The sequence below is a fragment of the Ylistrum balloti genome, unplaced genomic scaffold (assembly GCF_031769215.1).
Source record: "Ylistrum balloti isolate Yb309-2 unplaced genomic scaffold, AGI_CSIRO_Ybal_v1 Utg369700, whole genome shotgun sequence".
NCBI lineage: Eukaryota > Metazoa > Mollusca > Bivalvia > Pectinida > Pectinidae > Ylistrum > Ylistrum balloti.
The window spans coordinates 423,396-495,484 of NW_026781931.1; the positions used below are offsets into that span (position 1 = coordinate 423,396).

The 72,089-nt window shown below is 38.1% G+C and overlaps 3 protein-coding genes across 4 annotated transcripts in view; 1 reads left to right on the forward strand and 2 right to left on the reverse strand.

Moving 5' to 3' along the window:
• The window catches only part of LOC132565176 (LYR motif-containing protein 2-like), a 2,248-nt gene extending 132 nt beyond the window's left edge, over nt 1–2,116 (forward strand). The window contains exons 2-3 of the mRNA XM_060229803.1: nt 303–443; nt 893–2,116. Coding sequence (XP_060085786.1) covers nt 303–443; nt 893–970 — 219 coding nt within the window. The 3' untranslated portion in view covers nt 971–2,116. The remainder of the gene's footprint in view (nt 1–302; nt 444–892) is intronic.
• A 3,253-nt stretch (nt 2,117–5,369) lies between these two features.
• Nucleotides 5,370–15,616, reverse strand: LOC132565191 (uncharacterized). Its single transcript, XM_060229822.1, has 9 exons — nt 15,418–15,616; nt 12,040–12,114; nt 11,767–11,928; nt 10,735–10,855; nt 10,488–10,611; nt 8,105–8,287; nt 7,419–7,542; nt 6,433–6,861; nt 5,370–5,998 (listed from the first exon to the last, which is right to left on the reverse strand). Exons 1-9 carry the CDS (start codon nt 15,614–15,616, stop codon nt 5,370–5,372), a joined length of 2,046 nt encoding a protein of 681 aa, XP_060085805.1.
• A 21,459-nt stretch (nt 15,617–37,075) lies between these two features.
• LOC132565166 (mucin-17-like) lies at nt 37,076–54,946 on the reverse strand. Of its 2 annotated transcripts, none has more exons than XM_060229787.1 (2): nt 54,877–54,946; nt 37,076–45,741 (listed from the first exon to the last, which is right to left on the reverse strand). In XM_060229787.1, exon 2 carries the CDS (start codon nt 44,926–44,928, stop codon nt 39,988–39,990), a length of 4,941 nt encoding a protein of 1,646 aa, XP_060085770.1. In that variant the 5' UTR covers nt 44,929–45,741; nt 54,877–54,946; the 3' UTR covers nt 37,076–39,987. The 2 variants fall into 2 exon arrangements, with proteins under 2 accessions (XP_060085770.1, XP_060085769.1); XM_060229786.1 differs by lacking the exon at nt 54,877–54,946 and adding an exon at nt 51,374–51,629.
• Nucleotides 54,947–72,089: the final 17,143 nt, after the last annotated feature.

Sequence of the window (72,089 nt, forward strand, 5' to 3'; positions counted from 1 at the left end):
CTAATGATAAAATGGTAGGTATATTCAAACAACAGTTCTACATTGCTGGCTGGGCTGGACAGCACGTAGTAAATGTGACTTTGGATCTTATGAAGTGAATTGAACTGGATAGAGTACTGACAGTTTTTCTCACACCATAAGACATATTCTGAAAGAAACATTTAAGTTTATCTCATTTAGGATGAAAACACTTCACATGTTGGCTAACAAAAGTTGGACAAAGGTCAAGCTTGTTTTTTTTCATGGGAGTTACTTCCCTTGTGCTGTTCTCTAACTTAGACTTACATCTTTGTAATTTGTAGTTCCTGTTGCGGTCCCAGGTCCTGAAGCTGTACAGAGATATGATGAGAGTGGTGTACAACATACCAGACCCCGCCCAGCGGAAGGCTCTCAAAGACTTCATCCGGCACGACTTCGAGTGTAATAAACATGTCCAGGACGAGGTAAAGAGATGTTGTTACTGTTTTGTTGTTTTCCGCCTCTTCAGAACGTTTCAGTTTATACAAACGACACTTACACTTCTAAAAAAAACGTCGATAACTTTTTAACTTAAATGAAACTTTATATGTATTTAAACATTAGTTATCAAAAATTTAACTGAACTTAATCATCTATTATATGAAAGCATTTTTTAATCTTTATTTTTGCTACTTTTATCTTCAAGATCTGTTCTCTTTGTATATTAATGCATTTTTTATTTGTAAAGTCATATGGGCTGGATTATCCATATCTATATAGTGGTATCTCACTTATCCAGGTCTGATTGGTTTATGTAATGCCAAAATTGGACCGCTGCAATCATTGTACAACTGTACAATTGTTAAATGGCAAAATGCAATATAGATGTATGGTAGATAGTAAATATTCTCTGATTGTCGTTTTTATGTTACAGGAGGCCATTAAAATGCTTTTAAGTCAAGGGAAGATATCTCTCAGAGAGCTTGAAAATACTGTTCCAAGGGGAAAATGAAAGCTACTCATAATCCGGATTGCTTTTAAAAGATACAGGTCTATTTTAAGAAGTTTTCAGCAGGTTCCTACAATACATATCAGTGTAAAAACAGACAGAAGTACTGTCCAGTCACAATACAATACTGCCGGATACAAAATGAGGTTCTGGCCAATCACAGTATTCAATATGGAATTCATTGATGTTGAGGTTAGGCTCAAAATGGAAAAGACGGAATCGGCTCTCCATCCCTGGAATCATCCAAAGCGTGATGAGTGTTTTCTCTTGAAGGAGAAGAGCTGACATTTAGTTCTCTGGATGGGAAAGAATGTATAAAGAGGTTGAAATAAGTGAAAAACAGATTATCTCCATCAGCAGGGACCAGTCTAGGTTAATTTTGCTACCGATACTGAGTAGCTTCCCTAGCAGCTAAACTGACCCTCTTACAGTATGTTACCCTTGAATCTTACAATATATTCCATATTATACAAAAATTACTGTTTTAACTGTTGGATTTTCCTATTTCAACAGAAATTAAGTTTTTGATCTTTCAGTATTATTTTTTTTTTTTTTTAGAATTTGATGGATCTTTTATATTCTCAATTTTAGAAAAAGAATATTACATTATTCCAAAGTTGTTTGAACAATCAATCACAAACTGCTGAAAAACTGTAAATTGTTTTCAGCCCAGGAAGCATCCTCCTTAGGCCCTTTGGAACTCAGGCTATTTTCCCCTAGTCACGAAATGGGAATGTCCTAGATTGATCCCTGATCAGGGTAAGATATTGTGGTGCTGTTTTCATAATCACTTAGATGTTATTATGTGGTATAAGAGTGGGTATGTGTTTAGTGGTATTTTTTTCTTTACAAGTTTTGAGTGGTGAATGTGAAAAGCTGGCTTGTTGAAGAAAAAGAATTACATTTCAGAATTAGTTTGAAATAGGACAATTTGTATTTTTTTACCTTTGATGTATTTGGTTCTAGGTATGATACAATGTAATTCAAATTATCTACCTATACAGTTATGTGGCAATGTTTCTGTGGTAAATATGTCATCACCACAGTTCATTGTAAATTGTATATTATGTTATATGTTCTACATATCCTGAAATTTTGATGGTCATTTCTGTGTTGTTTTTGTCAAGTTTGAATAACATATTTTATCAATAAAAGTTTATTTTATAAAGATTTTAATATTTTATTGCACATTCGTAACTTTCTTGACATTTTTCTAAGAATGGCAATTCGTGTCTTTGAACCTGATGCCTATTTTTCAAATCAGTGTATAAAACCAGCCTTTTTCAAGTCAACGTACTGGATGTTCCCAGCTGCCAGTCCCAGCATAGTGATAGGAGATGGTTTCCCTGACACCGGTCCCTTTGTGATTTGTATAAGAACAAAGAGATATTGGTGTTTAGGATTTATCAAATGATCTACCTGAAGTGAAAATTGTGGATATTTTCATCAATCTGGGTATAAAACTTACGGTCAATTACAGATTCTACCCAAGTACAGAAACAATTATCTGACCAGGGACAAAAATAATGCTTTCTCTTTTTTTATTTCAATATTTCAATGTTATTTGTGATATGTATACATATATATGTATATGTATATTACATTAGGCATTTAAAGTTTGGGAATCCTCTGGAGGTGTGGCTCTGGAAATGATACCGTTATTATTTTGTAAGGAGATTTTAAAATCTAGAAGTTAGGTAATGGTGTATCTTGAATTAGGTAAGTGTCTATTTAGGATGTTATAAGGAAGTATAGAATGATAAAATACTGTTTTAATCTAATGGATTCGAAAAATTGTGTATTCCTTTTAAACTATAGTAATAGTTTTACTGAGTGAATTATGTTCAGTATGTCTTTTTTTCTCTCAGAGAGACAATTTATAATATGTATTTTGTTTATAATTAAGCAATGGATGTTTGATAAGGGTCATCAATACATGAGAGGACTATTAGAGGCTATATCTAAGTGTATACTATAGAAGTATTGACTCAGCAATACTACCTAAGTTAACTTCTACAACATATCAAATCTGTCTATATATGTCTAAGCTTTCCAGCAGGATTTAGCAAGTCGAGCATGTCAGATACAATAATATAGCAAGGGAACAAAGACCTTGTATGAGTTGTAATTTAGATGTAGAAGATGGATATCATTTTATTTTGGTTTGCAGCAATTATCAAAAGCTAGGAGTAAGATATGTACAACCTATTTTACCGGCGAAAGCCTACCATGTATTAACTTTTACAATTACTATATGTTAATAGTAGAAATGATCTTCGTAAAGTGACTTGGTACATATTAGAGACTTGAAAAGTATAATTACTTACGAAATAATAATACATGTATGTATATGCATGAATTATTGGGTATGAGAATGATTATTATGGAAATAACATGATGATGATGATGATGATGATGATGACGATGACGACGATGATGATGATGACGATGATGATGATGATGACGACCACCACCACCACCACCACTAAATGGACATTATGTAACATCTTATGTAAATTATATTTATCCAATAAGTTGTAAAACTTGAGAAAAAAGAATTGAATTCATTCTCCTCTCTGAAATGAAGCAAAATGCTCTGGGTACTGTATATCTCCCATACAGAGTCAAACGAAGGGCAGTAACTCTGAGAGATCAGATTGTGTGTCTCCCTGGTACAACCATCACTGGACTTTTTTTGGTTTTAAAACCAAAATTCATGACCAAATCTCCTGTAGTTGCACCAACAGGCATACTACTAGTACCCTTTGAGTTAATATTATATAGAACGAACAAAAATTAAAACACTGAAGATAACAGAAAGAATAAGGACACTAATCCAAACCAGTTTTCTATAACTTTAATATTTTGTAAAATAATGGATTGTGTAGCTGGCATTTAACAGAATGAAGAAGTTTATGGCTCAGAAATCTCGATATACACAAACTTTCTGATTATAACTATGATGAAGCTGTTTATGAGCTATCATATATGGCACTGATGTAACATCATAATTAAAAAAATCATCATATTGTACAACAATGTGACGTCATACACTCCAAACAATTGGTACAACCAGGGACTTATAATACAGTATTATACAGTGTACGTCCCTGGTACAACATTATGAAGTAACTCATATCAATTATAGATACAAAAATTTGACATCATGCACGTGAATCTCAAAAGCGTATTAATGTATGGCCATGCACACGATCATACTCAGAATATCAATATAATACACACGATCATTTACCGGAACAAGCTTAGGCGTCATACATACGAACATTCAAAACAACCAGGTGACGTCATACACAAGAACATGAAGATCAACAATGTGACGTTATACACACGAATATTCATAACAAGATGACGTCATACACACGAATAACAAAAAAAATGTGACGCTATACACACAAACTAAGCATTAGAATGATGTTATTTCCTTCATAAAATCAATTACAACGATGTGTCTGCATTCACACCATTGATTAACCAATTGTCAAGGCAACATACGACACATATCGGACTGAAACGTATGAGTATTTAACCTGAACACAGATAATTGATATTGTCTCCATTTAAATAAATCTTTACTAATATGTGAAGTGTAAGCACGTCTTGTAACAAGAATGATGTTCATTATTATTTTTATTCTATTGTGATTATAACATATGTTTATATGATAAAGTACAACAGATTTTTACGTTCAGTACCAGTTAACGATCTAAAAAAACTAATGATCGACTTGGGAAGCTTCATATAAGGCCTTTCATAAGCCTCGAGTCCGACTACATGATATAGACCACAACTGATACAAAACCTATGGGAGTCTAACATGGGACCTCCCTAGGTCATCACCCTCGACCTCCCAAGGTCATCACCCTCGACCTCCCCAGGTCATCACCCTCGACATTATAATAATGCATGTATATAATGCTATGTTATAATAATCTTAGCTACGTGGTTTGATTGTCGCACTTGAAGCATTAAAACATGCTTATTTCAAACTTTTTTCCAAAACAAATGGATGCCTTGGATGGACCGATACGGGACGGTACAGAAAGACATGTTCGACCGAGTATATTGAAGTTCTCTAAGGAGAGTGCTTCGCAATGAAATTTCCTTCCAAAAATGAAGTTGAAGAGTTCCACCATCTGATTCATATATCCCTTCACACTATTTTCGAAATAAGCTTTTAACCTAAGGTACAGAGAGTTATTTCGTTCCCAGGATCGGGATTGTCACGAGGTCGTCTGTTGCTGTTGATAAAATCTTCAATCATCTCGGTGCAAGGATCATCAGACTTAGAATCTTCGGCCGGTTTCATCACCACCATACATAACAGTAACTATCATCTTTGTAGAGACAAGACTTAACTTTCGTTCCGTCACTAGTCACGCGTTCAGCTCTTCCAGTTCCGGTATCGCCTGTCGCGTCCGTGGTTATTCCTACCACCTCTACTATTTTTCCGGTTTCTAGCCCTTCCGTCTCTCTGCATCTTTTCTTTTGATGAAGTGGACCGCTGATGACCTCTGCGTCTACCCTTATCGCTATTAGATTTGTTCGCGTCTGCTATCTGCGATTCCCACTTGCTAAAGACTTCCTGATCAAACGTATTTTTATCCCTGGTCTGGCGTGGCACAACATTGCTGTCCCGATTATGAGTACCTTGAGGAACAGAACTTAAAGTATTGTCCATATCAACCCGCGCTTTGTCAGTATTTGTATCACCATTATCGCCGGCATTTTCTTTGAATGCCCGTGTACAAATGCTAACGTCACAGTATCCCCATGTCTCCTTCAGTTTGTTAGTGAAGCACCATGGACGGTTTCTCCTGCGGGACATGGGGTTCCGACAGAAGTTGTGAGGTCCAATCCCATCCTTATCCTCTTCAACGGCATCCGAGTCGACAAGTTTGTGGTCGTGGGGATAGTGGGATGTCCAGTTTTGACAAGTGATGCCGTCTCGTGTGTGATCCAACGTCCCACGGTAGTCCCGCCCATCAGGATGATCTCCCTTGATACATTTACCTAAAACACAACACGAACATGTTAATTATGCTGAATATTCTCAAGCTTTCAGATGGTATTCTTTTCTTTACTTTCGGGATTATACCTCCATTGATATTGTGTTGGTAAACAGCTCTGACACTATACTGATCTTTCCCGGACAATACAATCAAAGAAATGTCCCCCGACTACAAAGACCAAACCATAACAGGTTTGTATCAACACTAACATAGCGATCATGTATATGTTATTCTCATTCTACTATCTGTGACGTCAACATAGGTAACATACTGCCACAAAATGATGTGACGGAGAAGCAGGATCAACAATACTGAGGTCAAGGATGCACGCGGCCATATTCATCTTAAGTCATGATGTTATCAACGTCTGACAATGCCTCACAAATCATATACCTATATGATATACAGTACATTTTTATACGCATTAGGACTTACGTTTGGCGGGTCTCTCGCATATGTAGGAGTAAGCATATTTCGGAAGTTGTTTGGCCGATCCTACCCAATCTCCTTTCCATTCCAAGTTATCTGTCTTTGCGTTCATCCTTAGAACTATGGAGGTGTACCTTTTAGGGTCAAAGGTGAACCAGTCTGAGCGGAAGTCAAGTTTACGTAGGTCGTCGACACCTCCCTGGTCCCAGTAGAATGTACCATTGATACGACGTCCACCCGTGCGCCAATTCCTTATGTTGGGGAAATTTTGCTTGATGTATTTATTGAGGAAGTTGTTTTCGTATTGATTGTCTACAGCCACCAGGTGGCCATTGTATCGCTGACATTCCTTCTGTGCTCCCGCGAACTGCTTTCTGGGACCTCGAATAAACTGGTAACAGCTAGTCTGGAACTTTACCCAATCTTTAGGACAAACTGAAAAATAAACGTTACTATTAATTCTCCCTCGCACAATATCACAGGAGCTTTTAATTGACCAATCGATACAAACACTTATACCGGATCTGTCTCTTTTAGGTTCCACATGTATTCACTCTTTCGCTACCGGTACCAATTCTGAATAAAACGCTTTCAGTTATACATTTCAGAAGTTACACGTCAGAGGCGTAGCAATAATGTATGCTTGTATGCTTAAACATACACTCGAATTCCATTGAGATATATATGCCCTACTTTTTAAACCTTACTGCGCCCCTAGACCCCCTTAACCGGGGCTTCGCCCTTGGATCCTCTCTTGAAAGCATACACTCTTAAAAATGTTTTCCTACGCCACTGCACGTGTAAGACTTTAATATTCTATGCTTACGTAATACACCTAAAATTGTAGCAAAATTGACATACAAATTGTTCGCGTTAGAAATGTAGAAATGCCTCCTGCTCTTGTTTCAATGTTTGTGCATGAACAGAGATATAAAAGTTATTATCCTGTGTTGCTTGACCCCTGTACTATCGAGAGACTCATAAAGATATACCTGTCTCATTCTTGTCCTGTTTTTGGTTGCAGAAATACATATCCTTCAGCTGAGCGATGTCAATTTCACTCATTCCATCCCTCTGACCAATGGTCAACTTCATGCTCTTCCCAACACCAATCACCTGTAAATAGATATAATGAGCATACTCAGTGGTGTGGAGACCGATCGGTTGTTTTACTGTGATATACTCAGTGGTGTGGAGACCGATCCGTTGTTTTACTGTGATATACTCAGTGGTGTGGAGACCGATCTGTTGTTTTACTGTGATATACTCAGTGGTGTGGAGACCGATCTGTTGTTTCACTCTGATATATTGCGACAGTATAGCATCTGATTCTGGGTTCCACAGAGAGAGAGAGAGAGAGAGTACAGTATCTCCAAATGACAGTATAATACCAAGGCTGCTGATGTTAACTTGGACTGTTTCAGTTTGTACTGTATACATCTGACGTAGTGATACAAGATCTGCGGTGCTATTTTAGCTGTTGTGCTGTATGAGAGGACATTTTCTCAACGTTTATATTTTGACATTAACCATAATCTGCAGGACATCCAGTTTTTCATGAAAGGCATTATGTGCTAATGGGGTGAGATTTATGAATGTATAACGTCTAAATTTCTAAATTTCCTCCTTGGATTCTTGATCACGTGAAGTCAAAGTAATAATGACAACGACAACTTACCCTGATCGTTTTCCCGCCATTGTTGGTGAACGTTCGGTCCTTGTAATGCATGATACTTTTATAGTCATACGGAAACCCTCGGGGTTTAGACAACGTCTCGTTGATCGGTAAGAAATCTGGTACGTAACGCGGGGAAATGTTGGGATACACTATCTCTACATAGTCGTCACGGTCCGGTCGAGACTGCAGAGGAAGAAGGTTAGTGTCAGACAAGTGTAAAACAACCATTACAACCCAGCGTAATGTTTTAATCTGAATTAACCCTGTACAGTCCTTACAATCTAGCATAATTTTCCTGGAAACTCGAGAAACATAGGTCTTCGAGTTTATATTGATGTACATTAACTATTTAAGAGAAACCATGGAATTTGGAATACAAGTACGCTCAAAGTTTCTCACGAATCTGCACATGATTATGCAAGGTCATGGCGAAACATCTGTCTCCATTTTGACGATAAACTTGAGATGTGTTTTATACATATATAGTCCACATGGCGTCCAATTAAACAACCCATCACTTAAATGATTACTTTTCCACGCGCACCTGTCGCGGTAGAATGCACGAAATGATGAATATTTTTTTCTGTGGAGGTCGGTTTGTTTTTAGAACTAGTCCTTAGGGGGCTAAGATCATGAATATATGTTAAATATGATGTTAGAAGTTTTTAAATCTGTTTAAATACTTAGCAGAGTCAAAATCTTATGCTACCACCCACAGTCTCCCTTATTTTAGCAGTAGTTGATCTGTCCGCCCGTCCGTCCGCCCTTATTTTTCCGACCTTGTTTAACCTGTTGACTTCAGTGCTCTTTCATTCATTTTACAAACGACAGTGTTATGAGAAGCAATGCTGGGATTTCCGCCCCAATACCCTCAGTCCCACCACCAATACCCCTCAGTCCCACCACCAATACCCTCAGTCCCACCACCAATACCCCTCAGTCCCACCACCAATACCCTCAGTCCCACCACCAATACCCCTCAGTCCCACCACCAATACCCTCAGTCCCACCACCAATACCCCTCAGTCCCACCACCAATACCCTCAGTCCCACCACCAATACCCCTCAGTCCCACCACCAATACCCTCAGTCCCACCACCAATACCCTCAGTCCCACCACCAATACCCCTCAGGCCCACCACCAATACCCTCAGTCCCACCACCAATACCCCTCAGTCCCACCACCAATACCCTCAGTCCCACCACCAATACCCTCAGTCCCACCACCAATACCCCTCAGTCCTACCCCCAAAGAATCAGTATCACTCCTCTAACACAAACCTTCCCACAGCAATGGAATCAGTGTCACTCCTCCAACACAATTCATCCCATCCCAAACCCCAGCCCACTACACACCATCCTATCCCTATAGACAGCTATCCTAACACCCCAGCTCCCTACACATCATCCTATCCCTATAGACACCTATCCTAACACCCCAGCTCCATACACATCTTCCTATCCTTATACACACCTATCCTAACGCCCCAGCTCCCTACACATCATCCTATCCTTATACACACCTATCCTAACGCCCCAGCTCCCTACACATCATCCTATTCCTTATACACACCTATCCTAACACCCCAGCTCCCTACACATCATCCTATTCCTTTAGACACCTATCCTAACTCCCCAGCTCCCTACACATCATCCTATCCCTATAGACACCTATCCTAACACTCCCAGCTCCCTACACATCATCCTATTCCTTTAGACACCTATCCTAACTCCCCAGCTCCCTACACATCATCCTATCCCTATAGACACCTATCCTAACACTCCCAGCTCCCTACACATCATCCTATCCATGTTAGATGTATGTGTTTATATAAAATAGCTAACACGCTGATTATGAGATCCAGTTTAACAGAAGAGGCCATTACAGCGCGCTATTCGAGGCTATGACAGATCAGCTCCATATTATTTAGATAATTATCTTAAATCCGCTGGTACCTAATTTTCCCACTGAGAAGAGTCAGCTGTTAAACTCTTTGATTTGTGTCAGTTCAAACATCTTAGTAATGTTTCATGTTTATTTCAGTATGATGGGAATTCTACGATGCTCTTCTGATACACCTCTGACATGACCAGAATTGGCTACGAAGGGACCAAACTCTCTCCTGACAAAGTGAAATGTAAAATCTGCTATGAAAGCAAGTGGTTAGTTCTTATAATCTTTTTAATTTATCACAAGTTATTAGATATACAGTAGAGAGAGGGCAGGGATGGAGGAAGTTTAAGATCATGACTGTTCTTACAATGACAATATAAAAAGTGGTCACGTGAGGAGAAAGGAAAATCTGATTACGAAATCATGTATGTTTGCAATACCATTTACCACACATTGCTACTTTAACATTGCCTATATTTTTTTACTTACATGTTCGTGCCAGAAGCCTAAAGTATGTAACAGCTCGTGGACCGCTGTTCCAACCTCCCGCTCACACCCCCTGCCAAGACTAAGTTTCTGTTCTCCTCCCAGACGCCCGACACTGGACCAGCAACTTTAAGGAGAGATATATCTTTTTAATAACTAGGTCAAGGTCACTGATTTCATATGGGTCAAAGTTCACATTTATATAGAATCATGCCAAAACCAAACTGCTAACCTACACGTGCGTACCTACCCTGGTTCACTGATGATGCGAACGTAATCTTCATTGTCTTTTGTCTTTTTCTTGAATTGAATGCATGTTCGTTCACTGATGTGTTTCATAGCACGCTTGGCTGCTTTTCTAGCAAGGGGGTCTACAACACACACATATAAATATGAATCTACAAATAGATATGTAACAATGATGAATTCTTTCCATATTAATTGACGATTTCAAATTGAAATTCTCAAATTAGAATCATATTACCAAACAGGTCAATAAGTACGGAAGTATAATTTTTTAACGATGAGTTTAACAGTATCATTTTTTTTCCTCATAAACCACCATTTCCGGATACCAGAAACGCAGTGATTACTTCCGGTGTGGTTAGCAGGGCGATGCCAGGCGTGTCACGTCATCCGTTTTACTATAGTTCCACCCAGGAAACAACAAAGATGGCGGTGGTGATACGGGTGTACATTCCGTTTGTGAACAAAGCGTGAAATACACGTATATCAACATCGGTTTTATAGTCTGTATTTTCACGCCTAAATTATCAGCTTTTTGACAGACAACAGATTCGGCAGACAAGTATATGTATTGTTATCGTTTAATGTCGACACGCGCCTGTCGGTAAGTGATGTATAGACCGATTATAATGATATTTCTGTGAAAGTGTTGTGTCCTTAAAATTGTACGGACAGTACCTAATAGTACTTTTTCATGGGTCATTGGCTCGCTGTATTTAAGGGTCAATAAGTTGATAATACCTCATCGTCATTCAACCTTACCATTATATCCCAACCCACATCAAAATGTTGGACATCGCGTCACCCTAAAGGAAGTTACATTCTGTAAATAAGTAGCTTGTCCTTTTACAGTTTCCTACTTTAACAGTAGGGTGTCTTCAGATTAACATCACGTTGATTTCAACTTTAATACCACAAATAATATAATATTCAAGTATATAATACTGGATACAAATGAATGTTTGATTGTAAACGAGTTACCATTCATTTGAGGTATAGACAAAACCAAGAGCATCAGTGGAATAAAATCACTTACTTATTCCCCTGTCAAACAGGAAATAAACCACACCGTCCTTCCATAGATTATCACGGTTCCGGACCGTGGCTCGTTTCCTTCGTCGTCCTCCCGCCGAACCAAATATAATTTGTTCCGAGTACGGGTCAAGGACGATGTCGCCATTATAGAAAATACTCCCAGCTGAAAGTGAGATGAACCCGATATTAGTATGACAGACTGTTTTAAGTCCCGGGTAATGTTTTGTTATTCAACAAGTAAAGACGTTGTATTACAACAAACATATATACTTACCAGTACCTCTCGGACGTTTTGGTACATCTTCGCCACCTTCGTCAGACGAAAAACATAAAGATGGAGGACAAATATCTGTGAAAAGAACGAGAAGAAAAAACAATGTTTATTGTTTTCACGAGAAAGGCATGGACGCATTCGTATAAAATTAATCATCTATAGACCGGACACTGCAGAATTTTTAAATCTAAATACGTGTTATTTGTAAGAAATGTGATTCCTGGTCACAAAGGTACAGATGACACAGTGATCACGTCAGGGACTTTATGTCGATGTTAGATTAAGGTATTATGATGACATAATCACATTCTTAAACCACTTCCCGTTTCTATGAACTCAAAAATGAATCAGTCATGAGAAATATGACGTCAATAATGTAGATTTTTTGGACAGGTAAACCAACAATGTTGATTTTTTAAACAGGTAAACTCATCAATGTCGATTTTTTTGAACAGGTAAACCCATCAATGTTCTGAGCTGTACGTGTCATGAATCCACGTACCACCGAAACTATGGGGATGGTACAAAGAGGTTTCACTAAGGCAATACCTTCACACAATATCACGTGCACAGAATTTTCAAACAATACAAAAGAAAATCAATCTGCTTGGTTTTTTATTGTTCAGTGTGATATTTACATTTCAGTGTACATACTACATAGGCCGAGATCCTGGTGCGTCTGGGAATACCATTCTGTTAATATCATAGATTTATAAATCTCATGGGATTCTGTAAACCTATCATGTCACCAACATACCCCACCGACCTACACTGGAGTACACTTAAAACTCTATATTACTATTGGTAATATTTAACATTCGTGTCAAATTTTTGTTTGCATTTCGTATCAAAATGCCAAAGGTCAGAATAATTTGACCCGTCGTTTGACCACTTGACCAAACATTAGCCAGGACAATCTCGGATGCGTGTATACAGCGGGGATCGATATTGTAGAAGACAAACCGCCGTAATCGTGCCTGTGTCTTCATCATAACATGCTACAGAACATGGCAATGAAAATAAAAACCTATTACACACTAACGACCGATATTTTGAAGGAAATTCGACTTTCCATAGCTTATTACTGAAGCATTAATTGATGGAGTTTTCGGTTGTATGGAGGTGATTATGATAGTTTACCCTTATTAAGAAGTAATAAGTAGAGCTTATCATTATTTAGGGATTATCAGTAGAGCTTATCATTATTTAGGGATTATCAGTAGAGCTTATCATTATTTAGGGATTATCAGTAGAGCTTATCATTATTTAGAGGTAATCAGTAGAGCTTACCATTATTTAGAGGTAATCGGGAGAGCTTGCCGTTATTTAGAGGTAATCGGGAGAGCTTGCCGTTATTTAGAGGTAATCGGTAGAGCTTACCATTATTCAGAGGTAATCGGGAGAGCTTACCGTTATTTAGAGGTAATCGGGAGAGCTTACCATTATTTAGAGGTATTCGGGAGAGCTTACCGTTATTTAGAGGTAATCGGTAGAGCTTACCGTTATTTACAGGTAATCGGTAGAGCTTACCATTATTTAGAGGTAATCGGGAGAGCTTACCGTTATTTACAGGTAATCGGGAGAGCTTACCGTTATTTACAGGTAATCGGTAGAGCTTACCATTATTTAGAGGTATTCGGGAGAGCTTACCATTATTTAGAGGTATTCGGGAGAGCTTACCATTATTTAGAGGTAATCGGGAGAGCTTACCGTTATTTAGAGGTAATCGGGAGAGCTTACCGTTATTTAGAGGTATTCGGGAGAGCTTACCATTATTTTGAGGTATTCGGGAGAGCTTACCGTTATTTAGAGGTATTCGGGAGAGCTTACCATTATTTAGAGGTATTCGGGAGAGCTTACCATTATTTTGAGGTATTCGGGAGAGCTTACCATTATTTGAAGGTAAATCAGTGGAGCGTATCACTATTTAGAGGTAATAATTAGAGATTATCATCACATATTACTAACAGATTGTACGCAGATAGTAAGTAAACATTTTTATGATACAGCTGGTCAATGTGTGCACACATATATATAACTTATACATGGTGTTTACACTTATTATGTCCGGAGTGCTTATCCTTATGAATGGTTTATCAAAAGAAACTACCTTGATATGTAACAAAGAGAAAGATCAATAGAGAGTTAATTATTATATGTGACTTTTCAGTAGAATTTATCCTTTAAAGTACCGAAAAAATCAAACAAGAGAGCTTAGTTATCGAGAGAAATGACTCTAAATATGCTACAGTTATCAACTTGGTGTTAGGTTACATCCTGATTGATTAGTTTCCGTAGAAATTCTACACCGACCTATATACTGTTGAATTGTAGCATTATGACAGGTCTATCTGACATTGACAGTTACCAGATATTAACTATAGGCTAAGTTTACAACAAATCATGTTCGCCTAGTTTATTTTCTAAACACTCATCAACGAGTCATTGGAGCACGTCTCATTTATACCGAGGTAAGAGTCATGTAAAAATGTCCACCATACAAGGAACATTTTAAAGGAATATATCATTTAATGAAGTTAGCAGTGACTGGTGAAAGAAAAAAAAACCGTTCAAAGTAATTAAATGGATCATCCAAGCAATTGCTTTCAAACATTTCTCATTAACAAAATATCTCGAACAACAGAACCGTGATCAGTAAGCGGTGTCCAACAAAGTGAAAAATTTGGAAAATCCTAGATTTAGAATTGACAATAGCTTGCGAAACTAGATACATGTACTTTAACAGATAAAAGGGAACTTAAAAACTGGTAAAGTATATAGATCAGTATCAAATCCCTGGTAGTATACACATGTTACATGGTGACGAAAACTTTCACGCAATATGCAACAGTGTCTTATAACCTCTTCGTGTCATTTTGTATAAAGAAGAATTCTATCGGCACATCTAGACAGAAACTATCAATGAACGCACTCGTCTTTTATGAATATCCTATGCATAGTAGGGCAATTTTTTTCTTCATTACTCAGCAAAACCTACAGGTGCTCCGTATTCTATAACGAGTGTAGAAACTGGCTCTAATACACACTCAAATCCAATTACTACTATTTGAAAGGAAACTTCCTCGGGTGAATATTACGTCTACTTATGACAGTTGTGATAAGGTATGTGGCAAACCCATGAAATCCTGATAAAGATGGGACATTTGAAAGTCAAATAGTGCTTGTCTACAGATATAAAATGTTAAAGGATATTTCGTCAATATGATAGAGGTAATAGATAACGATTGCACATAGAAGTCATTACGATATATGGAACGTCAAGTATTACAATAATACTCATCAAGTATGAGTTTGATGCTACTTCCAAAATAACGGAGAATATTTCAATGAAGTACAGAGAGTAATGAGTATACATACTGCTGTTTAGCTGCCAGAAATCCCAGTGTTTGGACCGCCTCTGTCGTACATGCACAATTATCCTAGCTGTCGGTTTCTTATGGTCCAGTTCCGGAACGGCCAGTGGTGCTGTAGTTACCGGAAGTGACAACCAAAAGGCTATGTTCAAACATCCCCACACAATTATGTGCAAAACTGTTCTCTCGCCTTTACCAAACATCTTTCTGGCAGACTGGGTCAAGTTATTTTAATGTCGGAAGTTCAGCTTCTCTACTAATGAGTGTAACACGCGAGCTACTGCACTGGAGCAATACTGTGAGAATACTAACCTGAACCCTCTATAACAAATAATACCAGATATAGTTATATAATCCAACACACATCTACACTACACAGACTGTTTACATTATCAGCGATATTAAACCAAATAAAACCCCTAGTCTTAAAGTATTGTCTGTCCAGTCCTCTCCCTACTGTCACCTCGTTCCGTTTGAGTCGGAATGACGGATACGGTGAAACACGTGTGTTTATATAGACTGAACGACAGTACATAGAAAACTGGAGCAGCATTGTGTGAATTTCTTTACGTCATGTTTTCACCTATACATTTTTATGTTTATAAGAGATTACTGACGAGCTTTAATGACCAGTTTTATCATTGGGAGACAGTAAGTATATTCCAGGTCAAGAGTTCAAACGGGTTCGTGTAGGAGGCCTGGAGATATTGTCATTGGGTTGAAAAATAACAAGAGTTGTCAATCAACGATGACAGTGGCCACCCTTACAGAAGGTATGTCAGTATGTATCGGCCCTATTCACTAAAACTTGCGGGAAGAATGGTCCTGTTCTAATTGTGAAGCTTTATAATCCCCGGACAAGCTTTCAACATCCAAAAGGAAAAAATGGACTAAAATAAATATTAAACCTATTACATAGTCAACGTTCGACATATACACACGAACAGTGTCATGTCAGAATTCTGTCGGAGCACCATAATAACCTAATAATTTCCGTCGACGTTAGCGGAAGTTGTGACAAATTAAAATTGATTTTTAGAATATTTATCAATAACTGTAATGCCCAGTAACCGATGTCGAATGTCTCGGTTTATTTCGCTGTCCCGTAGAAAAGTGGACAATGTGTGGCCTACATTTACAGTAAACTTTCGGTACTCTGAATATCGTCACACATGGGAGGTATACTTTCGGTACTCTGAATATCGTCACACATGAGAGGTATACTTTCGGTACTCTGAATATCGTCACACATGAGAGGTATACTTTCGGTACTCTGAATATCGTCACACATTCTGACATAAACTCCCATAATATCAGACAAAGTCTCGCTTTAAAGTTTTCTTCTATAACATTAGAATTTAGCTTTGTTTCTGATAATTCTACATGACCTCCCACACACCCTTGTTTCCCGGAGGTCGTGTAGTCTATGCCAATACCTCAACTTTGGAACCACTGGTGTACATTGTAGTGTATGTATGGACAATAACAATGTCCACGGTCTTTTGATACTAATTAGGTATACCTCCCAAGATGGCGTGAGAAAGAGGAACCTATTTGTGACGTCATCGGACCATTTACGTTTGAAAACCATCATCTTCTCTGCTAAAGTAAACAAAACAATGTGAATATGTCTTGGGAAACTGTACCACACCCACTGTAGTAGATAACGCGCGACCTTCGTCAACTTCATTGATAAAGAGTTAAACGATTCCACGAGATGGCGTTAAACTTTTGTTTGTACTTTTCTATTACTATCTTCCTGTGTTTAATGTTGGAATGGAGGTTGAGAAGGCAGTTACTGGTTTTACTTTCTCTGATATTGACAGAGAGACAGATAATAAAGAATTAATAGGTCTGTTATTTACGGAATACCATTCTTTAATTAAATAACGTACACAAAATAATTAGCAGGAACCTAGCATCAGAAAATTGGGGTTCCGGATTATTGTGAACCTGAAATACATTGCTGTCTATAGTTCTTGTTCGACAGGACCAATGACCAAAACCTGTGATAACAATATCCATATGTAGCCTATTGACCAAACGAGTTTAAATAATGATAAGTTATGTTTACCTACAGAGGTAGGTACAAATAGTAATAAATCCCCTCCACACACACACACGCCTATAAACCCCATATACACGGAGGACACAGCATACCACATATCGACTATGTCTTATTACGGTCGGATGACCTTGACATTGGTCTAACGTCTACATTTGGTATATACAGAGAAGGTGTATAAAACATGTCTTACTCTGGCGAGGTTAATGAAAGTCAAGTGATGAGTTTCATAAATCTCATATAAAATGGAAACGGATACAAGATTCTGTTCATCACATTACTTATAAGTAGATATTTTTACAAACTTTCCTGAAAAGCCGTTTATAAGATTGATACTAAGGCTAAATTGGCGGTGTGTTGGGGTTTGTTCACTGATAACAGAGCAGTTACACGATATTTATATTTATTCATTAAATCATATAGGAATTTGTTTCATTTAATATACTGAGCAATACATATGAAAATCTATCAACGTATGCATTTTCATTGATTCAAACACAGTTGTGTTTCATTTTAACCTAAGGTTTCGGACAAAAGGAACTGGAATACTTGCCAAGAGAGAATGATGAATATTAACGAAAGGAAATAAGTAGGGTGTAATAACCCCTAGAGCTCTTTGACCAGGTGTTTAGATCAATGACCTTATCGAGTGATCAACTAATTTACACCTCACATGATATACACACCCGTCTTTCATCTGTCTTACATAATGCTCTTAAAATGTCATTGAAATCAGTTGGAAGTATCAACCCCCGGCTTTAAACCAATCTGTTACAAAACCTTAATTGTTACAAAACCTTAATTGTTACAAAACCTCAATTGTTACAAAATATATCTAGTCTAGAGGGAGTGAAGTTGTGTTATAGTGACGTTGTATCATCGGCCGTAGAACTGCGATATTAGGGAAGGATTGTAATACATCGAGCTGGGAAGAACATGTTTAACGAAAGTCTGGAGATCGCCTTTTCCAAACATATATTTGAATTCCTACATAAACAATAACTTATCAGCCTTGGACCACTTCTCTAAAGAGCATACAGCTACAGATGTTTAAATACAATAAATAAATGTAGATTGTAATAACGGCGTGTCATACACTGGACTTCACTAATACTTTTGTCATTGAGTTACAGAGTCGTACAATAGTTAGAAAAATTAAAATATAACATTATCGGCTTACATCAAACATCACTAATAATCACACAAGTGAATATCTTGATATATTCTTCAATCTATAGTAAACTATTATCCTACATTTCGAAATGAAATGGTTTTCACCATAACGTAAACTACAACTAATGCCTATTAAAATAGCCTAACATTTGGAAGTCCATCGGAAATGCATTCAATATGGGTATATTTAGTGTCGTGATAACCGTTTACTTCAGTTCAGTATTAGCTCATCAGTTATCTCACTTCCGTAACATACTTCTAACCACTGTTCTATACTGAAACTTCTACACCACTTAAGTCATTTTTGATCAGCCAACGAGATATCACTGTCCTTCCTACTGCTAACGACATGTTTGACTCAATGATCACGGTAAATATTTATTGTTGGAGAAAAAAAATGTGCGCAATTTGGTTAATGTTGTTGATGTAAAATATTCAGTAAGAAATTTATTTTTACTTTGCTATTATGTATTGTATTGTTCACAAATGTGCAACCCTTATATCTAACGTCCATGGGTGTCAAAAGAAATGGGCAAGCTTATTCGGAAAGGGAAGCACGCGCACAAGAGAGTCAAGCGTATCAGATACAATGCTCGTTGATTAACGACGAGTCCAAGCTTGTTGGTCCGGTGATTTTTTTGTGTGTCCTGTCGGACGTTGATGATACTAATTCTTACCTCCCTTGTATTGATGGAACTACCGACATTATTTCAACTGATAACAACTACAAATATTGCAGACGCTAAACATTTCAAAGCTATTGGTCCAGTGTTAGTGAACCCTCAGTTACTTAAGGGAGACATAAATACTCTATGTACACCCATAGGCAGTCTTTTATTATAAATCTCTCAATTTTAGTGTTTCGCAATAAATAGAAATTATTGGAAACTTTACATCAGTACATAAACTAGACAACAAGTATCTTTATCAATTGCAGACCAATTTCGTTAGATTTCACAGTTACGACTAAATTGATGTGGTGTTGTGTTTTAAAGTACAAGTATGTGCTAATTTCTCATATATTCATTCGCCCTTTCGCCCTTGTCATCTTATCAATAAGAGTTTAAGCTTGGTGGTACACCAATCAACTTCTTACTACCATCGGTACATTTACACGTGATAGAGTCCAAGAATCACAATTGGTCTTTCGCGATGTTAGTAAAACCTCCGATCGGGATTGGCACAAGGACTACAAACTTTCTATCTTCAGAATGGTCTTGAAAATGGAAATAAAAGCACATTTAAGATACTATTCATCACCTATAACTCTAAAAAAAAGTTTTAACTCGAAATATGGAGGACAAAATCAAATGGGGGCGACCATTATGTTGGGCAATTTTCGCTTTATGACATCACAATCGATTTCTGAGTGGCGGAGCTAATGACAAACACTCCAAGGGTCGAATTTACTGGATAACAGGGATTACTTAATAAATCATACAATATTCTGTTTATCACAAAACTTTATTTGTTACACCCCAACTTTTATGTGCTGAATCGTAGATTTGGACGATACGTGGTATTACAACAGTGTGTGTTTTATTGTTATTTTACTCATCATTCATCTTTTTTATGTATACGGAAACAGTTTCCGGTTCATATCACAAAGGAAATCTTATTTCTAAACTTCAATTTTGTAATACCCTGAAATCAATGGTTCTATAATAGGACCGTGACGACCCACTAATGTGGTCAGAAGTTTAAATGAAGCGTTCTCTCATATATAGCAGCTGATCTCATAATGACTCTTTAGGCGGGAATAAATGCGGAGTCGATGATTCAATGGCAACGAAACATTCCATTTCCGGAAATGAGGTTACCCGACTTCCGATCTATGGAATATTATCTATCATGTCTCATATAATGTTTCACGTCTATATCAGTGTTACTGAAGTATATACAACGAAGCTGAGAGTGTGAAAATCTCGAGTACAAAAGGCCATTTATGTTTCTTTATGGTTAAATACCCTTGGTTGGTTTTCTTTTCACGTCTCTGGCCTAGATCGAGTTATTTACTCGGGTCACATTAAAAGACATCTGGCACAATAGTACACCTATTGAAATATCACCGGCATAACCTCAACTATTGTTATCTATGGTATATATCTTAATTTAACGTTAAATACGTTTTCCAAATGGCAGCACATTTGGGTCATCGTAAATATACAGTAAACCATATAAAAAAAACTAGTGTTAAAAAATCACATGTAATATTTTTTATATCGATATTCAGTGGAACTCCGCGGATTCTGTTAATTCTCAATACTTGTTATTCGTATTGTTTGATTAGATTCTAATTACATTACTATTGGCTGTGATAAAAGAAAGCTCAACACTGAAACATCACCGATAACAAGGAAAAACAAGCGTTCCTGATATATGTACAGAGTTTCCTAGTAGAAATCATTGAATGGTTTTCAAGATACAGCATGGAAAAGCTTACAATCAGTGGATTTTGTGTTTCTTGCAATTCGTTTCCATGGTAACCGAGACAACATTATGTCACCAATAACCTAAGTAGCGCTCTCGCCTGATTTGTTTCCACGGTAACCGAGACAACATCATAAATGACATCTCTTCCATAGACAGAGAGTAGCTCTCTAGCCTGATATTTATAATCAGTTTTGTAGAGGTTTCCAAGTTGTCACTCATCGGACGAATGGACGTAGCCCAAATTTGATAACAAAACAACACAGTTTATAGGGGATACAAAAACACAGAATTTACCAAAGTCATTCTATGATTGGTTGGTCGTAACGACATGGAACATAATTGATTGGCTGTATCAGAAATAATAATCGATTGCTTGTTATCGATATATTAAGATAAGAATTGATTGGATGAAATAGAGATATTAATGGATTGGTTGAAATAGAGATGAGGATTGATTGGTTGAAATAGAGATGAGGATTGATTGGTTGAAATAGAGATAAGGATTGATTGGTTGAAAGAGAGATGAGGATTGATTGGTTGAAATAGAGATGGATTGTTAGAAGTAGAGATAAGGATTGATTGGTTGAAATAGAGATGAGGATTGATTGGTTGAAATAGAGATGGATTGTTAGAAGTAGAGATAAGGATTGATTGGTTGAAATAGAGATAAGGATTGATTGGTTGAAAGAGAGATGAGGATTGATTGGTTGAAATAGAGACGAGGATTGATTGGTTGAAAGAAGAGATAAGGATTGATTGGTTGAAATAAAAATGGATTGTTAGAAGAAGAGATAAGGATTGATTGGTTGAAATAGAGACCAGAGATAATGTTTTATTGATTCTGATACCAAATATTAGCACAGCACTGCCGTAACCGTATATTGAAAAAGATAATAAAGTTCTTATTGTTTATTAAAAAACCTCCCATGTTTTGGTTTATTTGTAAACTAATATGAATTCGACATATTATGGTATATGAATGTAAGGGAGACAACTGTGAATAAATTGGATTTGCTTCTGTAGTTCCAGTGTACCGTCTTGAGTTTTTATTCATTTATACGCTGGACACGTAGTAAGGCATTTCCTACCGTTACGCAGCAAGTTAAGTCGACGTTTTTATTAGAATTTTGTTATTTTACCTACCTAGTCAATTGAAACTTAATTTTCTGCTCTACAATAGGACCTAGTCAACAATCAGACTTTAATTCATTCCGGGTACAAAGAGTGGTTGAAATCAAGGTCACCAGCTTATAAACGATACAGGTATATCTTTGACGTCATATTCAAATACCTGTGAGAAGCCTCGACATATATCTGGTTCTTCCCTTTCACACTAGTGGGAAATCCACTTACTAATGCCCACGATCCTATTTTCCGTCATTTTTGTGATTTTTAAAACAAGTACGATAAGTGCTTCTCCAACAGTTTAAAAAAAATTAATCGATCCATCCTTAAATACATTGTTCGATATTGGTGCATTATTATATGATTTACCAGGTAAACAAGTATTCCCAAACGTATATGTCCTGGTCACAGATGTTATAGAGAAGCCGACTTTGGAACATATACAATGAGATATCTTATAAATAAAAAAGAATATTATAATTAACACCAGACCATCGCAGCACTCATTGGCGCTATATAGAAAGTATGATATTGTTCACACAAACACAAAATATCAACGGACTAGTTATTTAGATATAAATTCAGTAGAAATTTTAAACAAATGCGTCCTAAAAAGTTGATGAATAGTACAGATCGTTAACAGAGCTAATGTGAATCGGAAAAGAGGGTACACCATCAAGGGAACGACTCGAGGACTCTCAGTGCAGACTTTTAACGATATGACAGTAAGGACATTAACAATGACGTCATAACTGTCCCCCTGACCTCCTTTATTATAATAATGTTAAATGAGATTTTAAGGGATATGATTTAGCAAATAAAGTTCGTTTGCCACCTACACTTAAACACCTGAGAAATTTCCTTGTAATTTAAAATATTTGGGAAAACCCGTAACTTGATACGTGTACGTCAAACATCGCCAAGACAGTAACTTGTACTCAATGGAACATCTTCCGAAAATATCGGTCATGTAGGTTCATATGTACCCAGTATTCTGATACTACCGTCACTGACATATCAGCCATAGAATTAATAAACAAAATTTCTACACACTATTCATTACTATCGGACATTTCTAAGTGGCTAAAACGTTTATCAACAACCCTAAGAATTAAATCATATATATTTCATATACGCTCATCTCGTCTTCTAGAAAGACACGTGAAAAAAATGAATACCAACATTTCAAGAAAATCATGATTTAAACTCAAATTCGATTAAAGTGTGGAAATCTATATATAATTGACCTCTGAAACGGTGAAAACGGAGAATAGGCCCATGTGTTCTGAAAAGGGCTAACGTCTTCTGCTTTATCAGCGGAAACTTAAAATTTGGAAAATATAAATCTTAATTAAAGTCACACCACTTCATGGAAAAATTGACCTGTTGGTGGTGTTGTAAGTAAATATCGAGATAGGAGATTTTAAGGCAAGACATTATCAATATAAAGTGATATTGACGTTTTAAGTTAGTTAATATCGTTGGTTTGCTCTATAAAAACTTTGATATAAAGTGAAAATGACTTATTTAATTAGCAAAAATTGGGGCTTTGTTATAGAAAATAGAATAGAAGTTCTTACAACATAATCAGTAGAATATTAGAGTGTGGCGTTTCGATGACTACAAGGTCAGTAGAATATTAGAGTGTGACGTTTCGATGACTACAAGGTCAGTAGAATATTAGAGTGTGGCGTTTCGATGACTACACGGTCAGTAGAATATTAGAGTGTGGCGTTTCGATGACTACACGGTCAGTAGAATATTAGAGTGTGGCGTTTCGATGACTACAAGGTCACCTTCATCAGACAAATGACCAGTGTGGAGGGTAATAGCACTGACGCGCGTGGTTTACGAGATGGTACGGAATTAACCAAGTTTCGACTGCACTATATTCCTATGTACACTAAGGTCGGAAATACTGTAATGAGATGGTAAACAGATTAGAGACAAAACTACAAACTAGATGGTAACACTGTACTATAGCCAGTTCGGTAACGCTTTGTTTAAACTTGGTCATAGATGTGCGTCCCTATTTAGTACTGGCCCGCTGCGGCGTATCTTCAGATGGCTTCCTTAAACAACCGTCTGAAATGGTTGTTTTCCCTGTCGACTATTTTGGAATTTTCAATGATATGATTTTGCTGTGTGGTAAAATCTGTACGTGCATGTATATTTATCAGGGATGTTTATTTACTCGGACCCTGAATATCTCCTGCCTGTTTCTCCGATATATGATGCGTCGCAGTTCTTGCATCCAATTTTGTATACGCATTCTGCGACGTTTTCTTTGGGTATTTTATCCTTAGGGTGGACTAGAAAATTTGTGATGTTTCATTGCCGCTTCAATGCCATGACCACGGTAAATCCTCTGAATGGTCTCTGACCGGCTTTTGATGTAAGGGAAGACAACTTGTGCTTCCGTTTTTTCGTTTCCTTCTTAGTGTTTCGTCTCTTTTGCTTACATAAAATTCATTGTTAACTTTCTGTATCGCCCAAACAAGGTACCCACATGTTATCATGGCGCTATGGATGTGATTGTGTTCCTGCTTCTTGTCTTGTTCTTCTGTGACAATCGTTTCACATCTGTTGAGCAAGGTTGGTACAACGCTCAAATGTAAGGATGTAAGGGGTGGTGAGATCGGAAGTTAGGTTATTGGTCTGTGTGCCTCTTTTCCCTATAGACCAACACTTTGATAGTACCGTCAGCTTTCTGTACTAGGAGGGTGACATGGAACGGCATAGTGCCATTGATTTCTTCCTCACAGGTGAATTTGGATCTGTAGGTGGTATTTACGGTATTGATATGCTCAGTCAAATCTTTCTATGACCCTTTTACTGGCTTGCATTCTACGGGCCCGTGTCTCTAGCCTCTTCCTCCATGTTCCATGAAAAGTTGGCCTCATTCGGATACACCTGGCTACCTGATAGATGATATTTCGGAAGGAAAAGTATGTTGTTGTAAGCACAGCTTTTAGTAGATCCATGGGCCCACTGAAACTGATGTCATGCTGCCACCTTTTTTTGCTTTATTGATGGTGTTCCCTTTCAGAATCACGAGTTTGTTCTGTGTCTACTGCCACCGTTTGTGTTTTATTGTTCGTCTTCCGTTTCAGAATCACGAGTTTGTTCTGTGTCTACTGCCACCTTTTGTGTTTTATTGATGGTGTTCCCTTTCAGAATCACGAGTTTGTTCTGTGTCTACTGCCACCGTTTGTGTTTTATTGTTGGTGTTCCCTTTCAGAATCACGAGTTTGTTCTGTGTCTTGTGTCACCTTTTGTGTTTTATTGTTGGTGTTCCCTTTCAGAATCACGAGTTTGTTATGTGTCTACTGCCACCGTTTGTGTTTTATTGTTGGTGTTCCCTTTCAGAATCACGAGTTTGTTCTGTGCCTACTGCCACCTTTTGTGTTTTATTGATGGTCTTCCCTTTCAGAATCACGAGTGTGTTCTGTGTCTACTGTCACCTTTTGTGTTTTATTGATGGTGTTCCCTTTCAGAATCACGAGTTTGTTATGTGTCTTGTGTCACCTTTTGTGTTTTATTGATGGTGTTCCCTTTCAGAATCACGAGTTTGTTATGTGTCTTGTGTCACCTTTTGTGTTTTATTGATGGTGTTCCCTTTCAGAATCACGAGTTTGTTCTGTGTCTACTGCCACCTTTTGTGTTTTATTGATGGTGTTCCCTTTCAGAATCACGAGTTTGTTCTGTGTCTTGTGTCACCTTTTGTGTTTTATTGATGGTGTTCCCTTTCAGAATCACGAGTTTGTTCTGTGTCTACTGCCACCTTTTGTGTTTTATTGATGGTGTTCCCTTTCAGAATCACGAATTTGTTCTGTGTCTACTGCCACCTACTGCCACCTTTTGTGCTTTATTGTTGGTCTTCCCTTTCAGAATCACGAGTTTGTTCTGTGTCTACTGCCACCTTTTGTGTTTTATTGATGGTGTTCCCTTTCAGAATCACGAGTTTGTTATGTGTCTTGTGTCACCTTTTGTGTTTTATTGTTGGTCTTCCCTTTCAGAATCACGAGTTTGTTCTGTGTCTACTGCCACCTTTTGTGTTTTATTGTTGGTGTTCCCTTTCTGAATCACGAGTTTGTTCTGTGTCTTGTGTCACCTTTTGTGTTTTATTGTTGGTCTTCCCTTTCAGAATCACGAGTGTGTTCTGTGTCTACTGCCACTGTTTGTGTTTTATTGTTGGTGTTCCCTTTCAGAATCACGAGTTTGTTCTGTGTCTTGTGTCACCTTTTGTGTTTTATTGATGGTGTTCCCTTTCAGAATCACGGGTTTGTGCTATGCCTACTGCCATCTTTTGTGTTTTATTGATGGTCTTCCGTTTCAGAATCACGAGTGTGTTCTGTGTCTACTGCCACCTTTTGTGTTTTATTGATGGTGTTCCCTTTCAGAATCACGAGTGTGTTCTGTGCCTACTGCCACCTTGTGTGCTTTATTGATGCTGTTCTTGAAATCCGTCCTCAAATGATCATGGGCGTTAGACAACAGTAGAAATAAGTAACAGAGAGTGTAACTAAGGAAAAATTATATATCCTATGAGAATAATCTGTATATGTCCATGGTTTTATCATTAGGGTTTTACAGCAATCATATCCATGTTTCGCTTAGCGATATTGTGTTGCCATTTCTAGCAAGAGACTCGTAATTTCTTTTCGCATTGTGTTTAAAGCTGACAATTTCCATTAGTTTGTATTCGGTGATCTGTAATTTAAACTCGGCTGTGAGAATGGTGTTTTCATTAGTGTCTGCGGTCATGTACTTGTACCGGAAGTTGTTTTCGTTTGGATCGTATGATTTCAGAAAATTTCCACATTTTACCTCAAATTTTTTGCCCGTTACCAATAAATAATGCGTGAGCAGATTTTAAAAGTTCTGGCGCATCCTGTTGTCGTAATAAGACCTGAGCAGGATTCATGTACAATGGTGGATCCTCTGAGGTGACCGCCTTTCGGTACTTTAAAGGACACGATTTAAATGCCATCTCTGTCCACCAGCAGGTGCAGTCAAGAAATTTCTTGCAAGCGATGGTGGGGGTTTGGAATAGCGTACAAGACATGATTTAAAGTGAAGACAGCATTTTTTACTTTTTTTTAATTCTTATTACAATTCTATCAATTTTATTTCACTTGTTTGTTTGTTGTTTTTTTTTTTTTTTTTTTGTTTTTTGTGTTTTTTTTTTTTTTTTTTTTTTTTTTTTTTTTGTTTTTTGTTTTTTCAGAACAGTTTGGGTTATTTTTTCCTGTAGTTACGGCCTTTCGGGCATTAGAAAGTTTTGTATTTGACTATTATCCTCTGGGTTGACAATATAAAACCAATTTCCACATCACAGGAGTTTTACCTTTGTGTTATGTTTCACTATCATCACTAAAATGATTGTTATATTGAACCGACAGTATACATTTGCGATATGCATAGACCATGCTACATTTCCAAAAGTATTATGTTAGCTCCATATAAGGGTTTTTTCTTGTTTGGTGTTGTGATACAACGACACAATCAAATAAAAGATTAATTTCAAATACGAATACAGTCAGGTAGGGAACATCCTGTATCATTTCAAAGCCATTGATGTGTTTCGATTAAAAACCCTCGCTTGTCACTAACCACTAGTTACCTTCAACAAAACAAAACAACTGTTTACCATAATGTTTGTTTAGAATATCCATATAAAAAGTAGAAAGCTTAAACTTAGTTAGTATGAAAATAAGTTTGAAATATTTACAATACTCCAGAAGAATGTTTATTTGTTCCTATTTGCATGCCAGGCATCGTTTTCATCGTTTTACAGTTTACTGACGGCACATTTGAATATTCGGTACGTCTTAATCATACTGAGAGAAATCTATAATGCAGTGTAATATATGTAGTTGGACCTTTATCAATCTCTGTGCCAGATCTTTTAAGGTTGGCCAATGATTAGAGACACCAACTTGTTGACACCACGTCAGCGGTTTTATTCTGTCCTGTGTATACCACTATTTCCATTAATGTTTACAGTGATATTAAAACTAAACCGTTGTCACAAACATAGGAGATCCGGTTATCTTCTGCTGCACCCGATATAAAATATATCAAGCTTTTTTTCGATTCTGATTTGCTGACATCCTATCAATTGTGCGCTTTGTTATGGGAAATAAACACCGGAAATACACCCGAACTCGCTACCTTATTTGGTTTACAGGCAGGACATTAATTCTTAACTTCTAAGATTTAAAAATACGAACGGTATAAATCCCTCACTCCTCATAAACTTTTACAAATTATCACGTCTTCCCTCGTCTTAAGTTCATGTCACACAATATCTGATGAAATTCGGAAACTGGGTTTTATAGACTTGTTAAACTGTGATATGTTTGTTTTGCTATTTTCCTTTGTAAATATTTTTACTTACTATGTTATCAGCCTATCCTTAATCATGTGTCACCAAGCCGTAGGGTTCTGGGTACATTTCATCATTTCGAGGTAATTAAAAGTAATGCAGTCAGTTGATTTAGATCCATTTTTCCCATTTTCCGCTTGTACCATACCCAGGCTGTCCAGCGTCCCTAAAATTCAGTTTTGCTAAAATTCCTAAAAAAAAATGAAAAATTCAAAAGGAATTCCTAAAAAAGCCCTAATTTTTCACTTCAGTTCCTACTTTTTTATATTTCTTACAATTTACTGAAAATGTTTTCAGGGTAGACAATGAAAGGCAGTTGACCAGTGGACTTATGTACCCAGATTGTTATTGGTTGTGACTGAGTGACAGAGGTGTTATTCTTAAGGTCACAGCCAACAGCAGCTGGGACACTGATACCCTGGAAGACACCTTTCCTGCAATTAAGGCATTGTATGTTAGTTTCTATTTTGTCAAATTTGCAAAGTTAAGTCAGTTTAATGCTTTCATACTCCCGATTCTAGTTACAAAATTCCTAATTTTAGCCCTAAATTTGCCCTAAAATATTGTATTTTTTTGTCAAGAAGTGCTGGACAGCCTGCATACCTTAACATTAACAAACGACTTTCTGAAAATGCAAATATAGCATTACAATGATACTTGCCTATATGCCGCAATACATGTTTTATTTTAAATAAAGTAGCTTTTATTGTCTCGAATTAGGTGTGCTTTTCGTCATTGAATTTCCCGACTAAAACAATAAATATTGTGACACTATAATGATACTTCAGACTTGTTAAACTTTCGGTTATGATATTTCTGAAATCACAGCAACTAAAAAGACAAGTTACATTTTCTATACCTTAACTGAGATAATCTGCTGCGTGGATTGTCTGCCGAAAACAAAGTATTACAAGTTTACGGATAACTGGCTTATTTTTTACATTGATATGTTTTTGTGTTAAAACTGATTGTTTTTGCTCCATTAACTGAAATATCAGAGGCCTGTAGCTTTATCGAAGGACAAGAATGGATCAAGGTCAAGGTCAGATAAATCAGACGCCTATAGCTTTATAGAAGGACAAGAATGGATCAAGGTCAGATAAATCAGACGCCTATAGCTTTATAGAAGGACAAGAATGGATCAAGGTCAGATAAATCAGAGGCCTATAGCTTTAATGAAGGACATGAATGGCTCAAGGTCAGGAAAATCAGAGGCCTATATCTTTATCGAAGGACAAGAATGGCTGAAGGTCAGGAAAATCAGAGGCCTATAGCTTTATCGAAGGACAAGAATGGCTGAAGGTCAGGAAAATCAGAGGCCTATAGCTTTATCGAAGGACAAGAATGGATCAAGGTCAGGAAAATAAGAGGACTATATCTTTATCGAAGGACAAGAATGGCTGAAGGTCAGGAAAATCAGAGGCCTATAGCTTTATAGAAGGACAAGAATGGCTGAAGGTCAGGAAAATCAGAGGCCTATAGCTTTATAGAAGGACAAGAATGGATCAAGGTCAGGAAAATAAAAGGACTATATGTTTATCGAAGGACAAGAATGGCTGAAGGTCAGATAAATCAGAGGCCTATAGCTTTATAGAAGGACAAGAATGGCTCAAGGTCAGGAAAATCAGAGGCCTATAGCTTTATCGAAGGACAAGAATGGATCAAGGTCAGGAAAATAAGAGGACTATATCTTTATCGAAGGACAAGAAAGGTCAGATAAATCAGAGGCCTATAGCTTTATAGAAGGACAAGAATGGCTCAAGATCAAGGTCAGATAAATCAGACGCCTATAGCTTTATAGAAGGACAAGAATGGATCAAGGTCAGATAAATCAGACGCCTATAGCTTTATAGAAGGACAAGAATGGATCAAGGTCAGATAAATCAGAGGCCTATAGCTTTATAGAAGGACAAGAATGGCTTTATAGAAGGACAAGAATGGATCAAGGTCAGATAAATCAGAGGCCTATAGCTTTATAGAAGGACAAGAATGGATCAAGGTCAGATAAATCAGAGGCTTATAGCTTTATAGAAGGACAAGAATGGATCAAAGTCAAGGTCAGATAAATCAGAGGCTTATAGCTTTATAGAAGGACAAGAATGGATCAAGGTCAAGGTCAGATAAATCAGAGGCTTATAGCTTTATAGAAGGACAAGAATGAATCAAGGTCAGATAAATCAGACGCCTATAGCTTTATAGAAGGACAAGAATGGATCAAGGTCAGATAAATCAGAGGCTTATAGCTTTATAGAAGGACAAGAATGGATCAAGGTCAGATAAATCGGGACAGAAATATCATTTTGACATATGATTTGATCAAGGAGATAATCAAATATTCAATTAAATTCTTTCAGCTGGCCATAATTTGTTTTCTGTAGGTAAATTATGTTTGAGAAGACACTAACTCTGTGTGTCATTGTCATATACCAACTTAGATGCCGCTAACTGTTTGCCGTTTGATGTCTTTCGTACGTCATACTTGTAATACAATAACACTATGGTGTTAACCCATAACACAAATTAAATTAATTTCTTTACTGCCATAGCTTGGTTCTTGGAATTGATTTGGCATTTAGTCTGATTTATTGTCCATATGGTACCTAGTTGGGATATCTCCATTACAATGTAATGAGTAGGACTAAAAAGCTTCTAGGGGAAGTGGAAGACAAGCTTTATGGTTAATTTTTAAAAGATACCTGTAATAAATTCATACGACTGTCTCCTAATCTGGAATATAACAGGTTTCTGTGGATCAAAATTATACATTTACATCTGAATGACAATGCCATTACATTAAAAAGTACCATAATAACATCCCGTGCGTGACCATTCTGACGTCATTGTTATTGCCATAGAAACGACGAAGGTATACCGTCAGACTGGCTGTTCCATTTGATGGATTAGGTCGGTAATGAATGAACTGGACAGCAACATTCACAGGATGTGTAACTATAAACACTGAACAGAATTTTGAAAGCAAACGTATCATATTGTGTTAGCTAACAAGCAATGTTCTGTTTTCTTACAAAACTTTGTCATTCATAACTTCATAAACGCCATAACAAGATAATTTCGAAATCATTTCAAGATTTTTCATCAGTCGTGTTCTTATGGAATTCGTGTCCTACATATCATTGATGTGTTTAGGCCAGTTGGTATTGCTGTAGTGAAATAATCAGTCCTAGTTATCTATAAATGGCATCTGTCCAATAATGTTTGTCGAGAATAAATCATAACCCCATCTGAAACAGACGCAGCACAGCGTGTATATTATCCGTGTTCTAAAATTAAAAGTATGGTTAAAAGCAACGGACGCCGTGATAATAACAGAAATTCATACAAACGGTTATCGTCACTTTCCCTGGTCTTTGTCATGGTCATCTCGCTATTAGAACTTCAGGACGGACAAGTTCTGTTTATCAAATGATAAGTTTGGAGCATGAAACGTATTTCTATGAGTGGAATGTGTTTCAGTACCGTTAAATGTAAAATTGACAGGTTTGTGTGTGTTGCAAAATCCGATATGGAAATGTCAAAACAAAACGTCCTATCAGAGTTTTGTCTATGTGGGGCAACAACTGATTTACATAGCAAATGATTTTCTCTTTCTTTTCTATCAGAATTTCCCTTTTTAGCTGGGCATCAGTCATTATTACAAATGTACGTTTACAAACCTTTATAATATCAATCAAAATGAACGAATGTTTGTGGATTTCGATTTGCTCAACTATATAACCTTAAGTTAGAGAATTCTGAATTCATGCACTAGTTCAAATTTATTGTTCATAAAAAATTATTGGCCACATTAAGCAGATATCTGTTGATATTTGGAATGGTCCATCCTGAGGATCCGACCGCAGGCCCCCATGCGGTTTCTTCTACGTCACAACCTGCTGGGGGCTCTGTACACAAGCGATCATTTGCCTCGCCTTAACTGTAATAATACTCGTAAATTTATGTGTATTTATCGGATACATCAATTTCTTGTTTACTCCCATATTCATTAATTTTTAACAAATCCATGTTGTGATATCCTACTGGTTAGAAGAATGCATTGGGTTGACGCTGGAAAAATCTCTTTATTTCTTTGACATGTTTATTTTTCGTAATTCAAAACCCAAATCTTGTCTTCAGTGCACGGATCGTCCGCATTTTTCTTCCTGTGTTAGTTTGTTTTATCATTCAAATGGAAAACAGGTCTTAAACACAAGAAACAAACTGACGAGAATTCACAATTATTAATCTTCCCAAAGCAGTCTGTGAAAGGTGCCACCATCTTACAATACAATCCTATTAGTATCAATTCAACGTTGATACAACTACTGGATGAGCTGTTGACAGAGGTCATCACGTCGCGTGCCTCCTAATAAAGGTCATGACGTCAGGAGCAGTTGGCTTGTTTCTGTTGTTGGTCCTCATTTGTGCATTCACGTTAGTTGTTGAAACTAGATATTATCTATTTCATTGGGTTGTAAAGAAATTCTAGATGCATGATTTGTCACGTAAGCAATGTGCATTTTCTAATGAAACTCGAGAAAGAATTATATGATTTTATGACATATGTGGTTTTTCATTTCCACCCTTTTAGAACTGGCGCCAGGTTTTTATCACTCTCCATTAGGACAAATTTCCTCGGGTTAGTAAACATACCTGTGAATATTGAAACATCCAGAGAGAAATGTTCTCAAGTGATCTATTGATAACTTGCTCAATATGTACCCTGTAACCCTCATAAGACAATTGAACAGTTATTCCTAAAGTACAGACAATTGTGTAAAATGAATGAAACAGCTATCAACGTGTCAATGGGGACATGTTCTGTTACAGTACACGATATGTGAACCATGGACCTATACAAGGCCGACTTGTATAGATAACTTGATGTGCCCATTTAGGTACGAGATGACCACATGTCCTCCAGTTTGCTCATCTTGGTGTCACTTTTCCAATCCCCAACAAAGATTTGCTCGTTGACCTATTTATTTTCTGTTCTTGCCTCTTACTGTATTGATTAGTCACGTGACATTTGCCCTTACATAGATATGTCATGCAATGTTTCTAAAACGATCTCTGTCATGGTATCATGTCATGTATTATAGAACAGTATATATTGTTTCTCAGCTAATACAATGTCAACAACTAGCGGCGGTGACTAGCCAGTTGTCATGGTTACTGGTAGGTAGAATATCGAAATCTGAAACCGGAGTGGTACAAATGTATATCTTATGGAAAGACTTGTCTGAATAGTGATAAAGTATCTCTGGATTGTATCGTTACTAGGGTTTGTGGCCAGTAAGACATACCATCTTGTGAAGGTCGCTCTCCGTGTTAACACCACTAACATATCTCATAATTGTATCGTCCTTATGTTCACACATGCTCTGAAAGGAAATGGACACTTCTGTTTATAAGATAGTTTTGAGAGAGAGAGAGAGAGAGAGAGAGAGAGAGAAAGAGAGAGAGAGAGAGCATTTTACATATCTCATAATTGTATCGTCCTTATGTTCACACATGCTCTGAAAGAAAATGGACACTTCTGTTTATAAGATAGTTTTGAGAGAGAGAGAGAGAGAGAGAGAGAGAGAGAGAGAGAGAGAGAGAGAGCATTTTTATAAGGAACTCGAGGAAATGCTTAAAAAAAACAAAATAGAATGAAGAAAATAAGTCCTGAAAAAGAGATCCATAGAGTGGATTTTTCATTTTCATGTTTTCCTTTCTTTTTTTAATTTTGGTCAATTCTGGGATTCACGAAAGTCTGTTTGAACAATTTTGGGGTTTTCATACATGAAAAGATGCTCAAATTACAGAGTTTATTTGGTCTTTGCATATAGGTACTGTTTGTCTATGTTTTAGTGGACTGAGTGTAATCATTAAACTCGATATATGTGTTGTATTAATCTTGCATTTTCATTTTGAATAACTTGTTTCACCTGAAATTTTTATCCTTTAATAGGCAAAATCAAAATAAACTTACCTCAGATAAACAGAATCTCCCTCACACGTTCCAAAACCGGAATCAAAAAAGGATTCTGGAATGCGGTTCTTATTTTTGTGTTTTAAGTTGCCATGCTTCTCAATATTGTTTTATAAGATAAAGTTGTAAATTTTGTGTTGTGATCTAGAATCATCATTTAGTGTAGTGTTAGGTTCGGAGTTGTTTGGAACACATGCCCTCATTCAATTTAAACGATATTTTGTATTTGTTTTAACTTTCATTTGTTTTATATATATATGCCTGAAATATTACCCACAATACATCCCTCGGCCAGAAACGACTTCTCTTTAACTCGATCGGCATCAGACTAATAAACCAGAGGTCACGAATTCGAATCTTAGCGGGGGTATTGAAATAAATGATGACCTCTCTTACAATTATATCTATTTAAGTGTTTAAAAATATATGTAAAAAGTGGATTTTTTGTTTGTTTCCCTTTCACGTGATAATTGTACACCAGGTAGATTGATAGTGATCGTCTGTGTTGTCCTCAGTGCTGTATCTACAATCACATTAGCTAGGCATGTTGATCAGCCATGTATACATACTATAACGTAAAATCTTTATATACAAATATAATGTTTTGTATGCAAATTCAATGCACGTGATTTATTCATTTCTATAAAGATTAAATGTCTTGTACAAGCCCTCTCCCTATTTAATTTATTGGATGTCGACGGTATCATTTTGAATTTCTAAATCATTCTTAATTTTTAAAAGTTTATTGATTTAAGTTTTGAATGCAAACATTTGCGGTCACAATAAGACACTATTAGGTACATAATCTAATGCTTTATATCCAGTAATGTGATGAGACATATCCTTTTAAATCAATATTTTGCTGTGCGGTTAAATACTCACATCTATCGTGTAGCTAGTCTATTGTGTATCGTAACATGCATGTGTTACAACACTTCTGTAATGTCATAAAAAGTCACATCTGGATGACACAAATAGTTGTCTCGGTAGTGAACATGTACTGTCCAAGTCAAAAGGTTTCGCTTCTTCTTATCAGAAATCTGGCTCATATATAAAAAAAAAAAAATATTGCACTTGTGCTATATTCACATATTAAATTTTTAGACTTGTTTAGTTAATTCCGTATTACATCAACACTCATGTAAAACACTATATTTACAATAAAACTGAATAAAAGATATTCCTACAAAAGTTAACATGCTTTGTTCACAGTCTTTTTTGTGCAATTATTCAAATGGCGGAGTTTTATTCGACATTTACAGTAGGAGTTATCGCCCTTCCTTCACTTCTGCCCGGAGAGTTACGTATTAGTTTATATCCATATGTTATCCCAATAAGATTTTTTGTGTACAGAAGGGTGATAAATATCTACAAATTGGGAGTACACGGGAAACTGGAGAAGGTTGCCTGCTGTCAAACGGTGCTAATAATGTTGTTTTAAGTCGTGTAAAGCTTGCTGTACACGCTGCAGATCTTGTAAATATACAAACATCCCGCAGTCACGCAATGCACGCACTTACTAAAAATACATCACACTCGTCTTATATGTATTCATTTTATCACTATCAACGCTACACACTATCTCGAACTCCACGTGAGGTCACCGTAGTGACGTACACGAGGATGCACGTCCGTGTGATCGGCGACAACCCACCTGTTCTAACCTAAGATCACATAGGTTTAACAGATTATGTATGTACAACATGTAAATCTCGTCAGAGCTGCGCTTATCCTCAACATACGGTAGCACGATTAAAGATAAAACAAGAAAATTTATCTGGCTCCAATATACGTCATCAGTGCTGGATAATGAGAGTTTCGATTTTTTTTCACTATATTTCAAACATTCATATTTTGATGTTGAATATATAGAAAGGGGCTTTTATAATGGAAATCATATTCGGAGATATAAAACACCTGTTCAACAAGATGAAATATAACATTTTTTATACGAGTCAATGGATTAAGGAGCCATCGGAACAAACGCTGACGCGTTCAATCTCCCTACACCCAACTAAATCTCTCCTTAATATTGAATAAATATGGACCAGATTTTAATCATATACACAACCTCAAGGCAATGTCCTCACAGAAATGAGATATAATGGTATAATGTCCTCATATAGTGACGTGGAACAGAGAAGACGAAAATACGAGTTTGTGGGCACTATTGAGAGAGTAGAAACGTTTAATTCAATAAAAAAATGATGCTTGTATTTCGTGCAATTTCAATGCAATTCAAGTGACCGTGTGTAGGGACATGCAAACGTCCCCATAGCCGTACGAGTTTCCCCACAAGGTAGGTGATAAATGGAAAATATATCCCCATGTCTACGGTTTTACCATATATATATCGCACACACACCCTTCCCTCCCTCCGTCTTCCACCCGCCCTGTTTTAGAAAAGCTAGTATTTGCAACACCAAGCAAGTTAATATGAGAGTCGTGTTTTTCATGATTCTTTAATAACACAGTCAGTAACAGAAAACAAACACATACAATAGTGTGCTTCTATATATTGAAAATATACTTTGTAAAAACTATCTATCATAATATTCCTGAAGATAAATACAATGGCGATGATACAATGCTATATTTTTTTCATTATCTTTCGATAAATGCACAAATGGATTTGGCGTTCAGCAGTAACAGAACTTAGTGATATAGATTAATAATTTGATAAACTTCATTTCTCTATCATAGTTTGATTAAATGTTTCTAATATCAAAATACCAAATAATATATCAAATACTATTACATAGCTTAAAATCTTCCGGCTGTGATACGTGGAGACCTGGTTACCTTTCGGACCATGTCAGACCGATACATGTCTATGATAAGGTATTGTGTGGTGAAATGATTATAGTGTATAAATAGATTGGAATCCCCTATCGCAAAGGACTTTTTATATACCCTATAAGTACGCGGTATGTGTATTGTGTGGTGAAATGATTACAGTGTATAAATAGATTGGAATCCCCTATAGCAAAGGACTTTTTATATACCCTATAAGTACGCGGTATGTGTATTGTGTGGTGAAATGATTACAGTGTATAAATAGATTGGAATCCCCTAGCGGTAAGGACTTTTTATATACCCTATAAGTACGCGGTATGTGTATTGTGTGGTGAAATGATTACAGTGTACAAATAGATTGGAATCCCCTATAGCAAAGGACTTTTTATATACCCTATAAATACGCGGTATGTGTATTGTGTGGTGAAATGATTACAGTGTATAAATAGATTGGAATCCCCTATCGCTAAGGACTTTTTATATACCCTATAAGTACGCGGTATGTGTATTGTGTGGTGAAATGATTACAGTGTATAAATAGATTGGAATCCCCTATCGCAAAGGACTTTTTATATACCCTATAAGTACGCGGTATGTGTATTGTGTGGTGAAATGATTACAGTGTATAAATAGATTGGAATCCCCTATCGCTAAGGACTTTTTATATACCCTATAAGTACGCGGTATGTGTATTGTGTGGTGAAATGATTACAGTGTATAAAAAGATTGGAATCCCCTATAGCAAAGGACTTTTTATATACCCTATAAGTACGCGGTATGTGTACTGCATTTCCCCATCGATGACGTGATATTGAAATCAACATCTCAATAACATGTCCAATAACTGCACATTATTCTACTCTCAAAGAATCAAGGGACAAGATTGTGAAAATTAATGTCTCATCAGAAACTGACTATATTCGTTAAGCTTTGTTTTGACTTCATATTAACGGCAGTTAAATTACAGCGTAAGGTTGATCATGTTACAAAGCAGGCAAACAAGGGAGTAGAAGGATGTGATTCATCCTTGACAAACCAATGTATTCTGTATAATACTTTGTTGATGATATATTTTCGTAATAATAGTGTTTTCTTACCGAGTTCTGTTTGTTTTGGATGCCATATTGAGGTAAACCCTTTCAATGCAGTGGCGACACCGTTAGGTTTAATTTTAGCTAACAGGGAAATATGTCTAACACAACAGGGAAGAAATGTCCCAAGATGCTTTGAATTTTTAGAATAATTTACAAATGCATATTTAACATTCAGTTGTCTCCCTTACAACAGAAAAAACTCTCCGAAAATAATCGATCACACTGGCAAAATCTATATGAATAAAATGTTTATGATGTATTGAGGTATAACTTGATAATATGATGATTTGGAAGTACTCAAAACACACATAAGTAACGATCAGTTTATAAATAGGTGACCAAAACTACTGCTTGATGTGTCCGATATCACAGAATTCTACATATCCTGGAAACTATCACAGTTTGGGTAGTATTGCATATATATAAATATAAAAACTACGGGGATAAAAATGGTAATATAGATCATTGTAATATAGGTCATTGTGATATAGGTCATTGTAATATAGGTCATTGTAATATAGGTCATTGTAATATAGATCTTTGTGCAGCTAAGGTATAACTATGATATTCTCAATATCCACAATCGTTTCGGCTTTTATCTCATAGAATACATGTTAGCATATACTGTAAATATATCAAACTCAATGATTCAATTTTTCAAATACCACAATACGTTGTTTTCGATTGGTTGGAATCCCAATTCCTGATATCGTGCTGATGTTGTTAGTGTATATAAAATCGGACGCTGTCAGATTCTGTCTAACATGGCACGAAGCTTCACTTTCTCAGCCTCAGTACCGTCAGACACGAAATGGATCCAAAATGTAATAAAATGCCATTATTTCTAAATCTATGTCTAACTTAGTACAGACCATCACGTCAATTTCTTTGGCAGTCCAAGTCCAGAATTACACTTATCTACCAGAGCCCTATTGATAAATCTCCTTTATTTTTAACGATGCCAAAACTGTCATTGTTTTCAATTTAATAAGATACATACAAGTGATGTTTTCGTCCAAAATAACCTGTATATAGAAGTATATGATATATTTATTACATTCTGTATCGCGACGAAACGTCTTGGCGGGCTGATAAGGGTCTGAGATCTGATGCATGAAGCAACGTACATATGAATCAATTACCGATTCGAAATATGAAATCTGGCAGCGTTCGAAATCAATTTCTGAAACTTTTCCTCATAAAGAGTTTCATGTAAACTTCATCTGTATACAGTAAATGTTATCTATTCAAAATATTGTGTGATTTCAGACCATGACCAAACGGATCTATGATTGGCCGATAGTTCCAATCTTAGTTATTGTGAAGTCATAACTTGATGACGTCATATGCAAGGCCATGTCACCAAAGAATGAATTAAGGTAGAGTGAAATTATCGACAATTTAGATTTTGTATCAGTTATAGATGCTGCTGTCACGAATTCTTTTATAAGTATCGTAGTTATGTGACAAACATAATGATAGAGCTGATCATATCACTGTTTGGAGGTTTTAAAACATATGTGTTACAGATTGTCGTATTGAGATGGAGGTCGGTCTGTATCAGTCTTTGACTGTTTTGGTTGGGATTTGGTCCCGGATTTCTTTTTCTCACTACCTGTTTGTGCTGTTTTAACACTGGCTTCCTTTTTGAGTTCTTTTAAATCCTCTACGTTATCCTGCTGTATTGAGAACATCCTTTGACGGACGTATACAAATGCCTGTTTCTTTCTCGGCTTTGGAGACTTCGGCTTCGGTTGCTCTACGGCTGGAGGCTTCACGAATTTCTTGCCCGAGGAATGGCGCGGAGGAGGTGGTGGAGGCTGCTGTTGCTGCTGCTGCTGCTGCTGCTGCTGCTGGATTTTCTGACGAGGTTGTCTCTGATCGGATGCAGTCTTTTTCTTTTTAGAATTTTTGGAGAAAAGTTTCTGCATGAAGCCGGCAGGCTTTTTATCGTCTTGGTCCTCTGGTTGGAGATTGTCGGTATTCAGAGGAACCACGTCCGGTGTGGTCTGCTGTTCCGGTACGGCCATGAAAGACGCACATGGGGACAGTCTATTCGGGGGAACATTGATCCTGAGGGACGCGAAGTCAATGTTTCCGTCCGTTGAATTCTCAGATGTAGCTGACATGAAGGAGGCACCTGATCCTGAATCTGACGGAGGTGTGTTAGATTCAGTAATGGCCGGCAGAGGATTTATCGGTTGTTTGGGTTTAACTATAACCGGTTCATTCACGCTGTCTCCTTCCGCCCCAGTCTGATGAACCACGGGTATTTTACAACCCGGCGGAACACTTATCTTTCCCATAGACTTATTAGGGACCGTTGCTATCCTACCGGGAGCGGAATGAAAGCGGAGCAGAGGTAGACGGCTCGGACTGATTCGACCACTAAGTTTCGGGGATCCGTCCGAGTACTCTCTAGGTAAACTTTTTGACTTTTGTTCCAGGTCATCCATTGGTGGAGCCAATTTACCTTTTAGCGTCGTGATTGGCTGTGCTTTCCTTCCCGGCATGCTGTCATGCTTAGCATCCTTTGACTTACTAAATGATTCTGTCTGCGCTACTAGTTCCATGATGTTCTTCCGACGTTCGTCATCGGAAGAAGTATGCCGTGGTGATAAGTCTCCATCTTTGATAAAGGAATCTGTCATTAACGATCGCTCGGAAGAAGAAGTACTGTCCGACCTTTTCCAAGGGTAGTCAGGTGCTACTTTTCCAGTTGGACTTTGTAGCCTTTCGGATACATTTCGTAATTTCGAAATACAGGCAGCCATTCGCTCATCCATAAGTGACGAGTCCGTATTGGTTGCCATATCGACCGTCTCGGTTGTACATGTGGATGATACCTTGTGAGCCACATCACTAAGTGGCTTCTGTCCAAAACAAGTCTCAGCTATGTAACGCGCATGACTAAATGTACTTGTGGATTTATCGCACTTGGCCAGATCCAACGTCATAGTTCCCCTAGAGAAACTCCGCCTTACTATCGTTGACGTTTGCTTTTCAAATGTCAATTTAGGAATTGTGTTGATTCCAACGTCACAGAGCACTTTGCCATCTTTCTCTTTTTTCATGAGGTCAGACAGCTGGTCATCATCTGGGTCCTCATATTGCCACGCTGAAGAAATAACGGTCTGCGACGATGTCTCGGCTAGAGGAACAAAGTCCGTCGTAGTGCAGTCGTCGATCATTTCTATGGGGTCGCGATCATCCTCCATGGGCTCACTGGAGGCTAAGTCGAACGCAGATTCTGGTATAAGGAAGAGTTCATCACCTTCCACCTCACTCATAAGCCCAATATAGGGTAGAGATTCTGTGGATGTCGCCATATCGGTGCATTCCACATCATCTTTTTCTATTGTTTCAAGTTCCGCCGATGTAGAAACAGATTTGTCGATAAAGCAAATTTCTGAAGTCTGCGTGTTAACATCAATCAAAGGGGTGGCCGTTTGTCCGAACGAAAGCGCCATCGTCCCCCTCTCCTGTGTATTGGTCGGGGTGGTTGTGGTCGAATTGTCCATTCGCGGAACCAGCTCCTCAGACGAAATGTTTGTAGAGATGTCGGAGTTTTTTACGATTACCGTATTGGTACCGCTAGTCACAACGTCCGGCGGCTGCGTCTCTGTCCACACTGAAGATGACACTGGTTTAAGTTTCTCATACCAGTCTTCGTCAGTTGACATATTAGCGTCTTGCACTAGCACGGGGTCCGTGTTTGTTTCGTCTGTTTCCTGTGGTATATGTACAGAAGTCTGTGCGTCTTGCATTTTGACTCTCTCCGTCAGTGTCTCGTTGTCCTGTACAATTACTACGGTTTCCGTTTCACTGTCTCGATATTGCTTGGTCTCTGTATATGTTGCTTGGTCCATGGAAGTCACCATTGTGGTCTCAACTCCAGTGTCCATTGTGGCCGGACGCGTTGGCGATATACCCGTATTGACCATCACAGGCATTGGAGTGATTGTCCAGTTATCCGTGGTTGATTTCCTGGGAGTTGTCGTCTCCTTGTCACATAACAAGACAGAGGTGGTCTCCGTGCTGGCGTCCTGTACGTCACACGACACGGATGCAGGGATGTCCTGTTCACTGTTGTTAGCACTAGAACCTTTACTCTTAAATAACTTGGAAAATATACTAGTTCCTGCGTGCCACGATTTCCTATTTGGACTGGCGGAAGGCGGTTCGAGTTCATCAATTGAAACCTGCATAGTTTGGTCCCTTTGTGGTAGTGGCATCGGACTTGTGTCGGAATCCTTTGTATTTGGATTTACCTGGAATCCTTGGTCACATACTTCCAGTTTCATTGTCTCCACACTTGTTTCTGTTGTTTCACAATTATCCGTACACATTGACCGTTCTGACGTGTTGAGTGCTTCGGTCCAAGTGGCCTTGCAGTCTTGTATGATTGTGGGCATGGATGTCTCACTGTCTATCATGTTTACCCTGTTAGTACCAATGCACTGGTCAGTCTGGCCCGCGTAATCTGTACCCATTGACCGAGATACCTGGTTGACCCTAAATGTCTGGGTATCCACAGTACTCTGTTCTACGCGAGTACACGTCCCGAAACTTCGGAGTCTAGAAGGGTACGTGTATGTCGTAGCATCACAAGTTTCTACAACTGTTTTATTTTCTTCGACTGTCATCGTGGTCTTATCGCGCATCCGACGACGAAATCTTCTTCCTGGCTCATCGCAGTTGATGGGATCCAAGGCAATGGTACGCATTTCCGGTCTAGACAACGATGTGTCCTCGCATGACAGACTCCTGTTTGGCATTTGTGTCAGCATTGGGAGTGATTTGGACTTATCCTCCAATAGATTGCTTTCTACCATTGAGAGGTCCGTCTGTACCCGTTTGCTGCGTATAAGTAACCGCCTACGTCTCCTCGACTCGCGACTGTCGTTGTCAGTGGTGTTGAGGATGATGATGTCCTGTATCTTTGGCGCCTCCCCGACGAATGGTGTTGTGGTGGAGAGGTCCTCACAACACTTGGCACATATTCCCGATCCCGGCGTCCCCGGGTCACTGTACACCTGCAGACCTTTGTGAATCATGGGTATCGCCTGTGTGTTGAGCGCGACGTCTGACGACGTCACAGCTGTGGAGGTCTCCTGGTTACATGTTTGCACGGACGGTTTCACACCATTACAGATATTGTGGTCGGTTGACCGTCGTTTTCGCGTCGCAGACCGGTCCGTTTCCGCATTATTCGCATATCCGTTGGTAATGACGGACGCGTCAATGTCTCGTGTTCTTACTGGACGTTCTTTTACCGGCACAACTTCATCGTTCGAGATCATAGGATCCGTCTGCGTGTCACATGTGACAAGCTCAGGTTTTGACAATGATTTTTCCTTTGAGTTTTCACCTTTTAAATCTCCATTCGTCTGTCCTTTGACGTCCTCCTGGAATGACAGAGTGCCAAATGTGACACTGCCAGGGTTGAAATGTATGTCAATCATATCGTCAGATGGTAATTTAGGTAAGTCCGGCTCCATCAACGCATGAAGCTTGCTTTCCATTTCACGTTTTAAAAGCAACAATTCCACACCCCTATCTCTCATGATAATCTCAGTTAAGTTCGAAGCACTTTGAAGCTCATCTACGTTTTCTTGCAGCCATTCACGATGTTTGAGAAAGTCTGTAACATTTTCTCCAAAGTATTCATCAACACTTTTCAGCAATTCTCTCTCTGTTGATCGAACCTGCTGAATATAACTTATCGCTAAATCTCGTATATTTTCGCGAGTTCTCTTCATGCCGTTTTCACACCTATTGATGACCTCTATACGGTCGTTTATGTCCGTGATTCTATTTTTAGACTTATCAAGAAGACCCTGCATAGACGCTTTATATTTGACATAACCGTCGTTGAAAGAACATATATCATGGTCGCGATGCTCTTGAAACGTGCAGACAATACAGATACAGGTATCACAAGGTTCACAGTAAAAGCGCACGATCTCTTCCGGGTGAGCCTTACACTCAATATCCTTCTCCCCTTCCACGTCTATAAGACTGTGGTGCTGCGTGACTTTGGTCTCGCGGTGCAGGGTCACGCACGCTTTACACAAAAGTTTCGAACAATCGAGACACTTCGCACATGCCTCATTTGTACGTTTCCGTACAGTATGACAAATCTCACACGGTGGGATTTTTGAAGGACGTCTTCTGTCAATGATTTCTGTGAGGTTTGACAGAAGAAAGTTGTCCGGAAGTCGTCGTATTCCTCCTGTAGGAATTTCCGTTTTTCGACGACATATTGGGCACGTGACATATCTGTTGTAAAGGGAAAACCGAGAGCGTGATCCTTCCGAATCCACATGTTGCTGGAGACATTCAATACAAAACGTATGTAAACAAATTAATGTTTTGGGGTTCTTAAATGGTTCAAAACAAATTTTACAGTGAAGAAACTGATCACTGATCTCTCGCATCAATTTATCGCCGGTAGCCATCATTGAGTTGGTGTATACTCTTACATTAACACACTATTCTCATCGCGAGGGAATATACAACGGTTATGAATAAAGATCAATCAGACGCCCGTTTTACATGTTGGCACCCTGGGTAATATTTTCTCCATGGTGGGCGATGGCAAGCTGATTTATGACACAACTGGTGTATATCCCAAACTTATCTTGTCTCGGGGAAAAAACTTTCCGGCCGCATGTTAATAACCGTCGCAGTAGGATGCCAACTACTCACAGTGGCTCACCATCTCACACGACATCTTCATTATCATCTTAAACTCGTCTATCCAATTTTAAACATCATGACGTCAGCACGTATTCAATTTCAAAAATATTGGAATCGTACAAAAGATGTTGATGTTGGAAAACACACCATTCCTACTGTTTCACGTGTTTGTATAATACACAAGGCATCCCCTTATCACCAGGACGTACTGAGGATGATAACGTTCACAACGGGAATGAAAAAATCTCCGGTTTCCTCCAATCATATATCTTTAGATTCACGTGCACTGGTTATCATGTCTTCATCTTGATATAGCACTTTACAAATGTGTTCACACATTTCTAGGGCTAAGTAATTTCCAATGCGTTTTGCAGGTTTGTACTTTTTTGTGTGTGTGTTGTAACGGTAGTCTGTATGATGAGTATGATGTACACTACGCTGTCTATTAACTCCGCCGCGGTACAGAAGAGTTCTCCCAAAGGTCACCAACTCCGCTTGACACAAACTAATGTCAAGGTCGCAAAGTCTATCCTCTTGTGATGGAACCCATAAAAATGTTCACCATTCGCTTGTACCTGAAAGTAAAACAATAATCACAGTTTTAATATGTTAATCTGTTTAGTAGTTTAGTAACACATCCAGTGTTTAAATGAATGCTAATATTATTTACCATTAAAATATAGTTGTTGACAATCTGAATAATTACTGTCATTAGAAACATGAAATATATATTTCAACAGTCCCAAATCTATCATCAATGTCTAAAGATGGTTTAATGAAAATCCGAATGAGTAATCTCATTGTTTACATCGTTAATTTTGAGACGCTATAATGTCTTTGTTAAATGTTGTAGAATTCTATAGTTCACAAACGCTTTCTATTATTTAGTGATAGCTTATAAAACTATGGTTGACGCGTGAAATCAATATTATTTCAATCGATTATCTACAGATCGACAATTAAACACACCTAGCTTCAGTGCCAGGTACTGGACCACAGTGTCCACTACTAACTTCAGTGTCAGGTACTGGACCACAGTGTCCACTACTAACTTCAGTGTCAGGTACTGGACCACAGTGTCCACTACTAACTTCAGTGTCAGGTACTGGACCACAGTGTCCACTACTAACTTCAGTGTCAGGTACTGGACCACAGTGTCCACTACTAACTTCAGTGCCAGGTACTGGACCACAGTGTCCACTACTAATTTCAGTGTCAGGTACTGGACCACAGTGTCCACTACTAACTTCAGTGCCAGGTACTGGACCACAGTGTCCACTACTAATTTCAGTGTCAGGTACTGGACCATAGTGTCCACTCCCAGCTTCAGTGCCAGGCACTGGACCATAGTGTCCACACCTAGCTTCAGTGCCAGGTACTGGACCATAGTGTCGATATATAAAAAAAACTCTTTAATTCCAATACTTACAGCCCTACCACTACTCCTATTCCAATATCATGTTATAACTCTCATTCCAATGTCTGATTGTTGCCAATTTATCCTCGCTCAATTTTAGAAAGAAGAAAAAAAATAAAACCCTAACACTTTTTAAGTCGTAAAATGTGTGAAAGGACATCAAAAACAGTCACGGACGATTAACTGACAACGAACGTCGATAAAGTTTGTCTTACTGACGAAGTGGCCGAGTTAGTCATATGACAGCTGTGTGTCTTACCTCGGACTATCGTCAGTCTAACAGACGCCCAGTCATCTTAGTTTACATAGCAGTGTTAACATCTGTTCTACATGATTTTCTAACAATATCCAGTCACCAACCACAATACAAAGCAGCAAGCTATAGTGACTGGTGCGTTTTATTGTGTGTCGCAAATATTACATTTCCTTGAGAAATTCCATGAAGATGGTCTGTCTCCGGAAGCTGAACATGCCTTTGGTGTTCAGGTTTTAGTGTTCTGGTTTTGGTAGTAACGGTTAGGGTTTGTTTAGTTGCTTTGATAATCCTAAATCAACATCTATGGAAAACAAATTAAGATAAGTATGACCCGAAATTAAGGAAGTAAGGAAGCGTGACCAATGTGTAAGCAATTTGGAGGTTTGAGCGCTTTATCGTTGTATTGTAGGTCGGTACCACTGTTTACACGTGAGGAACACGAAATGCACGGACACTGATATACCACTAGTTTATAAATAGTGATGAGTAAGAGATATCTAGAAACACCTCCGTTAGGTACACGGGTCCTTGATGATGTAGCTAGCGGCGAAAGCCTTGTTTCCAAGGCGATGGTGCTAACATCCCCGCCAATTTTAATAATAATAATATAGAGACATACTTTATGATGGTATTTTCTACATCGGTAACCGATACTTAACCCCCTCTCGATACCTTGTCTGTTTTAGCCCCTCCCAGCCACAAACTCCATGGGACGTTTTTGATGTTGCTATCATCTGTATTTTTTACAGTTATACCCTATCAGAATGAAATTAAACATAGCTGGTTACACCTTGGCACCCTACACAACGACACCTATCCTTTCTCTTATATAACAGCTCTGAATTTAGCACAGCTTTCTTCTTTGCCAACACTTAAGTATGTTTTCTATCAAACAATTTTTATTTTAAGAATCCTATGACCACCTTGCAACGGTGCATTTTGTTAACAATACTCTTGTTTATCAGGTCTGTATTGTCGGATCTGTATGTATTGTCTGGTCTGTATGTATTGTCAGGTCTGTATTGTCAGGTCTGTATGTATTGTCAGGTCTGTATTGTCTAATCTGTGTGTACTGTCAGGTCTATATGTATCGTAAGGTCTGTATGTATTGTAAGGTCTGTATTGTCTGATATGTATGTATTGTCAGATCTGTATGCATTTTCTGGTCTGTATGTATTGTCAGATCTGTATGCATTGTCTGGTCTGTATGTATTGTCAGGTCTGAATGTATTGTCAGGTCTGTATGTATTGTCAGGTCTGAATGTATTGTCAGATCTGTATGTATTTTCTGGTCTGTATGTATTGTTTGGTCTGCATGTATTTTCTGGTCTGTATGTATTGTCAGATCTGTATGTATTGTAAGGTCTGTATGTATTGTCAGGTCTGTATGTATTGTAAGGTCTGTATGTATTGTAAGATCTGTATGTATTTTCTGGTCTGTATGTATTGTCAGATCTGTATGTATTGTATGGTCTGTATGTATTGTAAGGTCTGTATGTATTGTAAGATCTGTATGTATTTTCTGGTCTGTGTGTATTGTCAGGTCTGTATGTATTGTCAGGTCTGTATTGTCTAATCTGTGTGTACTTTCAGGTCTATATGTATCGTAAGGTCTGTATGTATTGTAAGGTCTGTATGTATTGTCTGGTCTGTATTGTACTTTTTCCGTCCAATATGTCCACATACTACATATTTACTGAAATAACCTTAATCTTGAGATGTGCTATAATGACAGTAGTATCATTTATTGGAACGAAATGTAAGAAAATCAGAAAAGGGATTTACATTAAACAGGAAGATGGTGACGTCACATTCCAATCCTAACCAGAAACCATGACACATTTGTAAACAGTTTTGTCATGAATTGTTCATATAGGGTATCTCACTCGATCTTTGATGATGGAGATTTTATTTTAAAATCCCCACTGTCATCCTTGTTGATACATCTAGAACATCGACTTTTAATGGCGATACGAGACCTAATTACACCTGATATAGACGGAATCAGATACGAGACCTAATTACACCTGATATAGACGGAATCAGAACAACACAGAATAAATAGCGCCCGACAGACGGACTTGTCCCTTCAAAGTTATTTATATCTCACGCATTTTGATGTTTTTGAATAATCGGACACATTTGGAAATGATAATGACCAGATCACACAAACACCGGCGTATCACAGGCTACATCCGTTCTCGGCGCCATCTTTACAAGTCGTTTCGATATTCTGATTCATGAATACTTTGTAAGAGGGACTCTCATTAATTACGGAGCATGTAACACCCTCCCTTTCGCTTTCTATGTTTCCATTGAAACATGCTTTGGCAGTTTTTGTTTTGTGAGACAAACATGTGTGTTGTTATATTATGTGCCAACACAAAGAAATATACTTATATCGTTTTGTTGATTTTGGCAGTAAAATCGTTTGTGATGTCCGTCTCTGTATATATGATCCCTTAATCTGTTTCTTGGTCTTACAATAGAGCTACGTAAGGAGAAACATGTTTTAACGTGCATCATTTCTCTTAACTTAACCCCCAAACAGAAGTGCTCTATCGCAATATTTCTTGGGTGCTGTTTAGGTGTCAGTAAATACAGAAAATTGTAAACAAATATTTTATGTGAAAATTAATTTTTAAAAAAAGGTAATTCAACTCACCTTTGAAGACCTTTTGGTGAAATCAATAGAATTTTGCCTAGTATAGTTACATCCTGAATTTTGCCAAAATGGCGGCTATTTATAACGTTACAAAATTATGTGACGTCATAATGCATGATAGAACGAAATTGCGGGTAAATTTGTGATCACGTGACAAGATAAAGGGTATAAACAGCAGATTTATGACACATTGTATCGAAGAAAATATATTTAATTCATTGGATGAAAGTAATTAATGTCTTGTACAATATGGATGTTTATGTTCTCTGGGATTGGAAACAATGTTAAAATGTACAAAATACAACTAAAGAACATTACAAACGTCTTAAACAGAAAAACTGGGTGAATATAAAGACAAAGATTCCAGTTTCTTCAAGTGTTTCAAACATTTTTGCACATACGAGTAACGAGTGCAAAGCATTCTTAACGTTACGTATGGAGTAATTGCGAGGGAGAGAGGCGGCAAACGTGACCATCTACTAGTGAAAAGGATACATGATGGACACTATTACCTACCTAAGAAATCTTTACGATGAACATTTTCAAACGAAAACGCGTATATCACATCAGTCCAGCATTTAGATACGAGAAAAGTATCACGGTAACTTTAAGCATGAAATATATGTCGACGGTGTAATTTCATTAAGACTTACACAGACATTGTGACACAGTAAAACGTCCAGTACAAACCAAGATCTGTCTCACAGGAGACATTGCCACACAGTAAAACATCCAGTACAAACCTAGATCTGTCTCACAGGAGACATTGCGACACAGTAAAACATCCAGTACAAAACCTAGATCTGTCTCACAGGAGACATTGCCACACAGTAAAACATCCAGTACAAACCTAGATCTGTCTCACAGGAGACATTGCCACACAGTAAAACATCCAGTACAAACCTAGATCTGTCTCACAGGAGACATTGCCACACAGTAAAACATCCAGTACAAACCTAGATCTGTCTCACAGGAGACATTGCCACACAGTAAAACATCCAGTACAAACCTAGATCTGTCTCACAGGAGACATTGCCACACAGTAAAACATCCAGTACAAACCTAGATCTGTCTCACAGGAGACATTGCCACACAGTAAAACATCCAGTACAAACCTAGATCTGTCTCACAGGAGACATTGCGACACAGTAAAACATCCAGTACAAAACCTAGATCTGTCTCACAGGAGACATTGCCACACAGTAAAACATCCAGTACAAACCTAGATCTGTCTCACAGGAGACATTGCGACACAGTAAAACAGCCGGTACAAACCTAGATCTGTCTCACAGGAGACATTGCGACACAGTAAAACATCCAGTACAAAACCTAGATCTGTCTCACAGGAGACATTGCGACACAGTAAAACATCCAGTACAAACTTAGACCTGTCTCACAGGAGACATTGCGACACAGTAAAACATCCAGCACAAACTTAGATCTGTCCAACAGGAGACATTGCGACACAGTAAAACATTCAGTACAAACCTAGATCTGTGCGACAGTAATCGAGAAATAGGGTATAGCAGATTTCTGAGCTGAAATATACAGATTATCTATGTTGGTCCCGCCAGATAAACCTACATATAGTTAATCTCTGCTGGCCAGGTTTTATGATTTTGAGGTCTGTAATCAGAGCTATTTGAGTCAATTTCTTATCCAACAAGGCCCCAGTGTCTAGTTCCTAACCGACAAAAAAAAACAAACATAAATTTTCGTCATAACTGTCACACTTTAATCTTCATCAGTCATATACTAAAAAGTGTTGGTTATCTTCAGTTAGCCAGCTGTTGAGAGGACGTTACGCCCTAAACAAACCTATTTGAAACAATCGTATCCTGTCAATAGCGGGACAGATGACTGACTTACCTGTACAGTATCATAACACATCTCGTTGTTGTATACCTACAGCCATCACTATGGAACATTCATATAACACTTTTATCACGTCCTCTCTACTTTGGTCACGTGGTAGGTCGCCGAAGGGACCAAAGTTGGCATCTGTTGGGTATAGCGAAAGTCCAACAAAATGCCCGTCACCTGTTTCGCATGGACAGGTAATTCCTGAACCGACAAACCGTTATCGGGTCACCAGAAGATAGGTCCTATTGTTCTTCAACAGTATGTGGTAGACGGACAGAATTTTTGGCCGCATTACAGACAATCGTTAGCAAGCGGTACCTGATACTGTCTTACCACGGAAACTCTGTCTGGGGAGGCGTTGAAACAAACTGATCAATGGAACAGCCCAGAATGTCTGTCAGGGGAGGTGTTTGAGTAGACTGATCAATAGAACAGCCAAAGAAGTGTCATTAATTCCGTTACGGACTGAGTACCAGACAATTGAATCCAGTACCGACCAACTTTCACTGTTCAGAAATCTTATCTGGTACAATATTGAATGTTTGCTAAAATATTCATATCCCCTGCCTATTTTGGGAATGGCTGGTAGTCTAGGTGTTCGAAGGTAAAGGTCCGGAAACTTTGGATACAACCTAGGCATGTATCCTGTTACACAAATATATGAAGTCAAAGGAAAAGTCTGTCGACAGAAACAGGATCAAAGAGGTCAATTTCGCTCATCTTTCACCAAGGTAGTCCGGCCAATTTTCACTTTACACGGTATTCCGGACATAATTTTCACGATGTATAAATGTAACACGTAGACGATGCAAGACTGCTGTCGGTGATGATCAAACACACTGCTGTCTGTGTAGTATCAGCTCCTGTGTACTATCACGGTATACAAGTTCATAAACAATAAACAAAATTATACATAGCATGTGCACGTGCTGCTCAGGTCAGGGACATATGATTATGTATTGTTATATAATTCTAGTCCTCCGTTGGGTTAAGATTTATTGAATATTTCGTTCAGTACCAGATTAAGCTGCTGCCATTCCACTAAAGTTGAAACCTTGCCAGATGTCATAAAATGTTATTAAGACCTATGTTTCCTTGATATATATGTTTGTATAAAATCAATATATTGTACTTTATACATCGATCTAGACTGTTTGTTACTGTTATAAAACAATATTGCTCTCTGAATGGAATAATAGTTCGTGTACCAGCCGCATCACTGAAACGCTCCTAGTGTAAGTTTCCCATTGAAGTTGACAAGCTCTTGAAAGATCTTGATCTACAATAGTGAACTAATCTCAAAGGTCATCTGCTAGTTGCTAGGGTCACGTGAAAGTTCAACTAAGTTGTTGCTGAATGTATTGCACGTGGAAATAATTGCTGAATGGACGTGTTCCTTATGAGAGATATTCGTCTGAATCGTAACAATTATGTAAAGCTGGTGAGATAGCGCCTGTGCTGGCACTCATAGCCTGGGGCTATACACAACGTACACGACTTATCATTCACGCTAGCGACAAAAGAGAGCTGATATAGGGAAACAATACTCTTCATTTATATATTGTATAACTTTTTTAAGAGTACTCAAGATCAAATTCCAATCACAAGTCTACATCCCACCGATAGCATACAAAATGATCTCCATTTATTATAGATAATCGACAAACGGAAATGGATACCACGTGTAGTTATAAGCATCAAAACATTTGGGAAATTGAGCGCTGACTGAACACGTGCTGTTGTCACGATATATTCTGAGTACAGTATACACAATGTCTGATAAACCCCCGTAATTAAAAGCAGGTCAGTAACAGTCAATGCAGTCATTGGGTACAGGGGATTTTATAACAATACAATAATTGATATGTGCTAGGAAAATACACTTAACTTCCAGGAGACTTCTCCAATCACAAACTGATATCGCTCATATTGTGACGTCATCGCAACAGACCTATCAAAAATCACTTAATGTCGAGGGGGAGATTTAAACATAAGTGTACTCATACATTTTACTACAACTTCCATTTGATTTTATCTGTAAAGTTGTAACTGTTTAGCTGTTTGAGATGTTAAAGGACTATTTTCATAATTTTGTTTTTATCATTTTCAAAGTGAGCTTTGAAAATGTTAAGTTTAATTTTAGCAGGAGATATTAAAGCTTGGTAGCTACTTAAGAGTAACGGTGTGGCACTACATCTGATTTCGCGACTTTTATTATAGATAGCGCTAAAATCTCCTAGCTGAGCTATAGACCTATGTAAAGCATAGTAATATTTATATACATTGAAGTATGATAGTTAATTTACCTAACGTTATATACGTCTGCGCCTAACTTTAGTATCAAATAAAACATAAACTTCTTCTTGCTTATATATAATATATATCACGTGATCTTAAATATGTTTTTACTTCATATAAGATTTCATGAAACGAATCTTTGGAAAGTTATTTTATTGTTTAATTGACAATAAAAAAAATCTGACTGTACTGAGCACGTGTACAATACATTGGTAGCATACGACCAGACTACAACAGAGTGCAAACACGTGCGTTGCTATAGCTTTATAAATGTAGCGAATACGTTGACCTTCGTTGGCAATACAGATAAACCTGTTGTTTATCTTAAATAATGTCGATAAATATATATATAATCTTTATCTTATGTTAGAACCGATATAGGTATTTAACTTTTCTTTTTATCTTAAATTAGTGTCAATAAAGATGGACAACCTGTTGTTTATCTTATGTTAATGTCAATAAAGATAGACAACCTATTATTTATCCTTAATAGAGTCGAAAAAATTAATCTAACCTGCATATAGTTTACCTTAGTTAGTGTCGATAAATTAATTCAACCTGCTATTTATCTCATGTTAGTGTCAATAAATAGATAACCTGTTGTTTATGTAAGAGTTTCCTTATTTAGAGTCAGTAAATTTCTTTAACCAGCTGTTTATCTGATGTAAGAGTCGATAATGATGCATATCCTGTTGTTTACATTTCTTAAACGTCTACAGATTTTCTTCTTCTGGTTTTTCATTAAACAGACCAAACATATCAAACGACATTTATGAAAAATCGAAAAGATAAAAGCCCCGGGAATGCAATATAAGTTAGAGTCAAAAGAAATATTTCCAAGATCCATTAAAACTCGTATGTATTATAAGCGCCACCCCTGTATTGCAGTATTAAACGTAAAATATATTATACATAAACATTTCATCGAAATTACGTTAAAAGTGTGAAATACTATTTAGAGATATTGAGGATTGATAACTTGGTTATGAATGAAATAAAATATGCATAGTGCTTTACTCTCTTCAAACGCAATGGAGACACCGGAAGAGTTCTCCGTCCGTAAAAATTATTGGAACTTTGGACCAATATCTATCAGGTACAGATGTATAGAGTAACTACAGACTCTGGTAAACAGACACGAGCTACTAATTGTTAACTGTATCAGTTACTGACTTCAGCAATACAATCAAGTCCAAGAAAGGCATACTTACGAGGTAACGAGAGACTGCACACCAGATATAAGTTTTCGTTATATCTTTTCACAAAGAATGGTTTTTTATCCTGTTCACAAGCAAGTAATGTAATCCTGACACAAACTAGGGCAATACTTCCTGATAGTTATTCCAACATACACATCAACAACACTCCACACATATGTCTGCTTCAGAGCCAGTGGTGCACCTCATACGTTGCTACATCAACGTCTATTGGGATGACTAAGCTTGTCATTGGCATCCTACCATTGTCATGGCAACAGCGGGACGCTATGTACCTTCAGATAGGTACAACGATCTTAGTAAGAGATCAGAGCGTGCGCCTTAACATAATGCTCCACCAAAAACGTGTGTGTGTATGAATGGGACTTAATGATAGTTGGCGGAAGGATGCCATTTAGATCAAGGAGTGAAATGTCAGGTAGAATTGACACATCGTCTAGAAGTATCTGAACTTGGCGGGGTTATCAAGCGTGCCTGAGATCCCGAGTTGAGATTGATAGAGTTGAAGATACGGAGGTATGGTGAATGTATCTACATGTAGGGAATGGCTGCAGCTCTGCGGAGCAAACGTACGTCACAGACCCACCAACCTCGTCACCTGGGGAGGTGAAGAGCGAAGCACCTACGGAAATGAGCATACATTTAACGTATCGAAACACCGACGCCAGTTCCCTAACTGCTGGTTAAAAGCCGACGATTAACAAGATTTTTAGGTACATCCATCTGATGTATCTTATAAGTCAGCCCGTCCATTGTCGCCTTGATTTCAGGAGAGTTAATTATCATACGCGAGCGTGCAGATTCGTCTCAACTAATTCCAGACGTCAGCCCTTAATCAAAGCAACAAACGAATGCAACATTTGCGATTATCGTGTTAAAGTAGCGATTTTTTTCAGTAATTGGTTATAGTCGGAAATATATCCTATTTTATTGACAGAAACAATTTGGATACATAACAAATTCAACTAAAAGAAACAGACACGCCTTTTTCATTTCCCTTCGTTTATTTTCCATTAGACAAAACGTATATACGTTAAAAAACCTGTCGGCAAAGGTAGACAACTCATTACCACAAAATAATGTCGTTGAAATTGGTATGACGATACACTGATTATTATTGATTAATTCAGTAATTATTAACTGTGTAGATATGAAATCGTTCGTAAGTAATGTCGACGTTTCAGTCAGCTGACGTATTCACCGCGAACAGTGGCCATACTGACAGATCGACACGGCAGATACAAAATAGTCTGTCAGCGGTGTCGAGATACGAAACGATCCAGGGGTATTCGCCGTGATTATACACGGGGAATTCAAACAGATATAGTGACGTAAATTGTTGTGCAACCTATAAATAAATATCATGAGCAGACTAATGTTACATCACATGGGAGGAGAATCTTGATGTGGACAGGTAGACGTGTGAAATCCGGATTCTAAATCCAGGAATGTTGCCAGAGTTAGAATCGTAAAGAAAACATATCGATGATGCAGATTCGTGTATCATTTTAAACAGGCGCGAGTCTGTTTGTGTGCTCAATATGGATATTGTCGAGGCGAGCGCATTACACGTTAAATTTAGATAAAATGGACAGGAATTCAACTTTCGAATATCCCAATTATTTCCTATAAAACGTTGCACTCGGAAATAAAAGCACTTGCGCATTAACTGCACCGAGGGACCTGGCTCGGTTCTATAGAGAGGAGAAAGTTAGGGTTTAGGTTACAGGCGTGGATAAAGGGGAGGGGGTTGGTTTGAGAACTAAGAATATATAATGGGCGAATGTGGTGGTGAGAGTGGAATTAAACATTTGTTCTGTAACCTTTCTTTTGTTCCTATTTTGCCCTAGTTATATTGAGTTTGAGTTTGGATTATGTTGACAGGTCGGTATGTCCTTGTTGTTTTTCCTGACATATTTGTCAAAGATATACTTTCCCTACAGACACAAGCAGTGGTCGTTCTACGTAAAGGCAGATTCCTTCATCCTACAAGCTCAGGTTTCCGTGGCGTGACTTTCAATGTCTTACAGTAATCAGACATACACGACGCGTCTAATTATTATTTTTAATTAACAAAATTAATATTTGTATTTAATGTTAATATGGTGTTATGGGCGGATGGATCCAGGATTCTCGGTTAGCGGGGCGCACATTTTTTAAACCGAAAAATACACACCCTCCCCACTACTACTACTTATAGAAAATAAGGACTCACAATTGTACACAATTACAGTACGGGTAGCCCAGATACTGAGAGCATCGTCAACGTTAGCAAATGTCATCAAGTATAATGAAATAAAGTGTAGCAAGTTCCTGTTATTACAAACATGTATTGCTTTTATCATCATATACCGAGTACAACAGTTATGGCGAGTATCGTGAATATTTATGGTGAAGCCGATCTGATGATAAAATCTAGAGGGATATCGAATAAGGAATATACTTTTGTACTTACTACTCCTGAAACAACTACCATTGGCTTTTTCATTTTATTGGCTCAACACATAATACACAAGGATTAAATTGATAACAACTGATAATTTTTAAACAGAATATAGATTGGTGTTTGGCTCAATTTCAATCCATTTGTTACATTATTCCATCCACATACATGCTCATCAGGTGTCTACTATAAAATCTAAGTCGGAATCGGACTGATAAGCCACAGCCGGAAACGTCGGAAAAACGCCCTAACAGAAATACGGAGACAGCGGTCATTTACAGATTTACTCGAGTGCATATAAACTCTGCAGAAGTGAGATAACATAATTTGATTAATCGATAATTAAAACCCTTCGCTTAATTTTCAAAAGGTATGCTTTTCTTACAAAGAACTCTGTTATATATGTGAAAATAATGAAGAGACTTAAAAAGAAATTTACTTTTTACAACTAAAAACCTGCAAACATGTCTCAGAACCATAATTAACTTTATCAGCACACGTGTTCAGCGTAACAGGTGCTCGGTACTCCGATGAATGGGGGTTAAAGTCGAGTGCACTGTTAAGTGTTCTCGTCATCTTTTGCAACAGACCGTTCTCTGTTACATAACTTTGTCCTCTCTCGGTATTACAAACAAATACATATATATTCTAAGCGACATTATAGTAATATAGAGCCGTGAACTAGTACATTTCCTTCACTTGACAATCAATGATGGAAAAAGAATTTTTTATTACCGAATTCTGCGTCTGACATGAACAAACCGTGCGAAGAGTTTTTTATAATCTTTTCAAACACTCTTCATCTGACTATTTTATTCACCCATATCGAATCTAAAGTAAAGAAAATTTGCAGTGTTGCCTTTACTTCTGAAACCTGTCACATTTTTTGTAAATTTCCCCGACATCTGATGCATGCAAATGTAGAATTTGTAAGGCAGAAATAACAAAACATCACAGCTCTTCCAGAACTTTAAAATTGAGCATGTCAAAATGCTTGAATAACTAAATTTTCTATTGAATTCCATGAGATAGGTTTTATCAAAGGCGTTTGACTTCTGAGCGGCTGCTAGAGTTCTGGTGGTGCCAGCATGATGCAGAAGTATGAGAAATGACGCGAGCTCCATATGTTCAAAGACAATCACATGTCGGAATCTGTTCTCAAAGTAGAGCATTGCATGCCTTGAAATATTAAAATCTTATCTTATAAACTACATATAAATATCTATTATATCCCAAAGTATTGCCGCATACTGCACATGTATTTAAATAACACACCACGAATTCGAGGCGCGTCTCAAGCGCGGAATCCAGTCTTACGGCTCCGAATTTACCTTAGAAAGTCAGAAACGGAAAGGATTTCTTGGTTGTTGATACAACAACATGCTCTCAAGAAGTACACACAGAGACAAAGAGACAGAGAGAGAGAAAGAGAGAGAGAGAGGGGGGGAGAGATTACTGGTACGTTATGTGTGTTGACTCAAGATGATATACCAAGTATAGTTACGACACCACAACAATAAGTATTGAGTCAATGATGTGGAACTAGCTCAACGTTAGCACTGTAGGTCTCGTGACTAGGGAATATGTATGTCTGTGTTGAGCTTTCGGATAACGTAAAAATAGTTCCTTTTCACTACTTGCATAAAAAGCAGGCTATAATGAAGGAAAAATCGAACAATAGATGTTTGTCCTATAAAATGCAGAGCATTTAATATCTTGTATATAATGTATATCTCGGAGATGTTTGCTTCACGAATTATTCTTGTTGTAATAAGTCTACCGTTCAAGTGTTTTATCGTAGAGTTGGTAATATATTACAGCTTACATTAGAGTACATCAAACAGAACCGCTTCCTGTGTATGTTACTAATGATAACTAATCCTTAAACCGGAAACAGAATTCCAGAAGAGAAATAGTCTCACTCTACCATCTATTTACAATTTCATAAAGAGATCAAGCGGCTGGATGACCGAGATTAGAGTTACCTGCGTTATACTAACGTACGACAAACATTACTGTGGTGCATGCTGTATCCCGCTTTTACTTGATTACGTTCAAACCAAGTATAGTTTGCAGAAGATATGTTAATATGGAATTAAATGTTTCGACTAGGAACATATTCCAGTACCAGATGAGCAATTTTGTATATAACTTTATAATAAAACTTCAAGGAACGAGGCAGTCAAAACCCAATCAATGAAAACGCTGTAATGCAGACGAAAATTCGATATGAAAATCAGTCAATCTATACTAAAATTTGGCTGATAATTATGGACGCGGTATGACTCCATATATATTTACAGGGCATTCTGCTTATATGACTAGTTTCAACCCGATTTCCTCTTCGCTTATAATAAAGCTGAACATCTTATTAGGCCTTGACTTTTTCATGTCATACATGTGATACTTAATTCTCATTTTGGCTTGTGAATTATGATTGGACATGTTTCCACAAACCGGAAGTAACAGCCATTTTAATGGTGTATTTGCGTTAAGGACCACGTATGTATTGTTGGATTTGCTTACGATATTTCCTTTTTTGAAAACAAATGAAAATATCTTTAGGCCACAGGTTCAAACATATATTCTCTTATCAATTTACACCGCGAAAGTTGTATGTCGGCAGGAAAATGACCTTCTCTGTTTTCGCGGTAAAACACCATTCTACATGACGTCAACGCCGACTGAAAGAAAGACATCGAGCACTGTTGGTCACGTGACCGTGAAGCTTACGTTTTCGTACAACATATATATACAAGCATCAATTTCTATGGTAGGACAGTAAGAATGTTGGTAAGATATTTTCTTCAGAGCCAGCACCTATAATAACTAACAGAGTGCAAAGTACAGAAGAAGGAAATGAAAGATATGTAAGAGATAGATGATGAGCTTGCTGTCAGCGGACCCCGGACAGAATAATTACCGCCAATACTACCAGTAGATGGGAAGGACAGATGTTGCCGATGTTGCAATGGCGGGGAAAGACTTCCCTTACCTTGCAGTGGTTTTTCTAGACATAGGTCAAAACCTTACGTTAAATGAAGCTGTTTGTTGACTGATTCGAGACGTGGCAAGTATATGTGATGTTTATCGTTCCGTTTTACCATTTATATCGGTTTTGTAGTCTGAGCATGCGTGTTTGACCTTGAGACTATAGATAGATCCGAGTTGAAATGAAGCTGTCGTCCCATTGGCAATGACTTTTGAGATACAGCAGCAGCGCTGAGTTAAGGAAACTCTACCCAATGGCATAATCTCCCTATTTCATCATTCCTCAATTGGCTTTAAGCGAAAAAACGAAATTTAATCGTAATTTCAATGTTTGCTATATGGATAAGAAAGTACTTAAAAAATTGCAACTGAAAATAAATAATCAGCAGAGTTGATATAAAAGGTGTGTATTGATTAATACCATCGCTAAAAGCCAGAATTCTCTTCGGCGTTATGTTGGACCATTATTGCCCTCGCATGAGAAAACACCAGTTGTAATGGCGGTAGGGTATATCTTTTTCCCTCCCAAGGATAACACCATTTGTCGGTGGGATATATAACCCTCACCTATCCTGAATATATAGATGTCTGTTGTGTATATAGATGTCTGTTGTGTATATAGATGTATGTTGTGTATATAGATGTCTGTTGTGTATATAGATGTCGGTTGAGTATATAATGTCCCCGAGATAAAAATTAACACGTTTGCATATCTCACTTAAAATAACGCGACAGGATTTAACAACAACAGCGCTCTTACCATCATATTTATCTTGCTTTTCAACACACCAGCAGATGTCATGTTAAGTTTGAAGGTTATTAAAACAGGGTAATACGTGTACGTTTTAAAGTGTTTATCTGTGGAATCAGATATCTTCATCGTCAGCAGAATCGTGAAAGGTTATATCCTCTAGTCTTTAATCAGGAATTTTCCAATAACTTACACATTTATCATCTCGGATATAAAACTATCATCAGCAGAAGTTAAAAAGTAACGATTTAGATGTAAGAGCATCTGCATCCGCTTAAGTTTTCATTTGTTGGCACATCGATAACCTTTAAAACATCAACTCGTCACTAACCGTGAAAATAGTTATCGACACATCTAGAAAACACTTTCCACTGATATGAAACAAATCATTTAAAATTGATAACTGTTTACACGATATCAATAGGAGCCGTTTACTCATCAGTTACCGTTTAAAGCTATGTCCGTAGTATGGAATCGTTTCAGGAAGAAAACGGTATTATACTTTTTATTAATAGATATGGTTAAGAACTATGAAATGTAATACAACAGGATATAAAATTACAAACAAATTAAAACAAAAAATACTGCAAAAAGTCTGCTTATGTTAACCTTACTCAGACATATATACATTTCGATAAGTTCAACATCCGGTAGTTTTTACAATTCGAGGTTTGTTTAGTTGGCTGTTACGAGCCATTAAGAACGTACATAACATGCATGAAAGTTATGCATGTAAAGAATGTGTTGGTGCGTTTGTGAATGAAGGATGGCAGGTGTGGGAGGGGGTATGTCCATCAGCAGGAGTTTAAAGTGGGCAGTAGAGACATGGCTGACAGCATCAAATCTTGACCTGAGAATGGTAGTGTGTTGACGTACATTTTGTACATATCGTAATATGATTTGCTCATTTCCAAGTGATAGATGAGGCAGGTTATCAGAGGCTACATAAACATGTCTTTATTCACCAACTGACAGATTCTGCATTCAAAGATTACGTTATAGAATGGACTCAATTAATATGTTTTTATGTTTAAAACACTAAAACGGGGCGACACTATATTTAGCAAGTGTGCCGTCATGTGATCGATAAGCATGTAAGTTCCGTCGCTTGATCTAGAAAGCAATATTCACATGTAATTGTGTGTAGGATAGTTTACCAAATGATGTTTGATGTCAGTCCAAGTTCGACTGATCTTATGAAAATAGAAGAACATGTCTGTAAAGAGCGCCATGGCAGGATAAATAGTCACGTCCCAACATACGTCATTCTTGTTATCTATCCTCCATATTACATTCATGTCGACAGTAAATACAATCTGATGTTCGATCAATACCTTATTTTTACATTTCAAATATTGCTTTAAAATATTATCGTGTTTATTTTATAAAGGGCGCGTTTTTCAGGAATAATTGAATTTTGCCTGCAGACAAATTAAAACTTAAGTGGTTTTGCTATTTGGAGGGACAACCCATGAAATGTGGTTTGTTTTATCCAAAAGGTCCCCATGGCCTGATAATGATCTATTTAGTCCAGCGAACCATTGGTATACGAAAGCTTCACTACTTTGTCAAAAACCAGCAAAACAATAGTTAACACTATCGAATGATATTATTTTTTCTTGGTGCCCACCATTTTTTGTCTATATATCAATTAAATGATGGATATTTTCCCTTCTTTTCTCTTCTTCCCCCGGTATTTGGTCTTAATCATATGAAATTTGAAAATTCTTCATAAGAAAAAGCAATGATAACATTAATCATTAAGTATCAAATCCAAGATGACCGCCGTCAGCCAGTTTTGTTTTTCTAGTCAGTCGCAAAATAAAAAAAGGGTACAACTACTTACCACGTGGAAGCTAAGTAAGAAATTTGAAAAAAAAATCAATCTGTTACTTCTCAAGAAACAGTGATAACAAATTTTCATAGTCGGAATCCAAGATGGCCACCTTTCAATCATCTATTTACCTCATCAGTCCCAAAATCAGATGGGCACAATGAGGGACCAAGGAGAACCTACAGATAAAACTCGAGAACGATCCATCCCGTAAATCTCAATAAATAATGATAACAAAGTCTCATAGTTAATATCTAAAATCAATTGAGCACACCTAATGAACAAGGGAGATTTTTTTGAGAGAGATTTAAGAAAGATCCATCCAATACTTCTCAAAAAATAACGACAGCAAAAATTGTTTACACACGGACGGACGACAGAACACGCACGTGATACGATTTGAATCTATTAAGTGATCTTGGCTGTAGATTTTATTTACTGTATATACGCCACCAGTAAACTCTCCGGTGAATATTGAACGCTATGGTTGAAACGTCCATGGCTAACAAGTGTTGTCGTTAGATTTCTGTTCAAAAATCGCTGTGTCAGGGCGGCCATTGTGTTGAGCTGACAATGGTTATGATCAACCGACATCTTCACAGGCGATAAACAGATCAACAGTTATGATATAATCAAATCATTCCAAAAAAAAGTTGTACTGTTGTATGATATTAAACCCAACAGGTCCATACACTGTATACTCTAATGAATATGGACGTCGTTCCGACTGGAAAGTCAACTTAACCGACAAACATTCAAGTGTTCAAATTATCAGGAAAGATTCGATCCCTATGCAGTGACTATAGAACTTTTGTGTGGGGAAGTACAGGTGTGGGGACGGGGAAACACTTTGCTATTTATATCTTTCTTAGATATTTTAGATTCCAGCATTTTAATTTTGTGTAAGACCTTTAGTTTATTTTTGTACACGAAATCTTCCTTCGATAAAATGGTTTGGTGGCCTAGTTGCGTGGGAGTAAATTCGTGGCTGAAACTGTAATCAAACTGTCGGCAGGCGATACAAAAATGGAGGCTTTGGATATAAAAATGATAACAAATTTTAAAATAGAAAAGAATTTTAAAACGCTCCGATAACGAAGCTCGGTCACGTGATAGTATCTAATGTAAAGTGAAAAGTGAAATTCAACAAAAATCCGGATAATTCGAATAATGAAAGATAAACCGGCATGTTTTTATTTATAGGTACTTACACATAGAGTTGTTTCATTCAGCTAAAATATTACACTCTTTAAATAACGACATAAGTGTTAGGTATAACGATTCACATGTAAATCTATAAATATCTTGGTCATTACAAACACGTTCTCTGCTAATTGATTCGCGAGAGCACGCGATCGTGTTTCCAACCACTTCTGTACGTGTTACAACTAAGTACCAATCTATTAGGGTAAATCAGTTAAAGTAGGCACCTGTTCAAAGCTTTTCCAAACTGTGATAGGTGTCAGTGCAACCTAACAATGGTTCCTCTGGACGTACGCAAAATAATCGTAAAAGCAAGTGTTGAACATATCTTACCTTTGGTTGAACATTTGAGAAATTCAGCGAAATGTCCTGGCGGCTAGAGTCCTACTGTATATATGATATGATTCGGGCAGAGAAGCAGTAAAAAGAAATTCTCCGCACGTCAAATGAACGGTAGCGCACTGATAAGTATTGCCGCGCGGGCTTTGGGGGAGGAAGCTGGAGGTGTGCCCCTCTAAAACAACATACCTCATAGACAGATGGAGAAGCAGAGATATGTTTCTGACTTAGTAAGCTAACTATTATTGTCTCCCGTACAATTCCAAGCCGTAATGCACAGTTGAGTTAATATCGATGAGGTTCGTGAAAAAACATTTTAAATATGTTTATATCGATTGTTATCAAAGACAAATTAATTCCGCCATGTTTGAACATTATCAGTACACAAAGTGTTAGTTGTTAGTGTTTTCTGCCTTCCCACGCCGCGAAACATTAGGAGATAACAGAGTATCAGTGTTCTTGTGGGGATGCCGAAACGAATGCGACCTTACTAATCATTCCGTGATCCGTACTCAGCGGTGGGCACGGAGGAAACGGATTCGTATTTCGGGATGGTACCAACCTTAATCTTCTTGGTCTTAGGTATTTTCAGAAAACATATGTTATCTGGCGAGGATTAACTCGGATCTCCGATTCAAATCAAATGGTGAAATAGCTCCTTTGTACAGTGTTTCTATATGTAGGTGTTAAATGAACACTGATCTAGGGGGATTCTGAAGCTACACGGATACAAGAATTAATTTAACTTGTGCCGTGGTGATTTTTGTAACAAAGATAAGTCTTCACCAACGATCGCGATTTTCAGACGATCACTGCATATACACTCCACGTTTCGACAATCAGCATTTATTCAGGTCTAAAAACATGCTTTCTTTCATAAACTTGTCTTTTTTCATTTAAAATCTTGTGATGTTAGAACTTAGATATAACATTTACTTGCTATCATATGTCACCTTCAGTTGCTTCTTACATCATGTTTAATGATATGTTTTTTTATATAACACATCATTCGCTCGAGATTTTAATTATTGAAAATATGAAGCACGCAAAAGAAAAATAGAAATTCCGTGATGCTTACCCATCAACAGTCCTAGGTAAAACTTAAATGGACATGGAGTCGATGAGCTATTTTAAGTTATAAAAATATAACAACACGGAAAACTTTTCTAAAGTAGTGAAAATCATGAACTTTACACGATTACGGAACTCAAACACCAAATACAATTCAAAGTTTAAAAAACCCCAGAATATTTGAAATTCTCTACGAAGATCGACCTCGCCCACGAATTTATATACGTCTATGACAAACACGAAGAAAGGTTATAAAAGGCAAATAGAGTTGCTTTTGCTGGACAAGCTCGAAAGGATGTTACTCTGACTACTAAGCAATCACACATGTGAAAATGAAAGATGAGGTGAATCATGTCTATACTACAAAAATACTTATTGTTGTAACTAGTGTGATATATTCTTTTTCTGGATTAAAGAAAGGACCAATGAAACGAAGGCGAATTAATATTAAGGTGCACTTGTACCTGTTGTATCGCCGTGCAGTTCCCACCTGTTGGCGCTATAACGTACATATCAGAGATATATACATGTTAGACAGGTGCGCTCATTACAGAACATGGTTAAGTTTTTAATCTCTGGGATAGGCTTCGCGAATTTTTTTCGATCAAACGATTGTTAAAATCTTCAGGAATGTTTGATTTCTAAAATCGACGCTTGATGTTTTTGTTTCTTCAAATTGATGACTAAATAAGGCTATTAAATCGATTTCATGAGCAGAGTATTTTGACATGTGATTTTTGTAAGCATATTATTTTACTTGTCAACTCACCGGGATAACATAGCTAGCATCAGGAGGTCATTCAAACCAAGCACAACATTGACCGTGATCTGTAGAATATTTCGATATCGTCCTCCCTTGCCCCCTTCAACTATAAGTTTATTTCCCCGAGTCTATACCTTCTCCTCTTACAGCACACCCTCTTTCTCTCGCCCGAATCTATACCTTCTCCTCTTACAACACACCCTCTTTCCCTCGCCCGAGTCTATACCTTCCCCTCTTATAACACACCCTATTTCCCCCGCAAGAGTCTATACCTTCCCCTCTTACAGCACACCCTCTTTCCCTCGCCCGAATCTATACCTTCCCGTCTTACAGCACACCCTCTTTCCCTCGCCCGAATCTATACCTTCCCCTCTTACAACACATCCTCTTTCCCTCGCGCGAGTCTATATCTATACCTTCTCCTCTTACAACACACCCTCTTTCCCTCGCCCGAATCTATATCTATACCTTCCCCTCTTACAGCACACCCTCTTTCCCTCGCCCGAATCTATACCTTCCCCTCTTACAGCACACCCTCTTTCCCTCGCCCGAATCTATACCTTCCCCTCTTACAGCACACCCTCTTTCCCTCGCCCGAATCTATACCTTCCCCTCTTACAGCACACCCTCTTTCCCTCGCCTGAATCTATACCTTCCCCTCTTACAGCACACCCTCTTTCCCTCGCCCGAATCTATACCTTCCCCTCTTACAACACATCCTCTTTCCCTCGCGCGAGTCTATACCTTCCCCTCTTACAACACACCCTCTTTCCCTCGCCCGAATCTATACCTTCCCCTCTTATAACACACCCTATTTCCCCCGCAAGAGTCTATACCTTCTCCTCTTACAACACACCCTCTATCCCTCGCGCGAATCTATACCTTCCCCTCTTACAACACACCCTCTTTCCCTCGCCCGAGTCTATACCTTCCCCTCTTACAGCACACCCTCTTTCCCTCGCGCGAATCTATACCTTCCCCTCTTACAACACACCCTCTTTCCCTCGTCCGAATCTATACCTTCTCCTCTTACAACACACCCTCTTTCCCTCGCCCGAATCTATACCTTCCCCTCTTATAACACACCCTATTTCCCCCGCAAGAGTCTATACCTTCTCCTCTTACAACACACCCTCTTTCCCTCGCGCGAATCTATACCTTCCCCTCTTACAACACACCCTCTTTCCCTCGCCCGAATCTATACCTTCCCCTCTTACAACACATCCTCTTTCCCTCGCCCGAGTCTATACCTTCCCCTCTTACCACACATCCTCTTTCCCTCGCCCGAGTCTATACCTTCTCCTCTTACAACACACCCTCTTTCCCTCGCCCGAATCTATACCTTCCCCTCTTACAACACATCCTCTTTCCCTCGCGCGAATCTATACCTTCCCCTCTTACAACACACCCTATTTCCCCCGCAAGAGTCTATACCTTCTCCTCTTATAACACACCCTCTTTCCCTCGCCCGAATCTATACCTTCCCCTCTTATAACACACCCTCTTTCCCTCGCCCGAATCTATACCTTCTCCTCTTACAACACACCCTATTTCCCCCGCAAGAGTCTATACCTTCTCCTCTTACAACACACCCTCTTTCCCTCGCGCGAATCTATACCTTCCCCTCTTACAACACACCCTCTTTCCCTCGCCCGAATCTATACCTTCCCCTCTTACAACACATCCTCTTTCCCTCGCCCGAGTCTATACCTTCCCCTCTTACCACACATCCTCTTTCCCTCGCCCGAGTCTATACCTTCTCCTCTTACAACACACCCTCTTTCCCTCGCCCGAATCTATACCTTCCCCTCTTACAACACATCCTCTTTCCCTCGCGCGAATCTATACCTTCCCCTCTTACAACACACCCTATTTCCCCCGCAAGAGTCTATACCTTCTCCTCTTATAACACACCCTCTTTCCCTCGCCCGAATCTATACCTTCCCCTCTTATAACACACCCTCTTTCCCTCGCCCGAATCTATACCTTCTCCTCTTACAACACACCCTCTTTCCCTCGCCCGAGTCTATCTTTCCTATTTATTTCACAACCTCTTCTCCTCCGCCCCTCTACCTTCTCCTTTTCCAGTACAATCCTCCGCCCAACTCTATCTTCCCCTTTTTTATACACCTTATGCCCTCAGTCATAGTCTACCTGCCATTTCCCAAGTACATCCCCTTCCACCTTCCCTTTAAGCACACCCCACACCCCAGTCTACAGTATTCTTTTTCACTATATCCCTCTGTTACACTATATCTTCCTCTTTTTTGGTATTGCCCCTTTCCTCTGCCCTAGTCTTTCTTTTCCCGAACACTCCACCCAGTCCGCCCTTATCTACTTTCCCTTTTACCAGTTCACCCCCCACCCCCTCTGCCCCAGTCTACCTCCCCCTTTTGGGTACAACCCCTCTCCCCCGCTCTAAAACGTAGTCTACCTTCCCCTTTAGGGTACAACCCTCTCCCTCCGCTCTGAAATGTAGTTTACGTCCCACTTTTCCGGTACACCATCCCCCTCCGTCCCAGTCTACCTCCCCCTTTTGGGTACAACCCCTCTCCCCCCGCTCTAAAACGTAGTCTACCTTCCCCTTTAGGGTACAACCCTCTCCCTCCGCTCTGAAATGTAGTTTACGTCCCACTTTCCCGGTACACCATCCCCCTCCGTCCCAGTCTACCTTTCCCTTTAGGGTACAACCCTCTCCCTCCGCTCTGAAATGTAGTTTACGTCCCACTTTTCCGGTACACTCTCTCCCTCCGCCCCAGTCTACCTTCCCCTTTAGGATAAAAATATCCTCTTTCCCCACTCTAAAATGTAGTTTACATCCCACTTTTCCGGTACATATCCCACTGAGCCCCTCTGCGCTGTGTCCTACAAGTACGGCCGTACTCTAATAATCAGTGCCATAAATTCCTCTGAAGTCAGTTTGATGTCCTCAACTCATCAAATTCAAAGCCTAACGAAGTGTTACTTTACATTTTTTACTGATTGAGAGCTACTTGTCTATCCATAGGCGTGACATAACATTGTAGCTTCGGTAGATTTTTTATCGAAATATATTAAGTTATGAATATCAATACCATAGTTAAGGATGACAATGCAGATACAATGGAAACCTACAAGAGGCAGGCTATAGCGGTAACTGAGATGTGTCCCCCGAGATTTGGGTGAGGAAGAACGCGAGCAGATATCTGATGTTCGTATGCAGATAATTTAATTGATTATTCATTTTTGTGAAGTGAATCTCGACTTGAACACATTGACAAGGAAACGTGGTGCCGTTGAAACTCAGAAACACCAGCAAACGACATTTGCGGCAATGGGATTCCATTATATCTGTAACGCTGTAAGCTGCTTTATCACGACCCTCGATGTGAAGTCTCCTTGAATTTATCTTTAAAAAGAGACAGTCTTGTGTTTTACAGCCGAAAACTTTATGCAACATGATTTAATCTGCTTACAGCGAGGAAACGTTTTCTTGAAACTTTCAACTTCTGAAAAGGCTAGTTTGGGAGTCGAAACGGCCTCTTTAATTGTTATCACACCTACGTTCTCCAGTACAAGTAAAGACATACCTGGGTTTTGTTCTAGTCGCCGAAACAAATGTGTTCTCTACACGTTCTAGTGTCATGGAGTGCAAAGCAGTCGCTAGTTCTGTTCACAGAGACCCGGTTCATTCACTCCCTAGAAAAATCCGTAGTCTTAATGTTTAAATACAAATACCAGTTATCTTGGCCTCATTACGTTTCGCGAAAATGACATATAAGAAAAAAATGTATATTTTTTATGGACCGTAGATATAACTGAACGGTTAAGACTGACAAGTGTCTGTATGTATTGTAAGGGTGTAACTTCTCGATGACCATTGTGTACTGTTAATAATGAGGTTGAAGTGAAAGATGTTTCTTGTTCATATTGTCGTCGTAATGAGAAGCACAAAAATTACACTTCTCCTGTTATACCATAAACATTCGTCTCAATATGGAGCTAATTCATCTTGGATTATAATAGAATATTAAATAAGACAAAGATTTGTTTTATAAAAATCATTTATTTACAATTATAATTTCAATATATCTAAACACTCACGGTTTACTTCTTGTGGCCTTTGTAACTGTTTATCTGTGGTATGTTAGAGTAAATAACCAGGTCCCCCACGGGTCAGAGAGGACCTGCAGATTCTGATACCTGGAGGGTACGTCTTTGATGTTTCATAGCCAGGGAAGTGTTAGTGAAGGGCATGTGAAATATAGACTAAACTACAGGAGGACATAATGAGAAGTGAGAGCAGGAATCTCAGTGTAGACCGTGTTAGACACGCGAGGTCAAGGTTATCTGTACAACGATAAACATCTACATGTACAATATGGTCTAGCAGGGTCTTCTTCGTTTATAATAACTTAAATCATTGATGTTTTCCTCAATGTTGATAGTTTGTGTTGAAATGTTTCCTTCTAACAATAGTTATAATAAAATCTTGGCCTGTGTGTAGGTTGTACACAGGATTCGAGAAGTAAGTATATTATTACCAGCGCAAACTTTTAAAATGACGCTTCAACATGATAAGGATCGGCTTAGCTCGTTAATAAGTGGAATTGTCAGAATCCCTTTTTTTCAAGTAGTTTACACTTTTCGCCGAGGGAAAAAGTCATGTGATAAAGTAGAACAAAGAAAAAACGAATTGGCGTGAAGGTGAAGAATGACACTCTCGAACACAATTGGCCACCGTCTTTGTTTCGATGCTGGCAAAACGAACGCTGATTGGACAATTCAATCTTTGAAATTGCTTTGTGTTTCTACTGTAAAACTTAGGGTAATTAGATAGATTTACTTGACGCGGAATATTGATTGGTATTCAGGTTATAAACCTGTTTCTCCACTAGAGCAGGGTAATTACGTTATTGATAGAAGCTAATCAAACGTGTTTGTCGTTTTATAAACAAAAACAATAAAAACGTGAAAAAATTAAATTAGCTAATAAGATAATGGAAATTATATTTTAAAAAGTTAACATGGAGACTGAATAGTCGGTCCTCACCAGGGTAGACTACAGATGAACCAAATCAGAGCGATAATAGGTTCTGATTATAGAAGTTGAGAAAACAGGTCGCCTTACCATCCTTTGCTAGCTAGAATTTCCCTGTAGTTGTAGAATGTCAGGCTAGAGACCGAGGGGTCGCTAGTTCGAACCAAAGCGATTGCAGGAATATTTTTCATTACTCTTTCCAATTACAGATTTGATGCCGTGACCACTTTAAATGTAGAAGCTAGGAGATTGAGATGCCTCCTTGGAGATATTAAACATGGGCTGGTATTGTCTCTGAGGTTGATTTATGTGTGTAGAAGTCGCCTTACTAGTGGGAATTTCCTTTAATCGATTGGCTAGAGACCGAAGAATCACTGGTTCGAGCCCCAGCCATGGCAAGAGTAATTTTCAGTACTCCTTCCTATTACACTAAAATTTTCCGCGGAAATTGCACAATATCCCACGTGACATACAAATAAAATATCATACAACAGTACAGCTGAGTCATGTTAGTAATTATTTAAGGTTTAACACTTTTTTACAAACCAACATATTTTCATGTAATGTGCGTTGGTATTTATTTCAAAGGGTTTAAACAGATACTGGAAATACGTGCAGGAATTCTAACACTATATACTGGAGAAGTTACAGTACTGCATGTCTGTCTCGCACGTGAAGTTAATTGATATGGCACTTAAAACGCCACGGCTATAAATGACATTATAAAATATTCCTGTTTACTATTGACTGACGAGAAGTTTAACTGGAGATAGACTTGAATAAAGAAGGACG

Coding starts and splice junctions, on each gene's coding strand:
- LOC132565166 (XM_060229787.1), bottom strand. CDS start 44,928: ATGATGGCTACCGGCGATAAATTGATGCGAGAGATCAGTGATCAGTTT.
- LOC132565191 (XM_060229822.1), bottom strand. CDS start 15,616: ATGTTTGGTAAAGGCGAGAGAACAGTTTTGCACATAATTGTGTGGGGA. Junction 12,115..15,417: donor TTTCTGGCAGCTAAACAGCA/GTATGTATACTC, acceptor TTCTTTTCACAG/ATATTTGTCCTCCATCTTTA. Junction 8,288..10,487: donor TAGGCTTCTGGCACGAACAT/GTAAGTAAAAAA, acceptor CTTCCTCTGCAG/TCTCGACCGGACCGTGACGA.